Source organism: Rhinoraja longicauda, chromosome 27 (assembly GCF_053455715.1).
Source record: "Rhinoraja longicauda isolate Sanriku21f chromosome 27, sRhiLon1.1, whole genome shotgun sequence".
NCBI classification, from domain to species: Eukaryota; Metazoa; Chordata; class Chondrichthyes; order Rajiformes; family Arhynchobatidae; genus Rhinoraja; species Rhinoraja longicauda.
Window position 1 is genome coordinate 14,815,541 of NC_135979.1, and position 72,089 is coordinate 14,887,629.

Sequence of the window (72,089 nt, forward strand, 5' to 3'; positions counted from 1 at the left end):
TCTGTACTGTATATTCTTACGACTTTCTTCATAAAGGAAATATGCTTTGTGGTAATAGTGGTTTGGCAGAATAGGATTAATTCCTGGGAAAGGTTTCAAGGAGCTGTTTCAACTGTCACAGGAAGGGGGAGGCAGAGGGGGACAAGGGTCTGAAGGGTCTCGACCCAAAACGTCACCCATCCCTTCTCTCCAGAAATGCTGCCTGTCCCGCTAAATTGCTCCAGCATTTTGTGTCTATCTTCAGAGGGGGACAGCTACTTCCAGTTTTGCAATCTTTTCTGGCTTAAATTCGCACCTGTCAGCTATTCCATCTCCTATTTTAGCGATGGTGTGTTCCAATGAAAATATTGAAATGATTTACCTTGAGACATTCAATTGAATGGAACTTCTTAGATTTTTACAAATAATGTAGGTAGTGGAGGCATTACTTTGTTACTATAGTCTTGTGAAAATGCAAGATTGAGGAAAGCTGCTTTGCACAGCAATAGTGTCACCACAGCCTGAAGCCGTAGTCACTGACAATACCCAGCTGGCCATTGTACTTTCATTGATATGACTGATACCAAAGCTGAAATTGATTGCTCGATGGACAGTTGAGTTCTGAGCTTGTCACAGTGAATGGAAAACAGTTATCAAAACTGCAAAAATACATATCACTTCCAGTTGAGGGGATTTTGTTTTCTAATGCTCCACCCTCTAGTCAAAAATAAAAAATGACCAGTAGTAATGATGAGCAGGAAAGTTAGTAAAAACATAATTGTCATCTCATTTTATTTTAAAGATACTATTTACAAGTAATCTTTGTGCCTCGTGGTTCTCCTACATTTTAAAATGGAGTTGACAATACTGATGTCAAATCTGTCACATCAGACTAACCCAGAGAATCCCCATTTAAAGCTACTGTTCATCACAACCTAAGTGCTTTCAATCATCTCTCTTCCTATAATATTTAATCTCAGAAACACTGAACAATAAAGGTGTGCTACTTCATTATAGATAATGGAAACTGCATCATAACTTTTCAGTATCTTTTTTTAATCTATAGTACAACTCTGTAAGCTAGATAAAAGCACAGTTTTTTTCTTTGCATTAGTTAAGATAAGGAACCAGGTCAAGGATTGTGTTGAAAGTTTGAAAGTTTGATGTCTTGTACAATGATTGTCAATTATTGATGCCATGAAAGTTCAGTGGTCATTAAAATCTCGTCTTGATCGCCTATAATAATAAGCATCTTTAAAATAAAATCTTTGGTAATACCCACATATACCTGTGGATTCAAACAGTATTTCTCAATTTAGGATTGTTACTATCTTGATCATCCTTCCCCAAAGACAGTGAGTGCCACCATGTGGCCCTTCATTACATTTCGTTTAAGTGATCTGCTTAGCATTGAATGCTTGACAGTCAGTTATAAATTGGGTACTGGTTCTTTTAGATCCCAATCTCTGAGACAGAGACTGAACTCTAATAAAATTGGAGTGTAGCTGAAAATGAAATTATTTTGAGATGAACTATGTTGGGCAATGTTGTGCCCATTTCTGGCCACCTCAGTGCCCATCAGAAAACTTGTTTCCTCATTTTCTGGACATGTCTCATTTCACAAACACCTTTTTCTTCTGCTAATATTTTTTCGAAATTATTATAATAGTCATGTGCTATGTAAGATCAAATGCAGTAAGATTTTCAATTTTATTGATCCGAAAATGTATTCTTCTTGTTTATTCTTTGAACAAGCTCTTACTAATCCTGTATCCCCTGAAGCCGCAGTATTTTAAAGGCCAACAGACAGACTGCATTCCATGACCTCACCGAGCACTCTGGCTCCCAGATTCTTCAGTATAACTTTACATTAGTGCCTTCACTGTTTTGGTCATGGATGTCAAAGTCAGGGTCACTACAGTAATCCTAGCCTTGGGGTCATTCCAACATCTCACAGGGTGTTGCTCGCTACTCTGTTAGGGAGGTCACTGAAACTCTACGCTCAAGAATCTTTAAGTGTCATATGGAATACAATTCTTATTTGCTGCAGCTTTATAGGCCCATTAACAGTCACACAACAAATAAATATACAATAATCAATAAATAGAATAAAGTAATAATCAGTAATACTAGGTAACTTGACCATAATAGTGCAAAACCAAAGTACAACGCGCAACCAAAGCAAAGTCCACAATAGATCACAGTTGCTGAGGTAGGGTTGTAGTTAGTGTTGTGCAGTGTTCAAGTGCCTAATGGGTGGATGATGGGAAGAGGCTGTTCATGAACCTGCAGGTTACTGTACCCTTTTCCCAGTGATGCAGGCAAGGTGATAGCGTGGCCAGGGTGGTGTGGGATTTTGATGATACGGTTGCCTATTTGTAGCAATGTCTTCTATAGAACCCTGTGATAGTGGGGAGGTCAGTCGTCATGATAGGCAATGTCTATCACTTTCTGCAGCCTCCATTCCTAAGCATTCAAGTTTCCAAACCAGCCAGACCGTGATGCAGCCAGACCGAATACTATCCACCATACACTTGTGGAACTTGATAGAGTATCCATAAACATACCAAATCTCAGATCTCCAAGGAAGTAGAGGCATTAATGAGCTTTCTTTGTGATTGCATCAATATGCTGGACCCAGGACCAATCTTCAGAGATATGCACGCCCAGGAACTTGAACCTATCTCCACTGTCATCTCGTCAATCAAGACAGGTTCATGGATCCTCGCTTTCCCTTTCAGAAGTGACAATCAGCTCCTTGATCTTTCCAGCATTGAGAGCAAGATTATAAGAAAATAACTGCAGATGCTGGTACAAATCAATTTATTCACAAAATGCTGGAGTAACTCAGCAGGTCAGGCAGCATCTCGGGCGAGAAGGAATTGGTGACGTTTCGGGTCGAGACCCTTCTTCAGACTAATGTCAGGGGGGCGGGACAAAGGAAAGATATAGGTGGAGACAGGAAGATAGAGGGAGATCTGGGAAGGGGGAGGGACAGAGGGACTATCTAAAGTTGGAGAAGTCGACGTTCATACCACTGGGCTGCAAACAGCCCAGGCGAAATATGAGGTGCTGTTCCTCCAATTTCCGGTGGGCCTCACTATGGCACTGGAGGAGGCCCATGACAAAAAGGTCAAACTGGGAATGGGAGGGGGAGTTGAAGTGCTCGCCACCGGGAGATCAGTGTGGTTAATGCGGACCGAGCGCAGGTGTTCAGCGAAGCGATCGCCGAGCCTGCGCTTGGTTTCGCCGATGTAAATGAGTTGACATCTAGAGCAGCGGATGCAATAGATGAGGTTGGAGGAGGTGCAGGTGAACCTTTGTCTCACCTGGAAAGACAGTTTGGGTCCTTGGATGGAGTTGAGGGGGGAGGTAAAGGGACAGGTGTTGCATCTCGTGCGGTTGCAGGGGAAAGTGCCCGGGGTTGGGGTGGTTTGGGTAGGAAGGGACGAGTGGACCAGGGAGTTACGGAGGGAACGGTCTTTGCGGAACACAGAGAGGGGAGGGGATGGGAAGATATGGCCAGTGGTGGGGTCCCGTTGTAGGTGACGGAAATGTTGGTGGATGATATGTTGGATCCGCTGGCTGGTGTGGTGAGAATCCCCCTCGTTCTGGTGATGTGTTACACCAATAGGGGCCATCAGGTAGAGACGACAGTATTGCATGCAGGGTTTTTTCTTAGCATACATGCCAGTGTGACGTAGCATCATCTCTAAAATGGCGCCAGTGTAATCTACTATTCTTACACCATAATCGACGTACTGTTGTACTTAGATATGATTGTGCTAATCTATTGTATGATTTTAATGAACTGTATGCAAAACAAAGAATTTTACTGCATCTGGGTACATGTACATAAAGTACCACTGAACCATTAAAGTTAAATACATGTCACATCACATCACTCAAGCACTTTGCTTCTATATTTTGACACATTTATTGATTGTGTGTACCTAAAAACAGCACTGATAACACGTGTAAATCTGCCTAATTTGGTCGGTTAACCTCACTCTTGAGGTTCTCCCTTTTCAGCAACTTTTGCAAACATCATTGGAATGGGCAACATCCAGGCCCATACATTTAAAGGTTTCAAAGGTCTTTGATTGTGACATGTAGCAATTAAGATACAGTGGTATGCGAATTATCATACAGCCATATGGGAAAAAAAGCAACAAGACACACAACTTCAAAAAAGTTAACATAAACATCCACCACAGCGGATTCCCCACATTCCTCGCTGTGATGGAAGACAAGAAAGTCCAATCTTCTTCCTCTTTATTCTCCCACGGTCGGGGCAATCGAACCATCCATCGAACCTCCTGCAGCCAGCGATTGAAACTCCCGCGTCGGGGCGGTCGAAGCTCCTGCGATTTGGAGTTCCCAAAGTCGGTCTCTGACTAGAGACCGCGAGCTCCGTGGTGTTAAGTCTAAAAAGCAAGTTGGAATGCCGAGGTCGATCCCTGGCAAAGAGATCGCAGACTCCGCGATGTTAAAGTCCCATAGGCTCTCCGCAATAGAGCTCTCAAAAATCGCTCTCCAGCAAAGGCCGCCAACTCCTCGTTGTTAGGCCGCATTGCAGATGGAGATACGATACGGAAAAAAATCACATCTCCGTCAAGGTAAGAGATTAGAAAAAGTTTCCCCACCGCCACCCACCCCCCACATAAAACAAGCTAAAGAACACTAAAAACATATATTTAACCCATACTGTTAAAACACAAAGAAGGAAGGTTCAGACTGACTGTTGGCGAGGCAGCCGTTGCTGGCGCCACCCGTAGCATTTTTCGCAACCTCAAGACTTTCCAAATCCTGCTATTGCTAATAAATTATATTTTAAATGTAGTCAGTTATCGTCTCAGAAACACAATATCTAATTTGAACTCGGTAGACTCTCACAAATGGCTAAGTTATAACAATCAAGTAAATCCATTTTAATGATAAATTATCGAGAAGTAAATATTAGCCGAGAGGAGAAAATATTATTCTGCACACAAGTTTCTACAGAGGGTAACATATGATGTTGCAATTTGGAATGCCGCGTCATTGGGTTTAAACATCTAGACGGCTAAAAGGGGACACATTTCTGACGCATATCCTTTCAATAGGACTTGGCACCTACTGTGATTGCTTTGTAAAGTGGCTAGTTGATGCTGTTTAAGGGACATAACTTTGCCTTATATACCAGAAATAAACAGGTGCAAGGGTATTGGTCAATAACTGTTCTCACCACCTCATTTGGTTTCATTGGTTTTAATTACTTACACAAAGATCACTGCAAACCGAAAATGCCCGTGTGTGAGATTTCTGAAAAGTTTCAAACATAGAGGGAATTTGTGGGTTTTGCTCTCGACAACCAACTAACCAAAGGTAAATAGGCTACCTGTATTGACACAGAAATGAGTTTGCACGTTTGCCCAGTGGGTTTCCTCCGAGTGCTCTGGTTCCCTCCCACATTCCAAAGACGTGCGGTTTATAGGCTGATTGGCCTCTGTGAATTGCCCCTAGGATAGAGAAAGTGGATGAGAAAGTGAGATAACATAGAACTAGTGTGAATGGGTGATCAATGGCTGGACTTGGTGGGCTGAAGGGCCTGTTTCCACACTGTATCACTAAAACTATCTCAGTTCTTCTGGATCATTACATTCACTGGCATATTTATTTACTCCACGTAAACGTAATTACAAAATGTAAATCCCCAGGGCCTGATGGTCTGCATCCCAGCGTACTCAAGGAGGTGGCCCTAGAAATCATGGATTCATTGGTGATCATTTTCCAATGTTCTCTCGACTCTGGATCAGTTCCTGTGGACTGGAGGGTAGCTAATTTAACTCCACTTTTTAAGAAAGGAGGGAGAGGGAAAAAGAGGAATTATAGACCAGTTAGTCTTACATCAGTAGAGGGGAAGATGCTTGAGTCAATTATTAAAGATGTTATAGCAACACATTTGGAAGTCAGCATAGATTTACGAAGGGAAAATCATGCTTGACTAATCTACTGGAATTATTTGAGGATGTAACGAGTAGAATGGATAAGGGAGTGCCAGTGGATGTGGTGTATCTGTACTTTCAAAAAGCCTTTGACAAAGTCCCACACAAGAGATTAGTGTGCAAAATTAGAGCACATGGTATTGGGGGTGGGGTATAGACATGGATAGAGAACTGGGGAGAAGGAATGGGTGACGATTCGGGTCGAGACCCTTCTTCATTCTGAAGGGTTTCGACCCGAAACGCCACTCATTCCTTCTCTCTAGAGATGCTGCCTGTCTGTTACTCCAGCATTTTGTGTCTACCTTTGATTTAAACCAGCATCTGCAGTTCTTTCCTACCCAAAGAACCTGAAAGTGTGAAATATTTTAAATGCAGTTAATTGCATGGGGCTACACAAATGGCTTTTCCACTGGAAGGAATTGGCAAATGAAATGCTTTTTATGTTTTTCAGCACTTCATATATTTTTACAAACATAGAAAAACAGGTGCAGGAGTAGGACATTCGGCCCTTCGAGCCAGCACTGCCTTTCAATATGATCATGGCTGATCATCTAAAATCTGTACCCCATTCATGCTTTTTCCCCATATCCCTTGATTCCTTTAACCCAAAGAGCTAAAACTAACTCCTTCTTGAAAACATCCAGTGTTTGGCCTTCACTGTCTTAAAGGGTTGGACAGGCTAGATGCAGGAAAAATGTTCCCGATGTTGGGGGAGTTCAGAACCAGGGGTCACGGTTTAAGAATAAGGGGTAGGCCATTTAGGACTGAGATGAGAAAAAACTTTCTCACAGAGATTGGGAATTTTATATGTTTAAAATATTTCACAATTTCAGTTTCTTTGTAACTGGAAAGAAAATAAAGTTTCACTCACTTTTCATCTTGTACTTTCATCATTGTAAAGGCAAAAGAGCGATTATCTGCATTTCATAATATTAAGAATAATTGTCAACTTATTTGTTTTATTTATTGTTTTTAAATGTTTTGACTGTGAGCTTTGAAGAACTAATGGGTATTAATAAACAGAAATGATTTTTCCATTATCATCAATTCTATTTCATCATTATTCAGTTAAATCCCTTTACAGATATAATCATTGTCACAAAAAGATTGGCTTATCAGATCGGTAGGTACTGCATCTTAATTTGACAATTTTTAGAGCATTCATTCAGGAATTAAGAAAAATTATGGAGTGACCAAATGGCAAATTTGGACATCAGCTTTACAACTGACATTTTGATTGGATTTATAGTATAACGGTGACAGAGATTTAGATTTAGATTTAGAAAGTGACAAACACTTAATGCTTATATTATTTGACATTTTACAAATGCACTACATTGCGAACTATTCCCTCTTTGAATATTCAGAGCCAAACTTGAGTAGGGAGGAACTGCAGATGCTGGTTTACACCAAAGATAGACACAAAATGCTGGAGTAACTCAGAGGGTCAGGCAGCATCTCTGGAGAAAAGAAATAGGTGATGTTTCGGGTCGAGACCTTTCTTCAGACTGAGAGCATAATAATGAGGCTGACCAGAGAGGGAAGAGGAGGAAAAAGTGAAGTATGAGTAATAGCTTTTTAACCACAATGGCCTTCAATGAAAACTAGGAACTTAAGTACACAGAATGAAATCATCCTGTTAGCAGCAGACCACATAGGACTGATAAATGTCCCTGACCCATATTAAAAAAACATGACAGAACATAATAAGATTTCCTTTATGAAAACCCTTTTTCTTGTTGCCTCTAGTTTGTGCCTTTGCCTTCTTGCTGCCTTTTTTTCTCCCTGTCAGGGCAGAGATGGATGCTTTAAGGTTTGTTCTCTTATTAACCACAGATTTAAAAATAAAATACACTCTTGCATTTTCAGCCTGCATTCAATCTTAATCTGACAGGTAGATTTATCTTATGCTTTCCAATTAATTCTGTATGCAATATTTAAAGAACATCTGGTACTTACCAACAATTTGCTTACAACAGGAAGTCACTTAAGGTTTGCACAAATAGCTGATTTACTTGTGTTTAAATATTTTATAGCCCCAATTAATTTAGTAAAAGTTTCATTGAGACTTAACAGATGGTCAAAAGGCTATGAAGTACAATCTGAATATCAAATGGTCCTTATACTGATAATGAACTGTTTTTATCCCAACATTCTCAGAACAAGCAAGCAGCTGCTTTCAGAAATGTGCCAGTAGTGAAGTTCAGAGACTTATAGGTCACTGACAAGCATTTTGAAAACTTCACAAAGTCAGCCACTTGAGCTGAATCTAACCATTTTCTCCAGTGAATTTAAGAGCAACTAATGTGTAGGAATCTTAAATCCACCTCCCACTATTTAGCCTAATCGATCCAGAAGAAAGTGAAAACACAAGAGGTATGTGTGACCCATTAAAAGTTTTGCTAACCTTTTGTGTCACCTTTCACTAGTTATACTCTTTATTTCCTATTTTAAAAATCCTAATATTAATGCAATCCATTGCAATTAGTTGTGACCATTTCAGTTGTCACAAAATATACTTCCTGGTGTTTGTCTTATCCCATTCTTTTCCTCTTCCATTTTGGATGGTGAGGGATAGGGAGGAGTTTGTGGGAAAGTGAGGAAAATAAAAATGTGATTAATATAGGATTAGTGTGAATGGGTGCTTGGAATAGAAACAGAAAATGCAGCAAGCGCATAGCAAGTCAGACAACAACTGATGTTTCATTTCCTTTCATTTGCACAAGCTGAGCTAGTCAATTCAATCATTTAAGTCTTGGCACAAGAGTAATTTGTCCTTGCAAATTAGAAATTCATTTAATAAGGCTGAGTTGTGTTTATGTTGAAGGCTCTGTCAGAATGAGGCAACACAGACATGCATTCCACATGGATTGTGTCAAAGCGGTTAATACTGTCAGTCGGTAAAATGGAAAATAAACACCAATTGCCAACTTTGTTTGTCCTTAGCCCTTTGCCTGGATGCAAGTAATTTAATTAATCTAGAAAGGGACTTCAGGAAATTGTTGCACATTCATATTGCACAAATCCACATAAAAGTAGATCAAAAACCGTTTGTAAAAAATCACACAAAATGCTTAAAAAATAAGTTTAATTTGGCAATTAACTGAGAAACCGTTCATGCAGCCCTATGTCACCCATTGCATTTAAAATATTTCATTATTTCATTGTAACATTCAGAGAAATAATTTAATAAAAATATTGTCAAAGTGTTTATTAATAAAATCTGATTGACAAGAAGCAGAAAAGGTATAGGTGACAATCAGCAGAAACAATCACTGTCATACATACACTTACAGTATCGGAGAGGAGCAGATGTCTATGTTGTTTTTGGCATTCCATTGTCTTTCCCCTGGTGTAATATGGTGGTGCATAGTTAATCACAACATACTTAAAAAAGTATGCCTAAATTTGTGTGCGTTTTAAGAAACCTGCTTGTGCCAGACCAAAGTAAACTAATGAGCTATTTTTAAATAGATTAGCCATGATTGCATGGCAGAGCAGACTTGATGGGTTGAATGGCCTAATTCTGCTCCTATGCCTTATGAGAATTCAGAGGGTGTAGATGTGACTGACAATGCTGACATTTCCGGTTTACCTCCAATTGGTCCCGAACTATGGAGGCAGGATACAGATGATCCCAATGCTGGGCCTGGAGTCACAAAGTCCAGATTGGCAAATTTCCTTTCGAGAAGGACATTAATTAAACTAGCTGAACTTTTACAACAATCCAGTGCCAGTTTCATGGCTACCACTTCCAGATTTAATTCTACATTTAGTGAATTACTTTAAAACTACCTATCTGTTACTGTGTGATTTAAGCTCTTGTCTCTAGGGTCAATGGTCATACACTTGGATTGTTATTCCAGTAACTTTAATGTACCAACATATCCGTAAAATATTGCAACCTGCATGCACAGAAAAATGTCTCAGGAATTAAAAGCCTTGCAGAAAAGATTGTCCAGCACATACCACCCAACCCTAGTATCTTTCAAATCTCTTGGATCTGTCTACAGGTTACATTCTTCTGAGACAGGCTCTTGACAAGGGAAAAATTGCAGGTATTTTGTTTACTGAAGAAATGTGTGTTTAAAAATACCTTCCAGATTAAATGTGGTTATGCTGGTCAAGGGTTAATATTTGCTTTGTAGTTTCTTCAGACAAGTCTCATTAATGAAGTCAAAGCAAGTCCAAGGTCTTTAAAGAAATGTTGCCAAGCTTCAGGAAGAGGCTTAATGAACATCATGTCCTCAGTGACATATTCAAACTGTTCTAAATCTGAGTTACAATTAAAAATTGAGACAGATCATTCCTCACCACAAACTTCCTTTGCAAGAACTTTAAACTGAAGCAGAAGTGCAGTTCCATGTTCTGGTAACCTACAATTAAGATCATGGTAAGAAATGTTAACACATCCAGATTTCTGGATTAATTTTGCATTTTATTTTTTTGATTTACTGCCTCGGTTTTTGTTGCTGTTACTATTCTGTCAAATCAATAGATCATAGAATAGTACAGCATGGGAAACTGACGATCAGCCATGTCTGTGCCAACAATGATGGTAATCTAACTAATCACTCAGTCCTGATCTCCCTATCCATTGCTTGTTCATGTGTCTGTTTACATGTCTCTTAAATGGTGCTTTCAATCTGCTTCTACCAGCATCATGTTCCAGGAACCTACGACTGTGTAAAAAAAACCTCACCTTGTACGTTTCCTTTAAAACGTTAAAACCTTCAACTGACATCCAGTATTTTTCTACCCTGGGAAAAAGATAATCTACCCTATCTATACTTTTCATAATTTTATATATTTCCATCAGATCATCCCTCAGTATCCAACACTCCAGTGAAAACAATACAAGTTTGTCCAGCCTCTTCTTGGAGTTAATACTTCAATTTAAGGAGCATTCTGGCAAACCTCTTCTGCATCATTCCCAAAGCCTCCACATCCATCTTGTGTGGCAGCCAGAATTGCACAATACTCCAAATATGGCTTACCTTATGCTTTATACAGCCTGCAAAATGACTTCCTGACTTTTATACTTGATGCCCTGACTGATGAAGGTAAGTGCATGTCCTCTCTACTCACTTATATTGGCACTTTCAAGGAGCTATCGACTGCCACCCCCAAATCCCTCTATACATCAATGCTCCTACAGGACCCGTCATTTACTGTATAGTTTCCGCATGCATTTGTCCTCCCAAAATGTAACAGTTTACACTTGTCCAGGTTATATTCCATCTGCCATTTCGCCTCCCAAATTTCCATCTGATCAACATCCTGCTGTATCCTTTGACAAACGTCCTCAATATCCACACTTGGATGGGCACTTGAAATGCTACAACATTCAGGGCTACGGTCCAAATGCGGGAAAATGGGATTAAAATTAGACTGTGTTTGGTAACGGGCGGCGCGAACACGATGGGCCGAAGGGCCTCTTTCTGTGCTGTAGGACTCTATGACTAGTTTTCATGTGTCAGAAGGAACTGCAGATGTGTTTGGACACAAAATGCCAGAGTAACTCAGAGGGACAGGCAGCATTTCTGGAGAGAAGGAATGGGTGACATTTCTGGTTGAGACCAGTCTTCAGACGCTTACACCAATTTTCATGTCGGCCGCAAACTAACTAAATCAGGTCATCTATATCATCTTAAACAAAGGCTGATACTTGCAAAACACCACTGATTATAGATCTCGTCAGACAAACCCTAGTGTTTTATGGCCAAGACAATTTTGTAGCCAATTTACTATAGACCCCATGTGACTTGACCTGTTGGACCAGCCTACCATGAAAAACGATCAGCCTGAGAACTGGGCAGTTTGGAAAGACAATCACTTTCCGCACTACACCATCCCCTCCCTTTTTGTTTGAACAGAAGGTGAAGAGCAATTTCTGTCATCATAAAGAACAGATAGAAATGGTCATGGATAAGGTTCAGGGTGAGAGTCAGAAACATGAATTGCAGTGAGGTATTGAAAAATCATGAAATATTTGAATGGATTCAAATAACAATGCAATGGAGTGCAGTAGTTGCAGATCACCGTTTGATATTTGTGATTTACAAAGTAGTGAATATAAAGAGTTATTTGGGTCCAAGGATTTATTTTTTTTGCAGCTACTACCAAACAAATTATTTTCTCTTTTCTAGGTTATGATGTGGAAATTCCACTCCTGTATATTCGGAGAAAGAATTCTGGATTGTATCTTGAAGGAGCAATTCATCCCAGTCTTTTCATAGTACACTTGCTCAATGACTATTTTATATATGGTTGTGTTTTCTTCTATCATCTCTAGCACCAAAATCTAACAGCATTTTGTTGTAAACAAGGAAGGCAACTGGAGGACATGATTATTTCTCTTAAATGATGGACATTCCTCATAGATTGCAGCAACTTTTCCAAGCCTAATATTCTTCCAGGGAAATACTATCTTGAAGCACACCTCTAAACTTCACAAAAACAGTTTGAGATTTTGAACTTTACCACAAAAATAGGTCGAAAACAGGTTGGTATGTTCTAATATTTATGATGAAACCAATGACTGGATTAATGGCAAGGACACAGCTGATGACAGAAGAATTCTCTCTATAATAAAGAAAAATCCCCAAACACCTGTCCGACAGATCAGAAACATTCTTCAGGAATTAGGTGTCGATTTGTCAATGACCACTGTCCACAGAAGACCATGAACAGAAATGCAGGAGCAACACTGCAAGATGCAATCCACTGGTTAGCCACAAAAATAGAATGGCCGGGTTACAGTTTGCCAAGTACTTAAAAGACCAACCAGTTCTGGAAAAAGGTATTGTGGACAGATGAGATGCAGATTAACATATCAGAGTGATGGCAATAGCAAAGTATGGAGGAGAGAAGGAATGGCCCAAGATCCAAAGCATACCACCTCATCTGCTGTGGGGGTGTTATGGCCCGGGCATGTATGGCTGCTGAAGGTACTGGCTCACTTATCTTCATTGATGATACAACTGCTGATGGTAGTAGCATAATGAATTCTGAAGTGTATAGACACATCCTATCTGCTCAAGTTCAAACAAATGCCTCAAAACTCATTGGCTGGCAGTTCATTCTACAGCAAGACAATGATCCCAAACATACTGCTGAAGCAACAAAGGAATTTTTCAAAGCTAAAAAATGCTCAATTCTTGAGTGGCCAAGTCAATCACCCAATCTGAACCCAATTGAGCATGCCTTTTATATGCTGAAGAGAAAACTGAAGGGGACCAGCCCCCCAAAACAAGCATAAGCTAAAGATGGCTGCAATACAGGCCTGGCAGAGCATCACCAGAGAAGACACCCAGCAACTGGTGATGTCCATGAATCACAGACTTCAAGCAGTCATTGCATGCAAAGGATATGCAACAAAATACTAAACATGACTACTTTTATTTACATGACATTGCTGTGTCCCAAACATTATGGTGCCCTGAAACGCGGGGACTATGTATAAACACTGCTGTGATTTCTACATGGTGAAACCAAAATGTATAAAAATGGCCTTTATTAAAATCTGACAATCTGCACTTTAACCACATGTGATTTTTTTAAATTACAAATCTCAAATTGTGGAATACAGAGGAAAATAAATAAATGATGGGTCTTTGTCCCAAACATTATGGAGGGTACTGTAGTTCACTAAGAATGGAATGCAACGACTTGTGGTGCAATAAAATCATTAACACAACCTGGCACTTAAAAAAAACTCACTTAGACCTATATTAAATATTTTCAAAAATGTTAAAAACTGCTGCACCTTGCACTATTTGGGGATTGAGTGGGGAGACTGTGCGGCAAGTGTAAGTCACACTGACCAATTCATTTATTGTGTATAGCTTAAATGGAAACCTCAATAAACATTTTTTCCCAAACCATATAACCTCAGGGGCAGTAGTTCATTAATGCCAGAATGAGGCAGGACAGTATTCTATTCAATGAATCCAGTTCCTATTCAATGATTTCCCCATGATAAGTTTGGTGCTTTTTCTGAAGAATGAACGGATGGTTCAAATCAGTGGTTCACAATCTCGGGCCCACTGAGCTGTTAAAACCACAATTTTAAACTGATGTACAGGAAGTTAGTTTACATAAACCAAGCCCAAACACGACAGCTACATTGCCCATGATGGCCAAGAAATTGAAAATCATGGTTTCGATATATCACAATTACATCCTGCGATACCCTATCTGTAAATAGTAAGACTTACACTGCAGAACAGTTTCTTCAATTGCATGTTATCCTCATTTGCATTTACCTGAATTCCCAAATCCCAAGAGAATTAACTCTTTTATTATGAAATGCAGCAGGCAATGTTATATATCGTACGTATAATGGACGTGTAGTAAAGCTTATCCACGCTTAGCTCAGATAAATCAAAAGGAAACATCTTTATTATCTTAATTAGCTTGAAACACTTCAAAGTTAAACCGATTTTGGCATATTATGGGGACCAATATACAGAATCTGTTTATATTTACAGTCTATTTTTAGACAATAACAATATCTACATTTATGCATTAGTAACACGAAAAGTATTTCCTGGTTATTTAGATGTTGACTGGATGTTCAATTGCATTCATTTCTATTCCCCTCTAGAATTTAACACAAAAACAGATAAGATATCAAGCTACAATGACAACTAATCCCTTCACCCTACTACCTTTAAACTTTACATAAAAATTTTGTTCCATCAGGCATGCTTCTCCATTTAGGGGAGAATAGGCAATCCCTAATCCCAGGTTTGTTAAATCAAATACACTCAATATTACAGTTTGAATTGTATTGATACAATGGTTAGTATTATGGTGTATGGAGTTCGTGTGGTGTTTAAGTAACAAACCCATGACAAAAGGTTTAAACAGAGCACTTAAGCAGTGAAGGAATCACAAACCTACTGTCCTGGCAAAAGGAACATCTCCATGACTGAAGCTCCAAACATAGTCAAGATACCAGTAACTACAGTCCATCCTTAATTTATTCAGGCAACGTAACAAATTCATTTAAATAAGGAATTAAAACGCTATACATATAACTCTTTCTCCAAGATTTGTGGTTGTATAGAAAGGAATTACAATTGAAGTTTCTTTGCAACACTTTTGTTATTTTTTGTTAAAGTTAAAACAATATCAACCATTTTGAAATATAATACACAAATTGCTCAATTGAAATAAAACCCATAAACCCATAAAGTAACCAACTGGACTCAGAAATGACATGTTCTTTTTCACAGCCACATACATTTATTTGAGATTTGAATATATATTCTTAATGACAACGACAGATCTTAAAATCAATTCTATCCCATTGTTTTTAGAGAAGCAAGGCGACTGCAGTAAATTTCGCACAATTTTTCCCCAAAATAATCTGCATCTTTATAGGCTTCACAACTCCTCTGCCAAGTCTGTGAAATGTGATCTTTTCCATAATAGGCCCCGGCAATTGCTCCTGCCATTGTGGCAATTGTATCAGTGTCACCACCTAGTGAAATGCTGTAGATTATTGTCCTTTCAAGCCCATTGTACTTTTCTGGAATTTCTGGATCAGGATTGATACACCTCAGGAAGGAATAAATTGCAGTTGGCACCGATTCAAAAGCTGCAATCCCATTTCCTGAAAACAAAAGTTGCACAAACCTTACAGGCATAGTAGAAACAAATGATATCTGTAAAAGGTACAAAGCATTGCAGAATACATTTAAGAGATGCACTAGCTTGAGATGAATTGCAGAAACACAGTACTCTGCTGGAATGGTTGGCTTTGCGCCTGATATTCAAACAAAGCAGAAATTCTCACACGGCATGAGGAAGAATGATCATTGTGTGTAGAAAACAAACGATGAACTGAGTGGACATTTACGACAATTCATTTTAAAGATGCCAACAGAAATGCAGAAAACAAAGCATTTTGCATTACAATTTCAAGATTAAAATTTCATATTTATCAGCAACACTATGGAATGATCATCTCTCCCCCTCATCTCCCACTGAACGGTGAATGCTCCAGCATACATTTGAAATGTAGGCAAAATATGGAAAGGCGACATAGTGCTTCTTTGATTATATTCAAAAATTGTAAATATTTGTCTTACAAAGGAAAGTGATGCACGTGATGAATTTTCTTATTGCAAAAGATATTTAAATTATTTTTAGTTTGTGATAAATATGTTGACAATATTCATAAAAGTACAATTCTGTTAAATTCGTAAATTCAAAAATTCTCAGGGCATTGAAGCAATATAGTTAAATGCAAAAAATTAGATTGGCAGGGAGCAGCTGCTTTCTTCACTTCCAATTAATTTTTTTCAACTTAAATTGTTCTCCGTTCTTTTCCTGCCATTCCACAAAACTGAATACATTTGCAAATTAATAAATACACAAATTTGTAGAAAATGGAAACAGCACTCTTACCCAATTCATTAATGACCTCTTCTTTTGAAACATCTGTTCGTGATAAAAATGTTTTCATTTTCTTCAGTCTATTGCAAAAAGGAAACTCTTGAAAACTAGAAAAAAGGGAAGAGAATAAACTATTAGATTATACAAACAGGGAAGAGCTCTTTGCTTTTAATAGGTTTTCCACATCAACTTTTGTGGAAAAGTGTTATAATGTACTTAGAAACAATTTTGTGCCTTTCTCAAATATTTAAGATTCTCCAGAGAAATCTTGTATAAATCATGGTGATCCATTGTAAAGAGGAGTATTTTTTAAAAATAAAAATATAAAATCTTAACATCAAATCTTAATATCCAGTTGGCCCTTCTTACGATGTCAGGTCTCCACATTTTAATCAGATTTTATGAAATCCAATTTTACTGTGGCTGCTTTGAATCTTGCTCATTACAAAACTCCTTATTTGGTACATACTTAAATCATAGCTATTCAAGCAGAGAAGATAATATACACTCTAAATTACTAATTGATTTAATGTAAAAGTGAGCCAGTAAGAGGACCAAATATGCTTCCCATGATCTTTGTCTGTAAAAACAAAACACAGAGCTGCTCATATTAGAAAGCAAGTGAACAGGCTAGCACAAACCTTTGTGCTCACATTAGTGAAAATATTAATATGAAAAGTGAGCAGATCACACTTTTACAAGAAAACTCCAAGTGTACATAAAAATAGAAAATCAAGGAAAAAAATAAACAATTCATATAATCTGTGAGGAAATAAAAGAACTGAATTTTAAGATAAAGAACCCCTCCACCAGAACCAAGCACAATTAGTTACTTTGCATTTTGAAACACAAGATTAACCTCAGGTCGCTAGAGACAGTTTTTTCCATATTATGCAAAGGAGAAAATAAAAAACAAAAACATCAATAGCACATGAAACCCTAACTGTCCAACAGTAGCTTTGTAGTAAAACTTATTTTGCAATAATTTAGCATAAAAATATTCTCTTTTGTGGGAATTCAGTTTTTTTATAAAAGGGATTAAAATAGCAGTTAATCATGCCATGATCAAATTTTCTAACTATGCTCCATAAAAAAGATCATATCTCACCTCCATCCCCGATCAGAGGCGCCTATTATATGTTCACAGCAAACATAAGCAATTTTTAAAAAAGAAATGACTTCAAGGCTCTTTCAAAACTTTAACCCTGGGATATAAAAAATGTATATCCTATTCTAATCTTCTTTCAAGGTTGAATTTTTATGGTTCATATATTTATTATTTTAAGTATCATCTTGCAGAAGAATTTCCAAAGACCTTTAACTGCTCAAAATTCTTAACAAATCAAAATAACCACAAATCCTGCACACACTTCCCCACTTATGGCACACCATCCCATTTAAAAGGAAGTTTGGAGACATATTCGCTACAGTATATCCAGCTTGTGAAAACATTGCTTCGTGCACCCATTATGAAATGTAAGAACAATTTATCATGTAACAAATCACAGATACAATTCAAGTTAGTCTCCAATAAATTGTTGATTATTTTTAGGAATATTACAATATGCAAAATGCACATTTGTGCATGAATTACATCTAAGCTGAGGATGTGGATGAACCAAGGTCATGAAGTAAAATACTCTGTGCATGTCTAAGCACCAAACAAAAACAGAATTAATCTCTCTCAGATTCCTCTCCAAATATTTTGGAACTTGTTAGTTCATTTCTGTACAAAGTTATTCATTCTTAAGGTCACTATGGCTATGTTCAAGTTGAAAGCAAAATGCATGCTCAATTTTTGAGAAGAATCAGATGAAGTCTTTTTTGAAAAGTAAAGACAACAGGAATGGAGTTTAACAAATTGAAAATAAGATACCTGTTTTAAATTTAGAAAAAATAAATATATTTAAAGCTAATACAGCTAAAGAAAAAAAACTGGATTCAAAAGCTCACTAGTTATAGTAGTAGAATTAGGCCATTCGGTCCATCGAGTCCACTCCGCCATTCAATGATGGCTGCCTCCTAATCCCATTTTCCTGCCTTCTCCCCATAACCCTTGACACCCATTCTAATCAAGAATTTGTCTATCTCTGCCTTAAAAATACACACTGACGGCCTCCACAGCCCTCTGTGGCAATGAGTTCCACAGATTAACTATCATCTGACTAAAGGGTAGTCCTCACCTTCTTTCTAAAAGAACGCCATTTAATTCTGAAGCTGTGACCTCTGGTCCTAGACTCTCCCACCAGTGGAAACATCCTTTCCACATTCATTCTATCTATGCCTTTCATTATTCTGTAAGCTTCAATGAGGTCCCTCCTCAACCTTCTAAACTCCAGCGAGTAGAGTTCCAGTGCTATAAAACGCTCATCATATGCTAACCCACTCTTGCTTCTCTTGTTCTTTTGCCCCAACCCAATAATTCTATAATATAGCCCTTATATCCCAAGATTATATTGGGAATATTAATGCAAACAGATTACCTGGGGAACTTCTCAATGGAAAATGATTTGGGAAAAAAAATAGGATTACTCCCACCCAGCTTTTAAAGAAATGGTTTAAAAGAAATTGCCATATAATTGTGAAAGCTTCAAATTTTGCCGTAATAATCACAATACACGAAAGACAGAAAAGGCTAGATTACTCCCTTAATGCTAAAACAGCAAAATTACAAAGGATGAATAATGCAAGCATTGCAACAAAGCCAAGAATTTATATACACCGAAAATGAGTTTTAATCCAACGAATTAAAAAAAAATTAAGTATTCCATTCAGCCCAGACACCAAAGACAAAGTAACAACCACGTAGCATATGTAATTACTCATCTCCTTGACATTCTTTTAGCACCAACTTCACCAACTTAAGCAGCAATTCAAGTTGACTTGGCAGCAAATTAGGAAAAGCAATTAAATGAGAAACAATTAGATTTAATATTATGGTTTATTGTTTAAAAATGATTAGAACATAAACTACGCCCCACCCCCAAAGGAATAACAATAATCTGCCTTTTTAAACTGAGCAAAATTATTCAGCAGATAACTCATCAAAAGTTAAATAGTTTAATTTAAATTTGTAGTATCAATAGCAATTAAAAAAGGCCTGTATTCAAGCCATGAAAGGGTCTGAAATAGTGCCTGTAAGAACCAACCTAATAAAACACTTTCAAAATGATATAGAAATTGTATAAATTGGTAACATATTGACAAGAATGCATATTCACAACATAAATGGAGACATAAGGAACTGCAGATGCTGATTTACAAAAAAAGACAAAGTGCTGGAGTAAATCAGCAGTCATGCAGCATTTCTAATGATCATGGATCACACTGAAGAACAATCCCGACTTGAAACACCATCTCTGTGTTTTCCTGGGATGCTGCCTGACCCGCTGAATTACTCCGGCATTTTATCTTTTTTTGACAACATTAATGTTGTACAGATGTTTTACATGTTTCTTGAGCAAGGCTGAAGGCAATGAGCATGAGTAGTCATGAAGGCAATCCAAAATTTTAATAGAAATTTATGGGTTGTCACTTCCATGCTACTGGGGAACATGTTGGTCTTTTCTTCTCTTTGCAGCTTTTGCATGGATCTCCAAGAAGGAAATAGAGTGTTCAAACATTTCTCTAGTTGCATGTACATTACATGCACCCGTGATGTTGCTGCAAGATTTTCATTGCACCAGTATTTCAACTTTCTTGCATGTGACAAAAATACGTCTTGAATGAAGTGTTGGACGTCCCACGGCTATGCCTGATCTTACATAATGGAAACAATACGATTCCTACAAATTCTAAATATTCCTTCTGGTCACCAGTAATTATTACCAGAGCCATCTCAGCTACCATGTGCACACAATATCAGGGCTAGAAATCACAGAAGCTAATTACTTGGCGATTATAACATAATGGTTGTTTTAAACATCTATTGAGTGACCTTGAGTTTATCTCATGCTCCTAGACATTTGGTTGAAAGACGGTCATGCTGATATTAAGGATACCCAAAGTAATTTCCTCCGTTAAACAAACCACCGAATGAACAAAGCGAGAAAAATTAAATAAAACCACAATATGAGCGAATTCCATTAAATAAGGCAATGCAACATAGATCTGAAGCCATAAGCATATTACATGCTGCAAACAGCATATTGGATGCTTTATTTTCTATGGCATAGGCCTTAAACGCCATGATGATATTACCATTGTAATATATGTACATCCTCAGCTCCAAACTGATTTTTTACTATACTGATAACGACATTCTTTGTTGTAACACAGTCAGTCTTCCTCCTGCCCAGGTCATCAAAAATAACTATGGTCTTTTACCATACAAGATTACAACAGTTCCCTTGCAGGTTATTGTGCAGTCTCCAAATCTTAATATTATCCCAAAATGGCAGGACAACTAGCTGGCTCAAATACATTTCCAACTTTAAGTGGAGAGAAAAAATCTAGAGAGTATGTCTGCTAAAGACACAAAAAGACAATACCCATGAACTGTTTAAATGATACATTACCATTTAGACTTTTTTAATAATTTAAGATTTGCCATTTTGACATTCTTATTTCTTTTTGATGATGGGTCTAATTTTCCTTAATATTAGTTGAAATATTGAAATAATTAGTATTTAAAATAGAAAGTGATTTTCAGAAAACTTTAATAATACCAAGTACATAGATTTATGTTTTAAGGTATAATCCATTCTGCATGCAAAGTTAAGCAAACTCCCAAAGCTTGGCAAGATAGTTTGCTGCAAAGGAAAAGGCTTCTGCCATAGATTGGGACATGAAATTAGTAAATTCTTCAGGACACATTCCCATACTGACCTTTCTGTCCTGGGCCTCATCCATTGCCAGAGTGAGGCCACACACAAACTGGAGGAACAGCATCTCATATTCCGCCTGAGAAGCTTACAACCCAACGGCATGAGTATTGAATTCTCCAATTTTAAGTAACTTCTACAAACACCCCCCTTCCCCTTCCCTTCCCTTTCCCTGCCCCCAAACCAACCAATCCCTTCCCTTGAACAAAGACACAAAATGCTGGAGTAACTCAGTGGGACAGGTAGCATCTCTGGAGAGAAGGAATGGGTGACATTTCAGGTTGAGACCCTTCTTCAGACTGAACCTTGAACCCTTGCTGATCTTGCACTGGTTTCCACCAAAAATCCTTAAACAAGATTAACAGTTCACAATGATGTTTTCTTTTGAGCTTCCACCTGCTTCTATCCAACAACATGCATATCAGGAAACCTCCCTCGCCAAGGATATCTGTCGCCAGCCGTGATTTGTCTGGCTTCATCTCTTCTCATTTTTTCCCCCATTCCCCCCTGCAATCAGTCTGAAGACGGATCCTGGCCTGAAACATCACCTATCCAGTTTTTCCAGAGATGCTGACTGACCCATTGAGTTACTCCAGCATTTTGTGTCTCTCTGTGGTAAATATAGTTTACATTTGCCTTTGAATTCTAATAGCTGGTTCAAAATCTGGATTTAACAATTGAAGAATTCTACACTGCATTGAGTAATGGGAATATGGTATGAGAGAACACAAAATGTGATAACACAAAATAGAAATAGACCAAAAACTTACAATAGACAGATGTTCACAGAATCCTTCCTCAAGGTATAAATCTATCAGTTGACAGGAAGCTGGATGTTAACTAATTGTACCCAATTTCTGCCATAATCATACATTCTTTGGTGGTAAAAAACAATTGTATGTCAAATATTTTTGTTCTTCAATGCAGTTCAACCTGGGTTTATTCACAAAATTAACCATAGACTATGTGTACAGGACCATAAGAACTTCTAACACTAAATTACTGGAGAAATAAAGTGGTGGCCACAAGAGGCCACCCTAGGTCTGTACTTACTCTTTTGCATCTAAACGAGATTTTTCATCATTCTCGATCAACTGCATTTCCTCAATTAGGTGATCCAAGTACTTGTCCTCCTTCAACACCCCCTGCAAGGCATGATGAACAGCAAGGGCCTGCAAGATAGCGCCATTGTAGCCCAGTGAGGATGCATGGGTCACTTCTGCATTTTTCTTTGCAAACTGTCCCACAACAAAACAAAACAGTATTATTGTAGAAGATAGTGCCTGCTTCTAATTTAATTGATAAAGAACTATATTGTCAAATCAGTTCAAGCTAATTTGCCCTGAGAGTGGAAAAACTGCTTTCCTTTAGCTGATTAATTATGAAACTTGTATGCTCCTTGCATTTTACCAACTAGAATGAATGAAGATATTCCTCCAGAGCTAGTGCAACCTTTGCAAAAACACATATGAAATTCTAAGTTCAATGCAGAGAAATGTCAAAACAATAATTTAAGTTGTTTCAAAAGTGGACTTAATTGCAAATGTTGCTTAAATAGATCACTTTCATCAGTATAAATAAATTATGTTGGGCCAAGACATGTTATTTGTTTTATTCATGAATAATGAAAGGAAAGATTAAAATAAGAAAGGAATGTCAATGTTATTAGTTTTCATACAATGACAATTTGAGCAGTAAGAAGATAATTCCTTACAACAAAACAACACTATAGGGATAATATCAGGGCAGTTGTCAGCAAGTATTAAATAAACAATCCTAAACTCTTCAAAGGTGTTAAAATGTTGGGTCAGAATTTGAAGTCAGCAACAGCATTTGCTCCAGCAATTTACCTAACCTTCTCCTCGAGGTCTTTGCAAACCTCTCAACAATCTCAACCCGAGCAATGATTCAGAAAATCCACAGACATACATATAAAGCTCTCCCTAGACTAACATCTGAAATGACTGCTATATTCCATTCAATATTTTTATCAACTTTCAATTTTAAAAATAAAACCGAAAAGTTGCATTTCAAAAATCTCTTCCATTCTGCAAAATACAGGTTCTCCATGGGTTAACACCCAGTTTATGGGCACCCCACACATAGGAAGAAGCATTTGGGAGACCAGCACAAAACCCGCTCACTCAGTGATTAGTGAAGCCAGCTGAAGGTCTCTTTCTCCATGCCTGTTCACTATCCCATCACAGCTGTTTCTGCGATCCTCTCCCACAAACTATTCTTGTTCGTTTCTGACTTACGAACAGTTCTCAGAAACCAAAGACAGTCATAACCTGAGGACTTCCTGTAAAAAACATTTTGAAGGAATTTCCCACCTGTTCCAGTGCAGTGCTTTTTGATTACTATTAGACCCATGACTTGAAAGCTCCATCTTACTTGTACAATAGACAATAGACAATAGGTGCAGGAGTAGGCCATTCAGCCCTTCGAGCCAGCACCGCCATTCAATGCGATCATGGCTGATCACTCTCAATCAGTACCCCGTTCCTGCCTTCTCCCCATACCCCCTCACTCCGCTATCCTTAAGAGCTCTATCCAACTCTCTCTTGAAAGCATCCAACGAACTGGCCTCCACTGCCTTCTGAGGCAGAGAATTCCACACCTTCACCACTCTCTGACTGAAAAAGTTCTTCCTCATCTCCGTTCTAAATGGCCTACCCCTTATTCTTAAACTGTGGCCCCTTGTTCTGGACTCCCCCAACATTGGGAACATGTTTCCTGCCTCTAATGTGTCCAATCCCCTAATTATCTTATATGTTTCAATAAGATCCCCCCTCATCCTTCTAAATTCCAGTGTATACAAGCCTAATTGCTCCAGCCTTTCAACATACGACAGTCCCACCATTCCGGGAATTAACCTAGTGAACCTACGCTGCACGCCCTCAATAGCAAGAATATCCTTCCTCAAATTTGGAGACCAAAACTCCAGGTGCGGTCTCACCAGGGCCCGGTACAACTGTAGAAGGACCTCTTTGCTCCTATACTCAACTCCTCTTGTTATGAAGGCCAACATTCCATTGGCTTTCTTCACTGCCTGCTGTACCTGCATGCTTCCTTTCAGTGACCGATGCACTAGGACACCCAGATCTCGTTGAACATCCCCTCTTCCTAACTTGACACCATTCAGATAATAATCTGCCTTTCTATTCTTACTTCCAAAGTGAATAACCTCACACTTATCTACATTAAACTGCATCTGCCATGTATCCGCCCACTCACACAACCTGTCCAAGTCACCCTGCAGCCTTATTGCATCTTCCTCACAATTCACACTACCTCCCAGCTTAGTATCATCTGCAAATTTGCTAATGGTACTTTTAATCCCTTCATCTAAGTCATTAATGTATATCGTAAATAGCTGGGGTCCCAGCACCGAACCTTGCGATACCCCACTGGTCACTGCCTGCCATTCCGAAAGGGACCCATTTATCCCCACTCTTTGCTTTCTGTCTGTCAACCAATTTTCTATCCATGTCAGTACCCTACCCCCAATACCATGTGCTCTAATTTTGCCCACTAATCTCCTATGTGGGACCTTGTCGAAGGCTTTCTGAAAGTCGAGGTACACCACATCCACTGACTCTCCCCTGTCAATTTTCCTAGTTACATCCTCAAAAAATTCCAGTAGAATTGTCAAGCATGATTTCCCCTTCGTAAATCCATGCTGACTCGGAATGATCCTGTTACTGCTATCCAAATGCTCAGCAATTTTGTCTTTTATAATTGATTCCAGCATCTTCCCCACCACTGATGTCAGACTAACTGGTCTATAATTACCCGTTTTCTCTCTCCCTCCTTTCTTAAAAAGTGGGATAACATTTGCTATCCTCCAATCCACAGGAACTGATCCTGAATCTATAGAACATTGAAAAATGATCTCCAATGCTTCCACTATTTCTAGAGCCACCTCCTTAAGTACCCTGGGATGCAGACCATCAGGCCCTGGGGATTTATCAGCCTTCAGTCCCATCAGTCTACCCAAAACCATTTCCTTGGGGCATACACTTGGGGCATATTAAGTAATGCTCCTGTCTTAAAAAACAGGAGTACCATCTAACCTACCATAAGTAATGCCCCAGGAGATCTACTAGAACAGATAAACATTGGCAGGTGAACAAAAACTATTTACAATTAGCACAAAATGACATTTTAATAACCAGCCAAAGGAGCTGCTTCAACAGCTGACATTGCCCACACCCACCCCCAACCATACAGGAGCAGTTTTATTTTTATAGTCCAATTGCAATTGGGCTGAATGGTAATTTAACATGGTTAACAATAAGCTAAAAAAATTATATAATGGTAAGCACAGGCATCCATTGTTTGAACAACTGTTAAAGTGGTAATGGTAATAGACAAACAAAACCATAAAATACTTATGATTAAATATTCTACCCAAGGATGATTATAAATAGCTGGAGGAGAAGAGGAAACGGTGGCGAAAAAAAGTACCAAAAATAAAGCTGTTTAATAAATATCCAATATGCATTAAGCTGACCTTTATAACATCCTGAATATCTGGATATGCCAGTGCTATCGGAGCGATCCTCATGGCACCGCCATTTCCATAGGAGCCCTTTCCCTTAAACAGTTCCCTCGCAGGTTTAAAAACATCATTAAGGTTTGGGTTAAGAAGCTTCTTAAATACACGAATGGCACCACTTCCATAGCCACGGTGTGGCTGTTCTTTATATTCTTCAGCAAACCTGAGAGATTGAAGAACGCATATTAAAAAAACTTTGTTGCTGTGTCGAACAAATTCCTAAAGACAAACAGTTATACATTTTATTATTCATCTCATCCAGCCAAAAAAAGCTAGGAATGGAATGCTTTCAACTTGGTCACATCATCTTACATTAAGAAATGCATACCTGTATATTTTTTATAAAACTGTTCTATTGTCGCTCCTTTTTAATTCAGTTCCCGATGGCACAAAATTCTGTATCGCTCCATTAATATTCAAAATAAATTAACTGCACTTCTCACATTGGCATCATCTGAAAGTTCTGACATTATTTTCTCCAAGCCAATATCCAACTTGATGATGGACACAGTTCAAAGAAGTGAACCCAGAACTAAACACAGAGGATCAACACCACCCATTCAGAATCTGTGGGGAACAAAAAAATCAAACTGCTGGAGGAACTCAACAGGTCAGGCAGCATCTTAGGAGGGAAATGGACAGATGACATGCAGGTCGGGTCCTTCGAGTCATTTGTTCAAGATTCCAGCATCTGTAATCTCATGTTCCCATTCAGAATCAGATCTTAATATTATTTTCCAAAATCGTTTTTAAGCTAACCAACCCCAACCCTATATAGTGCAAATATTTAGCAGCCTTTCAGTTTATACCTTGTCAAAGATTTGCTGAAAGTCCATAAAGCATTCCCATGTTTACTCTAGGACCTTCATGTGAACTAGGAATTTCATTGCACCATGGTGTATATGGCAATAAACTAATTTGAAGTATGGAACGTGGAAAAAATGGATGTGTCAGTAACTATAGAGGTCAAGAAGAGGGCTTTTGTGGGGTGAAAATTGAGGAAGTTAAGGTTGGATAAGAATATATGATTGTCTACAGCCTTGAAGGTGATCCTGGAATTATCAGTTTTTGTTGACTGCAGCTTACAGTAATGCACGATCTCATGATCGATGAGTAAGTTATGTGCTGACTTGAAGGATCATAGTTGGGACCGTTGCCAGAACTCAGATAGGAAGAAAATATTTGACTCATTCAACAAAAGGATCTTAAAGGCAGAGTTCAGAAAGCAGCTGGGTCAATTCAGATGAAATATGAAATTAACTAGAATGATAAATCACTTGGTTAAGAGACAAAGGGGAAAAAGAAAGACCCTCCATAAAGACACTAACTTGTATCATAGAGACACGAGTGACTAGATGCTGGAATCTTGAGCAAAAAAACAAAACTGCTGAGGAACTCAGATGGTCAGGCACAGAGTCCTGAGCCAAAACGTCATCGGTCCATTTCCCCGCATGGACACGGTTTCTCCCTCCGAGTTCTCAAGCAGTTTGTTTTTTACTTGCCCAAAAACCACAAATACTTCAACAGAAAGTCAGGAAAACAAATGCATCACTTATATTGTGTTATTAATTCAATTTTCAAGTAAAAATAGATAATTTAGTTGATCGTTTACACTTTTACTGCGTTATTAACGCCAATCCACTAAGTACAAAATACTCTTCCAGGAGAGGCTGTCTTTTCAATTCACTCAGAATGACCCCCACAGTTATTAGGTTACTTTGTTTGTGTAACATAAATCACCAGCTGTCTCCCAAGCAGTATGTTACATGTACAATACTTAATCACTGCCTGAGAACACTAAAAACCCTGTTATAAAAAAGTGGACTATGATCAGGGATCTCCCACAGAGGGAGGTCTTCAGTGATGGCCAAAAGGGTGTACAAATACAATTAATATCCTGGTGGATTTTCATTGTAATACATATTCTAAATAGAAATATACTGCTGGAAAATAGTTGGATGACGCATCTAAAGATTAATTTATTCATTAAACCTTTTGACGAATTGATTGGACAAGCCTTTGGAATATGGATTTGCATACAGCTAGGAGACAAGCCATCCATTCTGGATCTAGAACAATGTGTTCAAATAATGAAATTTGGGAGATATAAACAGATCATAAAAATAACAAGGAAAGATACAGAAAAATCAAAAAGACAAATAGATTTCAGATTTTTAAGATGTAAAATAGTCTGGAAGTGGGAATATGGAGTTAAAGTAATTTGATATGTATAAGAAGCCATGGATTGCTCATACAAGGAGTATTGGGAGCCAACATGGGCAGTATAGATCTATCAGAATGATAATTGGACTCTACTTACGAGGAGAGGTTAGCTACAGCGTTGCAATCTACAATGTTAAGGAATGACTCAGTTAGGATTTTAAGGTATTTAGGGAAACTGGTAAGGCAAATAACAAAACATTCTTCTTTGATAGGGAAACTTTGGAATTAGGGAATTAACCTTAAAAAATTATGCCAGACATATTAGAAATTAAATTGGGATGCACTGTAAAGCACAAAATCCACTGAAACAAGACAGTTGTCAATGGGGGAAATCACTGGGACCAATAGCTATAATTCTATTAACTTTAAGTAATTATGGAGAAGGATAGGACTGCCCCACGAGTTAAGGCACTAAATTGGGGCACAGCCCAATTTGGAAACATTAGACGGGAACTTACAGAGGTTGACTGGGAGTGTGTTTGCAGGCAAGAGAACAGCAAGTGGAAGGCTTTCAAAAGTAAGATAGCAAGAATACTGGGGTAGTGGACATTGTCTATATGGACTTTAGTAAGGGCTTTGACAAGGTCCCTGCATGGGAGGAAAGTCTAGAAAGTTACACAGCATGGAATCCAAGGCGAGCTAGCCAAATAGATTCCGAATTGGCTTGGAGGAAGGATAATAAACTTAAACATAAACCTAGCCCAGTTTGCCCACTTGGTTTGCATGGACATGGTGGGCCAAATGGCTTGTTTCTGTTGTGTATAGCTACTTGACGCTAAGAAAATGAATCTGCGATTGAGAGATTTTTGTTAATTTAAATAAGGTACACGAGGCAAGTGTGTTTATGGAGTCACACCACAGATCAGCCACTATTGCACTAAAAGGCGTTGCAAGCTCAAGGGACAATGTGGCTACACAATCTCTATTCTCACCTTCAACTATACTAAATTGTATATTACCACTGTGAAACAGTGGCTTTGGGAAAACAGCAAACTGAAGGAACTAATCCAGACCCTTAAAATAGCTTACGCAGCATTTTTAGATCACCTTCCAGAGATATGGAAGCATGCTTGCTATTTGTACACAGCACACACAAAATATAAGAAAGGATTAAAGTGTTTGCTTCCAGAAAAAAAGTTTAACAAAACAGCAAACACCAAACAGCAAAAAATGTTTTTATTAAATGAAGATCTGATAACCATACTAATTTCATGACATCAACAAAGAGTGGAGAACTGTACAACAAACTAGCACCGCAGATGGTTAAAAACAATCAGTGGTCTCTCAAGGTGCCTTTCTTCTCTATTATAGATAAGTGAATTTGAACAATAAAAAGTCAAATCTCAGGAGCTGTGACAGATCAATATTATATACAAAATACAATGGGAAGTTATATGATCATATTTACAATTTTTGTGCCAGAATAGAATAAGGCATGATAATTTAATAAAATACCAAGCAAAGAATTCCCAAGACCCAGTTTCTGTAAAACATTACCTCTTAGCCATATCCACTTCGTCAAAGTCTTGTTTACTTATCAGCGACTGTGCCACACACCGAGTCATTGCCGTATCATCCGAATACACCAATGAACCTGAAAGTAAAATAAATTGTGTTAAGCAATCAGTTGTAAGACATCAACTAAGACTTGGGGTCGAGAAGGATATTTCCCTGGGTATTTGGGAGAGCAGGGAGAGATGGATTTGTGGAATTGCTGGCTGCTGCAGGCATATTCTGCCGGGTTGGAATGAGGCATTTCAGCATGCCTCTCACCCCATCTCCCCGCTAACCCACAACATTCACAAGTTGGGTTGACGGAGCAGAGCTGGAAGCTGATCAGAACTGCTCGCTATCTCTCTGAGACCGTGAGGCCAGCTGATGGCCGCTCTACCCGAGCCTGCTTGTCCCCCATCACAACTGTTTCTGTGATCCTCTCCCACTTTTGTTAATTTCCGATTTACAAAAACAAAATCAGATTACACACTATTCTCAGAAATGGAACCTGTTCATAACTCAGGTACGGCCAGTACATGGTACATGTCTTTATTTAATTATTCTGTACACATGGATATCATTGGCAAACAGAAATTTTGCGCCCATCTAATTGTTGAGATGATGGTGGTGCAAAAGAACCTCCATAATGTTGTCACATAGGGAATTCAATGAGAGAATAACGACACATAAGGATAGGAAGAAACTTGGAAGCAATGATAGCTCCATGCACTTGCAGCTATTTTACTTCTCAGAGGCAGGGGTTGCCGATTTGGGAGCTGCTGCCAAATTGCAGCAGCTCATCTCACAAATGAGACACCATGACAACCTAGTGCCTGGTTGTGGTGAGAATGCCAATCAAATGGGCCGTTTCATGTGTGTAGTTGGAGCGGCACATTTAATCAAACTATTACACTTCTTGTGTTGAATTCACAGTGGAAAGACTTTCACATTTTAAGATGAGAATGGTGGAAATATTCAGCAGTTCAGACAGAATCAATGCAGAGAATAAAACAGAGTCAATGTTGGAGGTTGATAACCTTTCAGCAGAACAAAGACAGGGTTGGTTGCCTGAAATTGTTGAATTCATTGAAGCATTTGGGCTATAACATATTTCAAGTCAAGTCAAGTTTATTTGTCACATACATACACAAGATGTGCAGTGAAATCAAAGTGGCAATGCCTGCGGATTGTGCTAAACTACAAAACAGAATAGAAAAAAAAATGTTAACACAAAAAATAAATTAATACAGTAAATTAAATTAGTCCCTGGTGATATGAGAGTTAACAGTCCTGATGGCCTGTGGGAAGAAACTCCGTCTCATCCTCTCTGTTTTCACAGCGTGACAGCGGAGGTGTTTGCCTGACCGTAGCAGCTGGAACAGTCCATTGCTGGGGTGGTAGGGATCCCCCATAATGTTGCTGGCTCTGGATCTGCACCTCCTGATGTATAGGTCCTGCAGGGGGGTGAGTGCAGTTCCCATAGTGCGTTCAGCTGTGTTTGATCAGATACCAGAAGTTGCTCCATAAACCTATGTAGGAGCCACAAAGGTGTTCAAAGAAAGTTAAAGTGGACATAGTATGGAGATTGCACCTCAGGGTCCCTTCTGCAGATGGAATGGAGGTATCCTGCAAAGAGGCCACCAAAACTACTTTTAGATTTGCCATTAAAAGTACCACATTGTGAGTAACAAATATAATACCCTTCATTCATCATACTCTCACCCCCTCGTATATACAATAAGAGCATTCCTCTTATCAGAAGAAAGTAAACAGATGCAGGAGTATGTCATCCTCGTGCATGCAATGTAATTAGGACTCATTTCTAATCTTATTGCCAGTTTCCTGCACTAAATTCAATTATTCTTTTCTCCTCACAGCTTTGATCTCTATCTTCAATATATTGGACCAATGAGCCTCCGTAGTTCTTCTACTGTACAGAATTATGAAGATTTACTGACTTCTTGATAAAAAGATTTCTCACATCTGCCCTGAAATGCCAGCTACTTTATTTTGACTCCTCGACCACTGGTTTGAGATACCCCAGCCGAAGAAACAACTCCGCTTTGTCTTCATCTCTCACAGTACAGATTACACTTTCAACAGGTCAACTTGCACAATATGCAACATCTTTATGACCCATTAAGTCTATGCTAACTCTCAGAACAAACTCATTCCCCTGCCCATTTTCATTGTAACCTATTCTTCCGGCTTTCCCATTAATCCCATTTACACTGGGGACAATTTACAGTGACCAACTGACTTACAAATACCTACATCTTTGAGATGTTGGGGAAACCAGACCACCTGAAGGAAACCCACGCAGTCACAGACAGAAAATGCAGACTCCACACAGCAGCATGGGTCAGGACCAGCATACCTGGAGCTATGAGAAAGCAGCTCTGCTGTGCTGTGCCAGACCATGCCTGATCTCTTTCCCTTAGCTCCATTTCCCACATGAACCCCATATTCCTTGATTCCATTAAGATCTATCAATCAGCTTTCTATTTGCTCAACTGAGCATCTTTGCACCTCTTAAATGAAAATTTCAAAGATTCACTACTCCCCATGTCAAAACATGTCTCGTATGAAAGGTGAATGTGAGATCCCCGAGTTAAGGTAATTTAAGCTTCCCTTTTTAAATTAACAGCTATATGGACATGTGTAATATCTATATTCTTCTTTCAACGCTAAAGTTTTGCACATTAGAGTCATACAGCATGGAAACAGGTCCTTTGACACAACTTGGCGATGCCGACTATCGATGCAGACAACCTGGCAATACCACATCTACATTAGTCCAACTAAACCTTTCCTATCCATGCACCTGTCCAAATGTCTCTTTAGCATTGTTATAGTATCTGCCTCAACTGGCAGCTCATTTCATATACCCACCAACATATGTGTGAAAAAGTTGCCCCTCTATTTCCTGTTAAATCTTTCCCCACTCACCTTAAACCCATGTCCTCAGGTTCTAGATTCCCCTATTCTGGGTAAAGGACCCTGTGCATTAAACCTATCTATTCCCCTCATGATTTTATGTACCTCTATAAGATCACCCCTCAGCCTCCTGCACTCGCCTGCTCAACCTCTCTGTATAGCTCATGCTATCGAGTCCTGACAACATCCTCATAAATCTTCTCTGCACTCTTTCTTAAGGGTGTCTTAATAAAATCCTTCCTTTATCAGGGGGACCAATACTCCAAAATGCAACCTCACCAGCATCTTGTACAATTGTAACATAACATCCCAATGTCTAAACTCAATACACTTATTGGCAAAGACCAAGATCCCAAAAGCCTTCTTGATCAACCTCTCTACCCCGCCACTTTCAAGGAACTAATCACCTGCACTCATAGAACCCTCAGCTCTATATCACTTCATAGGGCAATGAATGAATTATCCATTTTTCCCTGAATAAATATTTTCTACCTTTTCCAAGGCACAAAAGAAAACGGGTTGGAGTTGGACCAGAACCCCAATTTCTTGTTTACTGATGCAGATTGAACACCAGCCACACATTAAAAGGAAATGCAAGTTAACAAAGAGAAAATAATACATTTCCTTAAGAGGAAGAATGCAAGCAATATCCATTTTAGGAAAAAATCTCAGAACTAAAAAAATACTAAATCACCGAATTAAAATTTGTAACTGACAACCTGAACTAAACTTCACACAAAACCTGTCAAGTAATAACGATGGCAATGATGTTACATGTTGGTCTCTGTACACAATCGAGAAACACATGGAGAAGAACGCATGAAAGAAATTAAATGAAATAGTTTCTCAAATATTGTAGTTATTTCGGGTGGAATAAAATAAATGTATAAAGACTTTATTGGCTGTCAACCTGCTGTCAACAGCTCGCAGAAACACGGCGAACCTCCAGCGTGCCTCAGTGCTTTGCTGCCAATGTGCCCATCAACAGTAGCCTTTACCTTCCTCCTGCCTCTCCTCCTCTAAGGCTTGAACGGCTTCAATCGCATCCTGCATCCTGACCAGCTCTTTTCCCTCAAACTCCCCACCGATGCAGTCGCCCAACAGCGCCCCGGTCATGGCCCCGCAGAAGCGAGAGAGACTGGGCGGAGTTAGGACCACACGCACGGCCGACATCTTGGCTCGGCGCTGAGATGGGCAGACGGACGAGAGGAGGGAGGGAGGGAGGGCGGCGGGCGCTGATTGGCTGCGACGGCGTCCAATCACACACAAGGTCTATCCGCGGCCAATGGGAGAGCGGGCGGGGTGACGAGCGCCAGCCCGGATCGGCAACCCGGACGGAGACCTGGCCAATCAGAGCGCGCGAGTCGCGCGTGCGGCGACGGTTTGAGCCGGCCCCGCGAGCCCGGGACGGAGATGTCCTCGGCGACGTTTAAAGCGGGACGTCTGCCCATCGACTCCACCCTCACCCTGCCCTGGCAAAGCTCCAACAACAGGTAATGAAACATAGAAAATAGGTGCAGGAGTAGGCCATTCGGCCCTTCGAGCCTGCACCGCCATTCAATATGATCATGGCTGATCATCCAGCTCAGTAGCCTGTACCCGCCTTCTCTCCATACCCCCTGATCATTTTAGCAAAAAGGGCCACATCTAACTCCCTCTTAAATATAGCCAATGAACTGGCCTCAACTACTCCATCTTTTGGCACTAGTCCAGTTCCTTCTCACGTCACTAGTTTGTCGTTTCTTGGTGTCAGCTTGTTCATCATCACCATGGACCTTCAATTATTATACACGTTCATCCCAGACCAGTGTAACACGGGGTGGAAACAGGCCCTGTAGCCCAACACCCACACCTACCAGTACCAACATGGCCCAGCTACACTAGTCTCACCTGCCTGTGCTTGGTCCATATCCCTCCAAACCTGTCCTATCTAGGTAGATACAGTACAGTACATATCCCTCTAAACCTGTCCTATCTAGGTAGATACAGTACAGTATGGCGAGTCCGAAACTTGCTAATTGTAGACGAAGTTTATTGCAGCCGCAATACACGAATACAGAGTCAAAACAACAAGTTACAGGACAACCAATATAAACTTACTGTCTTCCTTGAAGACTTCGCCGAACTGACTAAAACGGGCGCCAAACGCGCACCTGACATCGCTGGCCAATCAGCGATGTCGTTTCCTGGACCAATCCCCATGGTCGCGTTCCCACGTGACCTCGCTGGCCAATCCGAGGGTTCGACGACCTGGACCATTCTCTATGGTCGCTACATGACCCCCCCCCAGAACCCGAGGTGCGGAACCTAGCAGGGAGCCGGATTTCGCGACCATAACGAGTACGGAGAGGGACAGCCTGAACCACAGGAGCCGGAGGTTCCGGACTTGGTGGGACAGCCGGAACGGGAGGTTCTGGAGGAACTACCGGAACGGGGGGTCCTGGAGGAACTGCCGGAACGGGGGGTCCTAGGGGGACTGCCGAAACTGGGGGTCCCGGAGGAACTGTCGGAATGGGGGTTTGTGGACTGGGCGGAACTAACGGAGGTCGGCCTCTTCTAGGGGTTTGACCGACCAGGACTGGTTGATCCGGGTCCAAATGGGCAGGTTTGAGCCGGGACACCGAGACGAGCTCACTCTTGCCGCCCATGTCTAAGGTGAAAGTAGCCGTTCCCTTACGTAAAACCCGAAACGGCCCTTGATAGACCCTCTGCAACGGGGCGCGATGGGCATCTTTACGCAAAAAAACGAACTCACAGTCCTTCAGGGAAGACGGTTCATGTACCATGGGACACCCATGACGTGAAGTCGGCACTGGAGCCAGGGAGCCCACCCGTTCCCGGAGAGCTGCTAACGCTGCTGGGACTGTAGGGAGCAGTGCTGAAGTGTCCGGAAACAGATCTCCAGGTACTCGAAGGGTCGAGCCATATACCAGCTCTGCGGACGACGCACCGAGATCTGGCTTTGGAGCCGTCCGGATGCCCAAAAGAACCCAAGGGAGTTGGTCTACCCAGTCCGGGCCTTCAAGCCTTGCACTGAGGGACGCCTTAAGTTGGCGGTGGAACCTCTCTACGAGACCATTTGCCTGGGGGTGATATGCAGTTGTGGGTTGTAATTTGGACCCGTACAGTTCCGCCAGCGCGGCCCAGACGGACGAAGTGAACTGTGGTCCTCTGTCAGTTGTAATAACTGCCGGGACCCCGAAACGGGCTACCCAATGAAGGGCCAAAGTCCTAGCACAAGACGCTGACGAGATGTCAGACAATGGGAAAGCCTCTGGCCACCGGGTGAACCGATCCACCACCGTGAGGAGGTGGGTGTAGCCCTGGGAGGAAGGCAAAGGCCCGACCAAATCCACGTGGATGTGAAAAAAACGAAAAGCCGGGACTTCGAAATCCTGTACGGGGGGCTGGACATGGCGCTGGACTTTAGCGGTCTGACAGGGAACGCAGGAACGTGCCCAACCCGCTACCTGTTTCCGTAGGCCATGCCAGACAAACCGAGCTGCTACCAAAGCAGAGGTGGAGCGGATGGACGGGTGCGCCAGCCCATGAATGGCATCGAAAACCCGGCGCTGAAGGGAGGGCGGTACCACCGGCCTGGGGCGAGGAAGAGAAACATCGCACCAGACTTTCGTGCCCTCCGAACCACAAGCTACCTGGGCCAACTTCAATCCCGAAGTGGTGGACTGGTACGTCGAAACGGTATCCGCCATAGGGGGAAAAGCAGGTCTAGACAGGGCGTCAGCAACGGCATTCAGCTTACCCGCGATATGACGGACATCTGTGGTAAATTCTGAGATAGCAGTGAGGTGCCGCTGCTGGCGGGCCGACCATGGGTCAGACAATTTCAAAAAAGCGAATGTTAATGGCTTGTGGTCCGTAAATGCCACAAATGGGCGGCCCTCGAGGAAATACCTGAAATGACGGACAGCTAAATGGAGAGCTAGAAGCTCTCGGTCAAATGCGCTATATTTCAGCTCGGCCGAATTTAGTTGCCGGCTGAAAAACGCTAAAGGCTGCCAACGGCCACCAACCTGCTGCTCCAGAACTCCACCCACCGCCACGTCAGAGGCGTCGACCGTCAGGGCCGTGGGGGCTGAGGGGCTCGGATGGACCAACATGGTGGCGTCTGCCAAGGCTGCCTTAGCTGCCGTAAAAGCCGACTCTGCGGCCGGGGACCACAACAATTCTACTGGATTACCTGCAAGGCATTGGAAAAGCGGGCGCAGGACTCGCGCCGCTGCCGGAACGAATCTATGGTAGAAATTAACCATGCCAACGAACTCCTGCAGCCCTTTTACTGTGGTGGGCCTGGGGAAAGCCCGAATAGCCTCCACCTTCTCTGGCAAAGGGGCAGCGCCGGCAGGGGTAATTCTGTGCCCTAGAAAATCGAGAGCAGGGAGGCCGAATTGACATTTGGAGGGTTGAATAATGAGCCCGTGGTCTTGGAGCCGCTGGAACACGGTCCGCAAATGGGCCTGGTGTTCTTGCACTGAGGGGCTAGCTACCAGGATGTCGTCTAAATAAATAAACACAAAGGGTAAACCCCTGCCCACGCGGTCCATCAGTCGCTGGAAAGCCTGTGCCGCGTTCTTTAAACCGAAAGGCATACGCAACCATTCAAACAACCCGAACGGAGTAATAGTTGCAGTTTTTTGTATGTCCTCCGGTCGCACCGGAATCTGGTGGTATCCTCGCACCAAATCGATTTTGGAAAACACTACCGCTCCTTCCAGTCCAGATGAAAAGTCCTGTAGGTGCGGTATGGGGTAGCGATCAGCCGTGGTGACAGCATTGAGACGCCGATAATCGCCACATGGCCTCCACCCCCCAGATGCCTTGGAGACCATGTGTAACGGCGAGGCCCACGGGCTGTCAGAGTGACGAACAATTCCCATTTCCTCCATCTTCCTGAACTCCGCCCGTGCCACCACCAGTTTGTCTGGCGGTAGTCTCCTGGCCCGAGCGAAAACGGGAGGGCCTTCGGTGCGGATGTGATGGACCACACCGTGCTTAGCTGAAGGCGCGTCGAAACGTTGGACGAGCAGCTCTGGGAACTCTGCCAGAATCGCAGCATACGAGTCGGGGGCCGCGACGACGGCCTGGACAGTAGGGCTGGGCGAGGAGGCGATTGCCGGAGCGCCGTGCTCGTCTTCAGCAGCGGGTCGGAGGTCGTTACCGCGGACATCAGGAACCAGTGAAAAAGCCCAGAGAAAATCTGCGCCCAGGATCACTTGTTTGACGTCGGCTATGATGAATGGCCATTCGTACGTGCGTAGGCCTAACGCAAGGGACATCTTCCGTGTGCCGAAAGTGCGAATTGGGCTGCCATTAACCGCGATGAGGGTGGGACCTGTCTTACCCGATCTGGTTTCGAGGTCGGTCGGCGGCACTATGCTGACAATGGCTCCGGTGTCCACCAAAAATTCTGTGTCCGTGAATCGATCATGGACATCGAGGCGCCGGTTCTGGCCAATCGTAACTGCCCCTATGTACGATCGGCCGAGGCATTTCCCGCGAAGGTACAAGGCAAGCGGCAGTTGCGGGATTCGTTACCCCATCGTAGGTGATAATAGCACCAGCCGCGCTTGTGCGGATCTTTTTGGCGGGCTTTCGGAGAATTGGCGGGAGACCTGGCGCCATCTTGCCGTCGCTGTGGCGTGGTCACCGATGTCGAGACTTTGTTGATGGAATCCCCCGCCTTGTTTTTTTCCGCTATGAGCGCGTCCGCTTTCGCTGCATATGCTTCGGGGTCCTTAAAAGAACAATCCGTAAGCAGCAGTCGGACGTCCTCGGGGAGTTTCTCGCGGAATGCCTGTTCAAACATCGGGCAATCCGTGTGCTCACCGGCTAGCACCATCATTTCGGCCATGCGGACGGAAGGCAGTTGGTCTCCAAGCTCCGGTAGGTGCAGAAGTTTTGCCGCACCACCATGCTTATTTAACCCGAAGGTTCGCAGTAATGCCTTCTTCATGGTTTCATATTTGTCTTCCGCAGGTGAAGTTATGATAAACCGCATCATGCGCTTGGTTGTGTCCGGCGATAGAGCGCTGACGAGGTAGAAGTACTTCGTTGCATCGTCCGACACCTTCTTTATGTGGAATTGAGCCTCGGCGTGGATAAACCAAGCTTGCGGTGCGTAGGTCCAAAATAACGGGAGATGAACGCCTCCCGCGCTTGACTCCGGTGCGCCCTGCTCGGTCATCGTCAACGAGGCGTTGATTCCTGTTCAGTTGGTGATCGTCCAGATCACGTTCGGGGTCACCAATATGGCGAGTCCGAAACTTGCTAATTGTAGACGAAGTTTATTGCAGCCGCAATACACGAATACAGAGTCAAAACAACAAGTTACAGGACAACCAATATAAACTTACTGTCTTCCTTGAAGACTTCGCCGAACTGACTAAAACGGGCGCCAAACGCGCACCTGACATCGCTGGCCAATCAGCGATGTCGTTTCCTGGACCAATCCCCATGGTCGCGTTCCCACGTGACCTCGCTGGCCAATCCGAGGGTTCGACGACCTGGACCATTCTCTATGGTCGCTACAACAGTACATATCCCTCTAAACCCTTCCTATCTAGGTAGATCCAGTACAGTACATATCACTCCAAATCTATCTTATCTAGGTGGGAAAGAATGGATCGACTGGGCTTGTATTCACTGGAATTTAGAAGGATGAGAGGGGATCTTACAGAAACATATAAAATTCTTATGGGATTGGACAGGCTAGATGCAGGAAAAATGTTCCCGATGTTGGGAGAGTCCAGAACCAGGGGTCACAGTTTAAGAATAAGGGGTAGGCCATTTAGGACTGAGAGTAAAAACTTTATCAGCCAGAGAGTTGTGAATCTGTGGGATTCTCTGCCACAGAAGGCAATGGAGGCCAGTTCACTGGATGTATTCAAGAGAGAGTTAGATATTGCTCTTAGGGCTAATGGAATCAAGGGATATGGGGAAAAGCAGGAACAGGTTACTTGATTCTGGATGATCAGCCATGACCATTTTGAATGGCAGTGCTGGCTCGAAGGGCCGAATGGCCTACTGCACCTATTTTCTATGTGGATACAGAAGATGCAGTGCATCCCCAATCCTGGACTTTCCACTCATCACTTTAATTTCAAGTTTCATGTATCTTGTGTTTCATTACTGTTGGCAGACCAATTTCCCTCCTGGATAAATAAAGTTATATCGTATCGTAGCTGTCTAAATGTTTCTTAATCATTGCGATAGTGGCTTCAGCTACCTCCTTCGGCAGCTTGTTCCATGCACACGCCACTCTTTTTGTGAAGATGTTGCCCCTTCACGTTCTTATTAAATCCTTAATATTTAATTATGACCGCCCCTCTTAAACCCATGTCCTCTGTTTCTTGATTCCCTTACTCTGGATGAATGATTGCATTCCTCTCATGATGTTATACACATTTATTAGATCACCCCAGCCTCCTGCTGTCGAAGGAATAAAGTCCTAGCCTGCCCACCCTCTCCCTGTAGCCCAGGCCCTCGAGTCCTGGCAACATCCTCATCAATCTTTATCTCCTGTAAATCTTTTCTGCACTCTTTCCTGCTTGCCCACAACCTTCCGATAACAGGGTGACCAAACAGGTTCAACCCCCACTTCTAAAGATCATAAGGGCATAAGTGATAGGAGTAGAATTAGGCCATCAAGCCTACTCTGCCATTCAATCATGGCTGATCTGTCTCTCCCTCCTAACTCCATTCTCTTGCCTTCTCCTCATAACCCCTGACACCTGTACTAATCAAGAATCTATTTATCTCTGCCTTTTGCACCAGCATCTGCAGTTATTTTCCTACACATCAAGAATACGAATACATTTGTAAGGCACGATTTTACCCTTAACAAAGCCAAGCTGACACTGTAAGCTAACTTTTCAAATATTCTGCTATTGCTTAGGTGAGAGATACAGCTTGGAAACAGGCTCTTTGGCCCACAAAGTCCATGCTAACCATCGATCACCCATTCACACTAGTTCTATGTTATCCCACTTTCTCATCCAACACACCAGGGACAAATTACTGAGGCCAATTAATCCGATAAACCCACACGTCTTTGGAATGTGGGGGGAAGCCGGAGCACCTGGAGGAAACCTATGTGGTCACAGGGAATATGCAAGCTCTACACCAGTCAACACTTGAGGGGGATCGAACACGGTTCTCTGGCACTGAGGCAGCACCACTGGGATGCCCATTAGCCCCTGAATAACTATTCTACTATTTTCACAATGATAGTTGTTAATAATAATAATAATAATCCATTTATTTTATATAGCGCCTTATCACATGCTCAAAGCGCTTTACAAAAACAATTAACATAGAAACAAACAGACAAACTATCCTGACGGAAAAGCGGCGAATACACAACGCCAGCGTCCTCTCACGTCAGGGTCCGGCAGTAGACATTAAAAAGCACAAGACACACAGATATAATTTTTTACACAAAACAGCCATCACAGTGATTGCTCTAGGCATACCCTCACTGTGATGGAAGGCAAAGTCTTATCTCCTCCTCATTCTTCTCCCGTGGTGCCACGAGGTGATCGAGGCTCCCAACTTTAAATTTTTCCTGTCTGCCTGGTAATCTCCTTCCATGACACAGTTTGAAGTAGAATGCTTCGGTTTCACGAATGCAATCCATGTAACCTTCCCAACATATGTAAGTGAACTAGACTTTCAGCATTGGGCATGTCGGCTTGGAGAACATTTATTGATGTTGGTTCACTCATTATTCCAGTTAATTTGGATGATTTTGCTTGGCAAATGGGATCTCTTTCATCTTTTTTAACAAACCCATCCGACATTTCCGGAGGTTACACATTCGATACAGGCATTCACTTCCAAATTTACAGACATTTACACAGTATCCCTTATTTGGAGGGTCGTCTCCACCACACCCTGCCCCCCATGTCCAGCAGCGGAAGAACCCTAGACTGTGGTCCTCCCCCACAGGGCCTTGGCGTTGGCTGCACCAAACTTCAGTGCGTCCCTCAGCACGTACTCCTGCAGTCTGCAGTGCGCTGAGATACATGCTTTGGATAGCGTGGATGTCAGAAGTGAAAGAAAGACAGGAATTACAGCTACCTGGTAGACCACAGGTTTTGTGCCAGGTCCGAAGCCTTGATCTTAAGATCTCCTTGGCACATAGTCTGAAGAGGGGTCTCGACCCGAGATGTCGCCCGTTCCTTCTCTCCAGAGATGCTGCCTGAGCCGCTGAGTTGCTTCAGCATTTTGTGTCTACCTTGACTGATCAAGGCCAATGTGCCGAAAGTCTTCTTGACCACCCTGTCTAACTGTGATGACATTACAGGTTAGAAACACTCATAATGTCTGAGTAGTAATCCTCTCCTGTCCTTTTGGTTGTGTATGTGGGGGGTGGGGGGGGGGTGGTGAGGGTGGGGGGGTGGGGTGGTGAGGGTGTGGGTGGGGGAAATCTTTATTTTTTTTTTAGATCTCTTCCGCGGGGCCTTCCATCACCCGGCGCGGCTCGGCCGCGGGACTGAACAGCGCCCGGTGCGGCTCGGACGCGGGGCCTTCCATCGCCTTCCATCACCCGGCGCGGCGCGGCCGCGGGACTGAACAGCGCCTGGTGCGGCTCGGCCGCGGGGCCTTCCATCGCCCGGCGCGGCCGCGGGACACCATTCTGCTTTAGTTAAACATTTTGTTCAAGATGGCCGCGCCGTTGTGTTTGGCTGCCTGCCACTGTATGTTTCTTTTTTTTCCTAATCAGATGTGCAGCACTTTGGTCAACGTGGGTTGTTTTTAAATGTGCTATACAAATAAAATTGACTTGACTTGACTTGACCTTCTGTGGCAGAGAATTCCACAGACTCACCACTCTGTGTGAAGAAATGTTTTCTCATCTCGGTCCTAAAAGACCTTATCCTTAAGCTGTGACCCCTGGTTCTGGACTCCCCCAACATCGGGAACAATCTTCCCGCATCTAGCCTCTCCAACCCCTTAAGAATTTTATATGTTTCTATAAGATCCCCCCTCAGTCTTCTAAATTCCAGCGAGTACAAGCCCAGTCTATCCAGTCTTTCCTCATATGAAAGTCCCGCCATCCCAGGGATCAATCTGGTGAACCTTCTCTGTACTCCCTCTAAGGCAAGAACGTCTTTCCTCAGGTTAGGAGACCAAAACTGCACACAATACTCCAGGTGCGGTCTCACCAAGGCCCTGTACAACTGCAGCAGAACCTCCCTGCTCCTAAACTCAAATCCTCTTGCTGTGAATGCCAACATACCATTCGCTTTCTTCACTGCCTGCTGACACCATGACACCCAGGTCACGTTGCATCTTCCCTTCTCCCAATCGGTCACCATTCAGGTAATACTCTGCTTTCCTGTTCTTGCCGCCAAAGTGGATAACCTCACATTTATCCACATTATATTGCATCTGCCATGCATTTGCCCACTCGCGTAAATCTATCCAAGTCACTCTGCAGTGAAGCGGGAGGGACACAAAGTGCCCGAGAAACGTCACCCATCCCTTCTATCCAGAGATACTGCCTGACCCGCTGAGTTACTCCAGCTATGTGTGTCTGTCTTCGGTGTCAACCAGCACCTGCAGTTCCTTCTTTCACAAAAGTGCTAGAGTAACTCAGCGGGTCAGGCTGCATCTCTGGGGAACATGGAGAAGTGAACATTCGGGTGGGGACCCTTCTTCAGACTGATTGTAGGGAGAGCGGGGAAAACTTTTCGTACTCATGACCCTGTCCAAATGTATTTTAAATGTTGTTATGGCTCAACAACCCCGCTCAACACCTTCGCTCAGTCCTTTTTTTTTAATATCAAAAAAATACTTTATTCAAGTAATAAATATTTACAAAACATCTTTTTTAACAAACCCATCCGACATTTCCGGAGGTTACACATTCGATACAGGCATTCACTTCCAAATTTACAGACATTTACACAGTATCCCTTATTTGGAGGGTCGTCTCCACCACACCCTGCCACCCCCCCCCCCATGTCCAGCAGCGGAAGAACCCTAGACTGTGGTCCTCCCCCACAGGGCCTTGGCATTGGCTGCACCAAACTTCAGTGCGTCCCTCAGCACGTACTCCTGCAGTCTGCAGTGCGCCAGTCGGCAACATTCCTTGATGGACAGCTCGCTCCGCTGGGAGGTCAACAAGGATCGGGCAGACCAAAGAGCGTCTTTCACCGAGTTGATGACCTTCCAGCAGCACTCCATGTCAGTCTCCGAATGCGTCCCTGGGAACAGTCCGTAGATCACAGAGTCCTCTGTGACGGAGCTGCTTGGAATGAATCGTGACAGGGACCCCTGCAGACCTCTCCAGACTCTCTTTGCAAATCCACACTCTGTGAAGAGGTGGGCCACCGTCTCCTCTCCATAGCAGCCGTCCCAAAGGCAGCATGCGCCGGTAGTGAGGTTCCGGCGGTGCAGGAAGGATCTGACTGGGAGGGCTCCCCTCACCGCCAGCCAAGCCAGGTCTTGGTGCTTGTTGGTGAGTTCTGGCGATGAGGCATTTTGCCAGACAAGCTGGGCAGTCTGCTCTGGGAACCACGCCACAGGATCCATGGAGTCATTTCCCTGCAGTGCCTGCAGGACGTTCCTTGCTGACCACTGCCCGATGGACTTGTGGTCAAAGGTGTTGGTCTGGAAGAACCTTTCCACGAGCGACAGATGGTGCGGCAATGTCCAGCTGACTGGCACATTGCGTGTGGCATCTGCGCCAGGCCCATCCTTCGCAACACCGGGGACAGGTAGAACCTCAGCAGGTAGTGGCACTTGGTGCCCACGTGCCTTGGCTCTACGCTCCGCCTGATGCAGCCACACACGAAGGTGGCCATCAGGATGAGGGCGACGTTGGGCACGCTTTTGCCCCCGTTGTCTGCCGACTTGTGCATTGTGGCTCATCGCACCCGGTCCATCGTCGACCCTCAGATGAAGCGGAAGACGGCCCGGGTGATCCCCCTGGCGTAGGAGGGAGGGACGAGCCACACTTGCGCCAAGTACAGCAGCCCCGAGAGCACCTCACACCTGATGATCAGATTTTTCCCTGTGAAGGAGAGGGAGCGCTGCTTCCACAGCTCCAGCTTCTTCCCCACCTTGGCGATCCGCTCAAGCCAATTCTTGTTACACGCCTCAGCCTTCCCGAACCAGATGCCCAGCACCTTCAAAAATTCAGGCTTGATGGTGAAGGGGTTGGAAGATCGGTCGGGTCAGTTGCCAAAGAGCATGGCCTCGCTCTTCCTGCGGTTCACCCTGGCCCCCGTAGCCGACTCAAACTGGTCGCAGACGCTGATCAGTCTGCGGACCGACCCTGGATCCGAGCAGAAGACGGCGACATAGTCCATGTACAGGGAGGCCTTGACCTGAGTGCCCCCACTGCCTGGCAATGTCACTCCTCTTATGCTCGCATCCTTCCTGATGGATTCGGCAAAGGGCTCAATACAACAGACGAACAAGACAGGGGAGAGAGGGCAACCCTGCCTGACTCCAGACCTGACGGGGAAGCTGTCTGATTCCCACCCATTGATTTGGACTGCACTACAGATATCGGTGTAGAGCAGTTGGATCCACTTCCTGATTTCCTCCCCAAAGCCCATTTTGGAGAGCACGTCCCTCATGTACGTGTGCGATATCCTGTCGAAGGCCTTCTGGTCCAAGCTGACCAGGCAGGCATCCACCCGCCTGTCCTGCACGTAGGCACCCGGCTGTCTGAGATTTTCCTGCCCGGTACAGCACAGGTTTGGATCACCTGTCCCAGAGCAGACTTGACCCGGTTGGCGATGGCCTTAGACAGGATCTTGTAGTCTACATTCAACAATGTGATGGGTCTCCAATTCCTTATATCATTCATCTCCCCCTTCTGCTTGTAGATTAGGGTGATGCTGCCCTTCCTCATAGAGTCTGACATGCTGCCGGCTAGAAGTATGTCGTTGTACACTTCCAGCAGGTCCGGGCCCACCCAGTCCCACAGAGCCGAATACAACTCTGCCGGTAAGCCGTCGCTTCTGGGAGTTTTACTCGAGTCAAAGGAACGGATGGAGCCAGTCAGCTCCTCCAGGGTCAGTGGTTGGTCCAGACTCTCCCGTTTGCTGTCGTCCAAGACTTCCGTGATGGACAGGAAGTTCTGGGAGGCGGTGCTGTCTCTGGTCTTTATGTCGTACAAATCCTTATAAAAGGATCTGCAGGTCCTCAGCATGTCTGTCTGCAAGGATGTTACCGAGCCGTTCTCCTCCCTAAGGCTGTTGATCACAGAGCTCCCCCTTCGCTCAGTCCTTTTTTTTTTTTTTATATCAAAAAATACTTTATTCAAGTAATAAATATCATTTACAAAACATCTTTTTTAAACAAACCCATCCGACATTTACGGAGGTTACACATTCAATACAGGCATTTACTTCCAAATTTACATACATTTACATACATTTACCCAGTATCCCTTATTTGGAGGGGCGTCTCTCTCCACCACACCCTGCCCCCCTATGTCCAGCAGCGGAAGGACCCTAGACTGTGGTCCTCCCCCACAGGGCCTTGGCATTGGCTGCACCAAGCTTCAGAGCGTCCCTCAGCATGTACTCCTGCAGTCTGCAGTGGGCCAGTCGGCAACATTCCTTGACGGACAGCTCGCTCCGCTGGGAGGTCAACAAGGATCGGGCAGACCAAACAGCGTCTTTCACCGAGTTGATGACCTTCCAGCAGCACTCGATGTCAGTCTCGGAATGCGTCCCTGGGAACAGTCCGTAGAGCACAGAGTCCTCTGTGACGGAGCTGCTCGGAATGAATCGTGACAGGAACCCCTGCAGACCTCTCCAGACTCTCTTGGCAAATCCACACTCTTTGAAGAGGTGGGCCACCGTCTCCTCTCCGTAGCAGCCGTCCCGTGGGCAGCGTGCGCTGGTAGTGAGGTTCCGGCGGTGCAGGAAGGATCTGACTGGGAGGGCTCCCCTCACCGCCAGCCAAGCCAGGTCTTGGTGCTTGTTGGTGAGTTCTGGCGATGAGGCATTTTGCCAGACAAGCTGGGCTGTCTGTTCTGGGAACCACGCCACAGGATCCATGGAGTCATTCCCCTGCAGTGCCTGCAGGACGTTCCGTGCTGACCACTGCCCGATGGACTTGTGGTCAAAGGTGTTGGTCCGGAAGAACCTGTCCACAAACGACAGATGGTTCGGCAATGTCCAGCTGACTGGCACATTGCGTGGCATCTGCGCCAGGCCCATCCTTCGCAACACCGGGGACAGGTAGAACCTCAGCAGGTAGTGGCATTTGGTGCCCACGTGCCTTGGCTCTATGCTCCGCCTGATGCAGCCACACACGAAGATTGCCATCAGAATGAGGGCGACGTTGGGCACGCTTTTACCCCCGATGTCTGCCGACTTGTGCATTGTGGCTCGTCGCACCCGGTCCATCGCCGACCCCCAGATGAAGCGGAAGACGGCCCGGGTGATCCCCTTGGCGTGGGAGGGAGGGACGGGCCACACTTGCGCCAAGTACAGCAGCCCCGAGAGCACCTCACACTTGATGACCAGGTTTTTCCCCGTGATGGAGAGGGAGCGCTGCTTCCACAGCTCCAGCTTCTTCCCCACCCTGGCTATCCGCTCCAGCCAATTTTTGTTACATGCCTCAGCCTTCCCGAACCAGATCCCCAGCACCTTCAGGAAGTCAGGCTTGATGGTGAAGGGGATGGAAGATCGGTCGGGCCAGTTGCCAAAGAGCATGGCCTCGCTCTTCCTGCGGTTTATCCTGGCCCCCGTGGCCAACTCAAACTGGTCGCAGACGCTGATCAGTCTGCGGACTGACCCTGGATCCGAGCAGAAGACGGCGACATCGTCCATGTACAGGGAAGCCTTGACCTGAGTGCCCCAACTGCCTGGCAATGTCACTCCTCTTATGCTCGCATCCTTCCTGATGGATTCGGCAAAGGGTTCAATGCAACAGACGAACAAGACAGGGGAGAGAGGGCAACCCTGCCTGACTCCAGACCTGACGGGGAAGCTGTCTGATTCCCACCCATTAATTTGGACTGCACTACAGATATCGGAGTAGAGCAGTTGTATCCACTTCCTGATTCCCTCCCCAAAGCCCATTTTGGAGAGCACGTCCCTCATGTACATGTGCGATATCCTGTCGAAGGCCTTCTCCTGGTCCAAGCTGACCAGGCAGGCATCCACCCGTCTGTCCTGCACGTAGGCAATGGTATCTCTCAGCAGCACCAGGCTGTCTGAGATTTTCCTGCCAGGTACAGCACAGGTTTGGTCCGGGTGGATCACCTGTCCCAGAGCAGACTTGACCCGGTTGGCGATGGCCTTAGACAGGATCTTGTAATCTACATTCAGCAATGTGATGGGTCTCCAATTCCTTAAGTCATTCATCTCCCCCTTCTGCTTGTAGATCAGGGTGATGCTGCCCTTCCTCATAGAGTCTGACATGCTGCCGGCTAGAAGTATATCGTTGTACACTTCCAGCAGGTCCGGGCCCACCCAGTCCCACAGAGCCGAGTACAACTCTGCCGGTAAGCCATCGCCTCCGGGAGTTTTACTCGAGTCAAAGGAACGGATGGAGCCAGTCAGCTCCTCCAGGGTCAGTGATTGGTCCAGACTCTCCCGCTTGCTGTCGTCCAAGACTTCCGTGATGGAGGACAGGAAGTTCTGGGAGGCAGTGCTGTCTGTGGTCTTTACATCGTACAGATCCTTATAAAAGGATCTGCAGATCTTGAGCATGTCTGACTGCGAGGATGTTACCGAGCCGTCCTCCTCCCTAAGGCTTTTGATCACAGAGCTCCCCCTGTGAACCTTATGGAAGAAGTAACGTGAGCACGTCTCATCCTGCTCAACATGGCGGACCCTGGACCGGAAGATGATCTTGGAGGATTCAGAGGTAAAGAGCCGAGCTTGCCGGCCCTTCAACTCTCTCAGTTCCTCCCTCACATCCACCCCTCTCCTCTGCAGAAGGAGCAGTTGCTGCAAATCTGTCTGGAGTTGGCACAGTTCCCTCTTACCCTGTCTTGCTCTCTGAACACCTTTGGAGACGAAGAACTTCTTGATGTTCTCCTTTGTTGCCTCCCACCAGAGTGTCGGGGAGTCAAAGAGGGGCCTCACAGTTCTCCAACATGCATAGTCCCTCTTTAGCTCCTCAACGTTCTCCGGGGTCAACAGCTCCACGTTTAACTTCCACGTCCCTCTGCCCGCCTTCCGGTCCTCCTGTAGGTGACAGGTGGCCTGAAGGAGGCAGTGGTCAGAGAAGAACACCGGCGCGAGGTCGGTGTGTCTGACCGTGACGGCCCTCGATGTGAAGAGGAAGTCTATCCGGGACTGGGCTGAACCGTTCAGTCCTGATCAGGTGAACCGCGGCTGGGCCCCGCCTGCAGGGTCACTGAAGGCGTCGCGCAGCTTTGCATCTTTGACCGTCTCCACCAGGAGTTTGGAGGTGCCGTCCAGTCTGTGGTTGGCACTGCCGGATCGTCCAGCCGCATCGATGATGCAGTTGAAGTCACCGGCCAGAACGAGCGGTCTAGACGTGGCCAACAGCGGTGGGAGCTGCTGGAGGACGGCCAACCGCTCGCTCCGCCTGGGTGAGGCATACACATTAATCAGCCGGAGCGGAGAACCACGGTACATTACATCCACCACCAAGAGACGCCCCCCCCCACCACCTCCCTTACCTCAGTGATGGTGAAGCCCCCTCCCCGCAGCAAGATCCCCAGACCGGACGCACGACAATCATTTCCCCCCGACCATACCGACAGTCCGTGGGGCCACCATCGCGACCACCTCCGATAGCAGCGAAGGTGTGGCAGCCCGCACTCCTGTAAGAAAGTCACATCCGCCTTTACCTTGGCCAGGTACTGCTAGGCGGTTACACATCGCACAGTGCTCTTCACACTGCGCACGTTTAGGGATGCCAGTTTCAGCTCCATTGTCCTTTAGAGTTCCAGGCGGTCCTCCCGCACGCCCATCATCTGGCTGAGTTCCTGCACATTTTTGTCGCACAGGTAGTGGTACAGGCTGGTGGCTTCCTCAGCACAGGGTGTATTTTCTGGCGAGGCCACTGCGCTGCTCCCAGTTTCCTGGAGTTGGGGCCCATTGGCCACTGCACTGCTCCCGGTCTCCCGGAGCTGGGGCCCATTGGCCGTTGTGCCGCTCACGGTCTCCCGGAGCAGGGGCCCATTTGCCGTTGTGCCGCTCACGGTCTCCCGGAGCAGGGGCCCATTGGCCGTTGTGCCGCTCACGGCCTCCCGGAGCAGGGGCCCATTGGCCGCTGCTCTGCTCCCATTCTCCTGGGGCTGGGGCCCATTGGCACTGCTCCCAGTCTCCTGGGGCTGGAGGGCAACAGACACGTTCTTTCTCTTACCTTCCTCCTCCCCCGTTTTCTTCCTCTGCCTCTGCTTCCGTTGTCGGCTCCTCCCGGTCGTCTCATCCTCCGACGCGGAGAGGTTGCTGGCCTCGTCCTGGGAGAGGACTCTTTTTTGGGACTTGCTTGCCCCCTCCGGCTTTTTCTCCGTGCGCACAGCCTTCAACGTTTTTCTCGATTGTACCACCTTCCATTCCTCCTCTTCCTGTTCCCCCTCTTCCATCGACTCGCCCTCGTGGGCAGGGGCCTGGGGGGCTCTGTCCTGTGGTTGGGGGCTCCTGGTGGTCGCGCTGTCATCGCCCCTGCTCTCCTTTCCTTTTTGGGCTTTTGCCGTGGTAGGAGGCGTCTCGTCCACCCTGGGTGTGCTGGCAGCAGCCCCTCTTATCGCCTGTGCGTACGTGCTAGCTCTTTTAGGGCAGGCCCTGTAAAGGTGGCCTGCCTCCCCACACAGGTTGCAGCTCTTACTCTCTTTACATTCCCTTGTCTCGTGGCCTTCTAGTTTGCAGTTTCTGCAGACGACTGTCCTGCATTCTGCCGCCACGTGCCCAGGTTTGTTGCATTTCCTGCACACCCTGGGCTGCCCCGCGTATGTCGTGTAACCCCAGTTCCCTCCGATGGCGAACACCGAGGGAGGGTGGATGATGAATCCCTTCCCGTCCACCCTCAGCTTCACCTTCACTTGCCTCTTGCTCGTCCAGATCCCGAACAAGTCCTTTATGTCCACGCAGTTCCCGGCCCCTTCGACGTAGCGCGCAAGGAAGGTGAGGACATCCACGACGGGCACATGTGGGTTAAACATGTGCACCGTGATCATCCGTTCCCTCTGGGTGGGGAGGGTGAAGAGCGACTGCACCTTCAGGAGCGACAGCGGGGCTTCGTTCCCCTTCTCCCGGAAGTCCTGCAGCAACTTCTGCCATCCCGCCGGGTTCTGGAAGGTAACGCCGAAATATCCGTTACCTGGGAAGTCCTGGAGGCAGATGATGTCCCCGGCCTTGAATCCACAGGCCTCCAGCAGCACCTTCTTGATGAAGAGGTCCCTTGAGAAAGGGTTCCGCTCCCTGAGGTCCTTCACCGATACACGCAGGGTATTCCGGATACCCTGCCCTCCAGCTCCACTTGCTGCTGCCATCACACCTGCATAAGGGTGTTAGGTTGGTTACCCAACCAGCATGGATCCACCCCTCGTGCTCCTGACCTCCGCTCCTCGTCAATGATCCTCGCCTCAGTACAGATACTGCTCTTATACTGTTCTTATAAGAACATTAGATTGTGCCAGAACAGATACTACACTTGATCTTAGCCAAAAGGCCGAGAAGCCTCGATGAGGCCGGAGCGGAGAACCACCGATTCTCCCCTGCCAGAACCTCCTTTTTGATCAAGGTGTTTCCCCTGCCAGGTAAGACATCTCCTCTGTCCCTCTCTTCCCCTCCCTCTTCCCAGATCTCCCACTGTCTTCCTGTCTTCATCTATATCCTTCCTTTGTCCCGCCCCCCTGACATCAGTCTGAAGAATGGTCTCGACCCGAAACGTCACCCATTCCTTCTCTCCTGAGATGCTGCCTGACCCGCTGAGTTGCTCCAGCATTTTGTGATTAAATGTTGTTATAGTACCTGCCTTAACTACCTCATCTGGCTGCTCATTCCATATACCCACCACCCTCTATGTGAAAATGTTGCCCCTCTATTTCCTATTAAAACTTCCTTAAACCCATGTCCTCTGATTCTCGATTCCCCTATTCTGGACCCTGTGGGTTCACCCTATCTCTCTTTTAAGTAGAAATGAACTGCAGATGCTGGTTTACATCGAAGATAGACACAAAATGCTGGAATAACTCAGTGGGATAGGCAGCATCTCTGGAGAGAAGGAATGGATGACATTTCAGGTCAAAACCCTTCTTCAGACTGAGAGTGAGGGGAGAGGGAAACTAGAGATATGGAAGGATAAGGTGTGAAGATGACAGATCAAAGCAGATGCTGTCAAGAATTGTAGAATGGTTCTGTGTTGGCTGAGGGGAAGGTGAAAATGAGGCATACAATCAGTAAATTTAATCAGTAGGATAGTGAAACTGTTTGAAGAACTTGAGTGGGGGAGGGCTGGAGATAGAGGGAAAGCAAGGGTTACTTGAAGTTAGAGAAATCAATATTTAAAGTGGAATATCTGCCCATCGACTGGAACCCATCCCAGGGAAAATTCCAAAATCAGGTAATGAAGTAAGATAGACACAAAGTGCTGGAGTAACACAGTAGACACAAAATGCTGGAGTAACTCAGCGGGTCTGGAGAGAAGGAATGGGTGACGTTTTGGGCCAAGACCCTTTTTCAGACTGATGTTAGGGGAGGGGGCGGGACAAAGATAGAATGTAGTAGGAGACAGTAAGACTAGTGGGAGAACTGGGGAGGGGATAGAGAGGATAAGCAAGGGTTATCTGAAGTTAGAGAAGTCAATATTCATACCGCTGGGATGTAAACTACCTAAGTGAAATATAAGGTGCTGTTCCTCCAATTTGAGCTCGGCCTCGCTCTGACAATGGAGGAGGCCCAGGACAGAAAGGTCAGATTGGGAATGGGAGGGGGAGATGAAGTGCTGAGCCACCGGGAGATCAGTTAGGTTAAGACGGGCTTAGCGGGGGTGTTCAGCGAAACGATCGCCGAGCCTGCACTTGGTCTCGCCGATGTAGAGAAGTTGACACCCGGAACAGAGGATACAGTAGATGAGGTTGGAGGAGGTGCAAGTGAATCTCTGCCTCACCTGGAAAGACTGTTTGGGTCCTTGGGTGGAGTTGAGGGGGGAGGTAAAGGGACAGGTGTTGCATCTCCTGCGGTTGCTGGGGAAAGTACCTGGGGAGGAGGGGGGTTTGGGTGGGGAGGGACGAGTTGACCAGGGAGGTTCGGAGGGAACGGTCTCTGCGGAAAGCAGAAAGGGGTGGAGATGGGAAGATGTGGCCAGTAGTGGAAATGGCGTTGGAGGTGGCAAAAATGTTGGAGGATTATTTACTATATGCGGCGGCTGATGGGGTGGAAGATGAGGACAAGGGGGTCTATGTCCTTGTTACGGATGGGGGAGGGGGAGCAAGAGCGGAGCTGTGGGATATTGAGCTCCCTAGTGAGAGCCTCATCAAAAATGGAAGAGCGGAACCCCCGTTTCCTAAAGAAAGAGGACATCTCCTATCCCCTGGTATGGAACGCCTCATCCTGGGCGCAGATGCGGGTGTAGGGGATAGATTCTTTACAGGAAGATTGGTGGGAAGAATTGTAGTCAAGATAGCTATGTGAGTCGGTAGGTTTGTAGTAGACAATAGTCTGTTTCCTGTGATGGAGTAACTCAGTAGGTCAGGCAGCATCTTTGGAGAACATAGATAGAAGAACACTCGGGTCAGCACCCTGCTTTAGATTGATTATAGATGGGAGAGTGGAGAAAACCTTTCCTATCCATGTACCATTCCAAATGTTAAATCAGTACCTGCCTCAACTACTTTTTCTGGCAGCTCATTCCATATATATCTGCCACCCTCTGCATGATAAAGTTGCCCCTCTACTTCCTATTAATTCTTTCCCCACTCACCTCAAACCCATGTCCCCTGATTCCCCAACTCTGGGTAAAAGACCTTATGCATTCACCCTATCCCCTTCATGATATTTTTTTTCCTGCTCTCCCTACTACAATCTGTCTGGAGAATGGTCCTCACTTGAAATGTCACCTATCCATTTTCTCCAAAAATGCTGCCGGACCCGCTGAGTTACTCCAGCATTTTGTGTCTATCTTTCGTATAAACCAGCATCTGCAGTTCCTTTTTATTAAATGAAACTAGATGTCTGTTGGGGAATGTTGCCGACTGGCCCATTCTGGACTGCAGCAGCATGTGTTGAGGGACTTGCTGAAGTTTGGTGCAGCCAATGCCAAGGATCTGTGGGGGAGGACCAAAGTCTTGGATCCTTTTGCTGTGGGACATTGGGGGGGCAGAGTTTGGTGGAGGCACTCCTCATATAAAGGAAGAGATATGACCCAGCCACAAGAGTGCTTGGTTTAAGGAAAGTTGCGAACCCAACTGAATATGACATTAAAAATGTTGAAAGAATTTTTGCACCGTTCTTGTTTTGTATACATTTTTGGTATTCTGAATAAAGTTTATTTTTTGAAATTAAAAAAATTCGAGTGCCTCTCTTTACGCCTCATCTGGACCACATGATATGTTTTCCTCGCCTCACTGCATCACCGGTCTCCATGCACAGTGCAATGCTGATACTTTGACAGACACTCACATGTGACCACTGGTCCAACAAATACAACTAGATGCTGGAATATGAAACAAGAATAGAAAATGCATAAGAAATTGGCATTTATACAGCCATATGAACAGACAGGGAATATAGATCACTGGCAAGCAGATATGCAGTTTAAACTAACCTCATGGTCGGCACAGACACTGTGAGCTGATGGGCCTGTTCCTGTGCTGTATTGTTCTGTATACCAAACAGGCAGTCAAACAGCATCTTTAAAAAGAGAACGCAGTTAACGTCTGTTTTCCTGATCTAACTGCAGACCAAGTGCTGGAAAGTGGGATTAGGTTAGGTAGCTCTTTTTTTACCAATATGCATAATGGATGGAATGGCTCCTCTGTTGTAATTTTTCTATTATTTCATGATTCCACTCATGCCTGGCATTGCCAGTCTCTCAGAACCGGTGCTGTCAGATGCGATGATGCACTTTGTTCATCACTCATAATGCCCTTTCATCTCCTCTCCCTTCAGCCTTTCCTCTGCTCCTGCTGCTCTGATATTATAGAGAATTGGAAAGAGTGATGCCGTGCAATGATAAAACAGTCAGTAGTCATATTTATAATTTATATACCAAGCACTTTTATGCAGCAGCCCAGATGACAATGTGAGTGTCAAATCAAAGGAGATGTAATAATGCAATGAAGTGTTGTTAGTGAGTTTACCTGGAAGACTCATGGAACGAGTGGAATATGAATTTGTTAATAGCTGGGTTGGAAGGAGTTGTGTATGTGAGAGCAATGCCAGGTGCTTTGGTTTCCTCCAACATTTCAAAGACGTACACACTTGTAAGTTACATTGCTCTTAGTAAATGATAAAATTGGGATAAAAATTGAGTATTTTTCTATTAAGTGATTAATGTGCATTTTGTTTAAATGGGTGGTGGATGGTTGGTGCGGACTTAATGGGCTGAAGAATTGAGTTTCTGTGCTGTATCTCTCCATAATTCACGCAGCCTTGGCAAAACCTCTGTGCCTGCTGCCTATGCTACCTTTCAAAGGGAGGAGAAGAATTTAACTCACAAGCTGAAGAGAACCTTGGTGATTTCCCAAATGCTATGGTACACAGCAAATTATGAAATGTTCCCAGCTGCAGAGTGGAAGGAGCTGGAGGCCACTGTAACCAACTGCCACCAATAAGACAGTCCTAGTTTTGTATTGCACACATACTGCGCCAAATAGCAAAAATATCCTACTAAAAGTTTCATTTACAATTTGTACCCACAATGTTGAAAAATTGTGCAACATGGACCAATTTTGACTGCAATATATCTGGAGAAAAACTGTCAGAATAGATTGCATGAGGTTCTCTAAGATTTATGATTTCATTAAACATTGTACTCAGAGGAAATCTTTTCCTTGCATCAATGGAAAATATATAACAACCTGATCTATGCAGTTATAAATAGGTTAGCCTTTTTAACAACTTAAATCAAAACATGACGACTTGCCTTTCCTGTTTGTATCAGGACCGATTAGTTCTGCTGTAAAGTTATCAATCTGTAATATTATCTCAGTTCTCTCTTATGGCCCGTTTTGCTGAGTCCTTCTAATCTATGCTTCTTAGCTCTTATCTATGTTTCACAGTTTTAAGTTATCTCTTCACTGGTTTAATGCTCTGCCTAACTTCTCTTATTAATCTATTAACAAGATGACTCTGTAAACATTGGAATCACCTGGGAGCCTTGATCCCACCCTATCAGAGATATTTCATCTTATTCACCCCATCCCAACCTTTCTGCAACTTAAAACAAACTTCTCTTTCATTGTTTCATGCTGATTGACCAGCTAGGTGTTTATAGCTTTTTTGTTTTTGAATTATTGATTGACTGATTGAAAGATACCGTGTGGAAAGAGGGTCTTCGGCCCACTAAGTTCATACTGACCATTGATCACCCGTTCACACTAATTCTATGTTATCCAACTTTAAAAACATACTTGACAGATGCAGATCATAGATGCCTTGTCGATTCTTTAAATCCAGGTGTTGAGTTTCTGCAGGTTGATAAGTGGCCAATTAAGAAATTGCAATTGTGTGTTTTAATTTGTTAATTACATTATGAACTGTAATCAGTGAAACACTGCTAAATATTTTCTACAGCCTGAAATTTGGCCATTCTATGATTTATTCTGTAATTACATTCTGCCATGATTCTGACATTAGGCAGGTAGTTTGCAATGTGATTCAAAATGATTCAAAGCAAGAAAAAAGGCAATAAATCCAGTCAAGGTCAGAGGCTTCCAAAGCTCATCAATAAAGATGTGCAAACATTTAATGGATAATGTGACAATGAGGAGATGGGGCAACACCCATGGGGCAAGTACAGCCTAGCAAATGGGAGTTATATAAATAATGTGATCTTGGGGGTAACTGCACTGGGAATATTATTCTTAAATGTTTTGTGCATTCTCGTGGTGCATACTTTGACCTTGCATTATAATGTGTGGTGAGTCCAGTACAATAAATGCGTACCACCTCTGGCAATTGGAATGTGACATTCATTGATCGCCATAAGGTTAAGAGGCAGATTATAGGAAACCATCAACTATTAAAGGACTGCTGTTTACTGCTAAAACTTCTGAAACAAAGGAAACAATAATGCTTGGAGAAAGACACATGACAAAATAACCCCATTTAAAGCTGCTAATTTAGAGGGTGTATTGAAAAAGCCAGTTTGGGGAATTTTGGACTATCTTGTAACAAAAATATTAGAACAGAAACCATCCAATTCCTCCTTGATGCGAAAGAGGCAAATAGCCCATTTAGGTCAAAATCTTGTCGTACTCTATGAATGGAAGCTAATTTACCACTAATCACACTAGTATAACATTTATAGCATAGAGAAAATTCCAGAGGTATTTAAAAGGTACCAGTGTAGGGACATAGGGATTGGCTGGGAGAGTTCGAACCCTCGGATTGGCTAGCGAGGTCACCAGGTGTGCCAGCGCGGGAGAGATAGTCAGTCTAGCGTTGAACTCCGTTTAGGTAAGACGTTAGGTTAGTTGTCTACAGTTTGAGTGTTGCGATTGTCACGGAGTTTTTGGACCATGCAATAAACTTCGTCTGCAACACCCATCCGCTATCAGACTCGCTACATTGGTGACCCCGACGTGATCAACGATCACAAGAGCATGTCGCAGGTAGGAGCGAACAGTGAGCAGCCGAACGTGGGCGGCGTTCACCTACCCCCATTCTGGGCCCATCAACCGCACCTGTGGTTCGTGCGGGCAGAGTAAACACAGCCGTGGGCAGCGGAGGCCCGAGCGGTGGGAGAAGAGACGCAGCTGGGGAACCAGGTGGGCCGGCCAGAGGGCGGCCCCGGCGAGGAGGTTGGGCCACCAGCACGGGACGGTCCTGGTCCAAGTGGGCCGGTTTCAGCCGGGAGACAGAGACGAGCTCCTGTCGGGTGCCCACTTGTAAAGTGAAGGTGACCACTGAAAAGGGGGACGGTCACCTTCACTTTACAAGTGGGCACCCGACAGGAGCTCGTCTCTGTCTCCCGGCTGAAACCGGCCCACTTGGACCAGGACCGTCCCGTGCTGGTGGCCCAACCTCCTCGCCGGGGCCGCCCTCTGGCCGGCCCACCTGGTTCCCCAGCTGCGTCTCTTCTCCCACCACTCGGGCCTCCGCTGCCCACGGCTGTGTTTACTCTGCCCCCTCCAGCCGCGCCCCCATCGCCTACACCTGCAGGGTCCCCCCTCCCTCCCCCTCCAGCGGCGCCCCCATCGTCTCCACCGGTGGGGCCCTCACCGCCTCCTTCGTCGCTGGCGGTACCGGCCTCCCCTCTCCGTACGCGTTCAGGTCGGGCGGTCCGGGCGCCCATTAGGTACGGTACCGAGGGTTCTGGGGGGGGGTCATGTAGGGACATAGGGATTGGCTGGGAGAGTTTGAACCCTCGGATTGGCTAGCGAGGTCACCAGGTGTGCCAGCGCGGGAGAGATAGTCAGTCTAGCGTTGAACTCCGTTTAGGTAAGACGTTAGGTTAGTTGTCTACAGTTTGAGTGTTGCGACTGTCACGGAGTTTTTGGACCATGCAATAAACTTTGTCTGCAACACCCATCCGCTATCAGACTCGCTACACCAGCAAGATGGTGGGACCCCACTTTACAAACTGATCTGATTTGGCCTCATAGCAACATCATAATTTAAATTAATTGTACAATCCCTTCTCGCTAATTAGGCAAAAATCCTGAAAGACAACTGTTTTGATTAACTGATTGAAAGATACAGCAAGTAATCATGCCCTTTGGCCCACCTAGTTCATGCCAACCATTGATCATCCTAGAACACTAGTTCTATGATATCCCACTGTTGCAGGGGAAATTTATAGTTGCCAATTAACCTACAAACCTGCATGACTATGAGATGTGGGAAGACACCAGAGCACCTGGAGGAAATCCACACTAACACAGGAAGAACGTGCAAACTCCACACAGTCAGCACCCAAGAACAGGATCAAATATGAGTCTTTGGTGTTGTTAAGCAACAACTCAACCAATTGTGCTACCTTTGATTTTTATTCCATATCTCCTTACTTATCCCACTAAAAATAACCATTCTTTAACATCATGCTGCAGACCTTGGTGAAGCTGTTTCAAGGTGTATCTTCCTGCAGACACTGAAATATGTTCTATCCTTGCGAGTTCCCAAGAGCAAGAACAGGCAGAGCTCAATCTCAGATATGTACATCACAACAGCTAGTGTCAGCCAGTACACTAATGGAAAGTACTGGCACAGAAAGAACAATTATAGGAGGTCATTGTGGCAGTGATGACTTTGGGCATCCCCAATCCAAGAACATGATTTAATGTACAGATGGGTAACAGCATAATTGAATATTTTGGGGAAAATCTTTGCTTTCTGACACCGCTTAATATATCCGTTTTCCCTAATGAACATGTCAGGTATGCAATGATGAGAAAGATAAATACTGTGGAGAAGAAGGTGTGGGGGTGGAGGGGGTTGAGGATAGTGTGACGATGGATGAGATTCATGATTGTACTCACTTGAACGAGTGTGAAATTGTAACAGAAAGTACATAGCTTTTAGGGATAAACTGTTTGATTAAATTAAATTTTTTGCTGAGGGTGACAGTGGGTAATGTTACATATGCATATACTTGATATGCAGTTAGAGGGTGAGAATGATTGCATGGGAACAGGCTCCCTCTAACTGCTCGCAGTCACTCGTCGACCAGATAATCTCGTTTGCAGCTTATTGCCATGGTTTAATCCTGTATCCATGCTGTTTGACTCAATGACTCCATGTTTGAGATGAGGGAAGATGACCTAATATGGCAGTTAAGGTGCAGTAGAAATCAGATGAAAGGTTAACTGTGCAATGTGTTGCTAATATTGAGTATATAAGACATGTCCAGCTCGCCAAACGACACAAAAAAACAGTAAAGAAGGAAAAATGAAAAGCGAAACCAAAACGATGGCAGGCAAAATTATCCAGTTCTCAAGTAGATCAAATACCGTCTTCCTAAGCAATGTCGTCTTCACCCAAAAATGGAATAAAGTGAAGAAATATTTACAAGTAATGCCCAGTGATGAGAAATGCCAAATCAGGACAACTCAAGATACTGCTCAGGGCATTATCTGCATAAAAATTACTTATGTAAGCAAGACTGATGGCGAAAGATCAATGTGACATGGTGAAAGCAAATAATGTCTAAATGCTGATTTATCTTGGTCATTTTGAAAAAAGATGAAATAGAATCAATGTATTATAAAAATGCACTTTGGTGCTTTTGAGATTATGGCTATGTTGACCATTCTTTGTGAAAGGAGAAAGAAGACCAATAATGTCAGAAATGGAATTTATAGTAAGACTTATAAATCATTTAAAGTAAAATAAATATTTTGAAGCTCATTACTAAAGATGATTCAGATACAGAATACTCATGAATATTTATTGTAGCCGATATGATGACATATGCAAGGCAGTTTCAGTGTCATAGTGTAAGGACCAAAATAAATAAAGTGCTGGAGTAACTCAGCGGGTTAGGCAGCATCTTTCAAGAACATGGATAAGTGAAGTTTCACGTTAGGACTCTTCGTCAGACAACTTAACTTCTTCAACAATCTGAAGAAGGATAGCAACCCAAAACGTCACCTATCCATGTCCTCCAGAGATGCTGCCTGACCCGTTCGTTTACTCCAGCACTTTGTCTTTTTTTGTAAACCAGCATCAGCAGTTCTTTGTGTCTTCATAATAAAAGTATCTCAGAGAAGACAATAGTTCAAAACGAGAATTTTGACCAGAGAAATTTAAAAGAGTAATTAGGAAATTATTTGAAACATTAACATGGAAGAAATGTAAAAGTAATATTAGTGAAGGACGGAACTGATATGACATAGACTAGGCTGGTTTGGTGGTGTCACAGGCAAAAGGAGGGCTTACAGATATAGAAGAGTAGGATAGTTGCTGCACTACTATATACTTCACTCTATAATAAGTTGCATGACTCACTGAAAATTCCATAACATTTTGTTTTATGCAATGAGAAGACAAAAACAAAATATCCAGGAAAAAAATCAATAAAATGTAAAATCATTCATATTTTTCCCTTTCCTTTTGGGTTCACCTCTTTCCCTGCTGCATTTCCAGCAAGTTTTTTTTTTCCTTCCCAGTGACCATTATAGAATGTGTTGTGTCACAAATTGCTGATTGAGCACTAGACATTTTATTGCTAGTCAGTGCCAATTCAGTTTGGTAATCTTTTCAAATATGGAAGAGTTGCACTCTGACAGTGGATTGATTCAGATTTACTTTGAATCACAATTACAAATCTGCATCCACTTATGCAATGCCGGGTGACATTTATTAATTTACTCAGCTAACTGCTGCGATATGGTCCACAATACATTTATATCTTATTTAAAGAACTTTTGGTCCACGACACATTTATATCTTACATATTAAGACCTTAAGGATCTGGTAAAGTAACAACTGAGAATAGTATAAGTCAAATAACATTACCTGCTTCTATGTACAAAGTAAGAGCTAATTGATTGTATAAATAAATTAAGGTGTTTTCTTGTCTCATCATTGGAGATAATCTTACTAGCCACAGGACCTGAATTGTAAGAATGGGTTTTTTAGAGTAAGATAATATCTTAAAATGTCTCTCTCCAGAGATATTGTTCCTCTGGCCTAAATAAACTGTGGATTCTACAGAGGCTGTTAAATTAATTCCAAAATGCTGAAGGCAACTGCTGTCTACAAAGTGATTATATCCACCTTTGTATATTAGCAATTTTATTTTTACTTGTGCGAATGGAAAGTCTACCATCCATTGTAAATAATAGAGCCCTGCAGGATTAAGTATTTATTGCTGGTACTCTGATTTATTCATTAAGGACAGTTATAACTGGAATTCAAATGAATCATATTCCCAAGGACACAACAGGTTTATGATGCTTACATTTTATGGTACTTTACAACAACATGGAAGTCATTTATGGACTCTGCTCTTGCAGTAACTTTTATCATTGAAAACAATAAATACTTTTTACAATGCAGGTATCGGGTGGGATCGAAAACCCCATCGATAGAGAAAAACCTAAACATTCTGGAAATACAAAATAAGCACAGAGCACACCGGAAATATATAGCCCATCGGTATTTGCAAAGAAAAATGATCGAGTCAGAGTCATACAGCACTGGCACTTCGGCCCAACTTGCCCACATCTACCAACATGTCCCATCAACCTACCTGCGTTTGCCCCATATCATTCCAAACCTGTCTTATCCATGTATCTCATTGTTTCTTAAACGTTGCAATAGTCCCTGCCTCACCTACCTCATCTGGCAGCTTGTCCCATACACCCATCACTCTTTGTGTGAAAAGGACAGGTTACTAATATTTTGAGTGTGAAGTCTTTCATTTGTATTCATCAACAAGATGAAAGAAATTAGATTTTTTTTTTAACTGCGGATGCCAAAAATTGAAACAGACAGAAAATGCAGGAAAACAACATCTGTGGATAGATAAAGGGTGGCACGGGGGGAACAGCGGTAGAGTTGCTGCTTTACAGCACTTGCAGCGCCGGGGTCCCGGGTTCTATCCTGACCACAGGCGCTGTCGAAAGTTTGTATATTCTCCTCTGCGTGGGTTTTCTCCGAGATCTTCGGTTTCCTCCCACACTCCACAAGGTAAATTGGCTTGGTAAATGTAAAAATTGCCCCTAATGTGTGTCAGATAGTGTTAATATGCGGGGATCGCTGGTCGACGCGGACCCGGTGGGCCAAAAGGCCTGTTTCCAAACTGTATCTCTAAACTAAACTAAATTTAAAAAAACATAAGGCCAGAGAACTCAGCGGGTCAGGCAACATCTGCGGACGGAATGAACAGACGATGTTTCGGGTCGGGGCCCTTCTTCGGACTGAACCTTCAGAACTTCAACCTTCTTCAGAAAGGTTCAGATCAGAATACTTTATTCAGCACATCTGTAGATTTTCAAGAGAATCCTCATGGACATGCTGAATCTTTTCAGGTGTCTAAGTAAGTAACTGCATATGCTGGTTTACAAAATAAGACACAAAGTGCTGGAGTAACTCAGCAGGTCAGGCAGTATCCCTGGAGAACGTGAATAGGTGACGTTTCATAGGGAGTAGAGCAGGGGACTGAGCACACAACCTTGTGGAGCACCAGTGTTGACTGTACAACAGTCTGAAGAAGGTTCGCAACGCTGAAATAGACCGTAATTTCCTCAACCCCCTGCTGTGTTACTCTTTGTTGATGCCCCATATTTCAATCTGTTTGTAAGCAGGCAGAGGCAGCACTGACAAATGATCAGACTGGCTGAAACTAGAGCGAGGAAGAAAGCAATCAGTTTACTTATGGTGTAGGTAGACTAGCAATGAAACAAAGTGTTAACACCCCACATGGGGCAGGAGACACGCTGATGGTTTTTATAGGAGTATGTTCCTGAAGTGTGCTTGATTTACATCATCAGTGACTTTATAGAACTTTATTTATCCCAGGAGGGAAATTGATCTGCCAACAGTAAAAAAACACAAGATACATGAAACATGAAATTAAAGTGATGCATGCAAAGGATTGGGGATGTGCAAAGATTGGGGAGGCGGGGGGGGGGGGGGGGGGGTGGGGGGAGGAGGGGAGTCAGTCAACCCCACGACAGAAGGGGGAGGAGTTGTACAGTTTGGTAGCCACAGGGAAGAAGGATCTGTGGCGATCTGTACTGCATCTTGGTGGAACCAGTCTGTTGCTGAAGGTACTCCCCAGGTTGACCAATGTGTCACGGTGTTGGTTTGGGATGGTATGTTGTCACGATGATATAGGTGAACTCCATCAGTAGATAAAAGTGAAGAATAAGGGAGCAGAAAGAGGTAAGGCTGCCAGATTAGTGCTCCACAAAGTGTTGAATAATAGGAACAGGCCCGTCGGCTCACAATGATTACGTTGAACATGATGCCAGGCCAACTCTTATCTGCCTGCAGATGGTCCATATCATTCTATTCCCCGGCTATCCATATGCCTATCCAAAAGTCTCTTAAATTCCACTAGTATATCTGCCTCAACCACCAAACTTTCAAACACACTTTATTGATAGATTGTAAATCACCGAGTTTGCAAAAACAAGTACCAATCTATCAATGTCAGCCTGAGGTTAATGAGCAATAAATCAGACTAATGATTTAATTTGCATGTCAAGATCAGCAGTGGTCAGAAAGTTCAATATTATTCTTTGTCCCTCATGTTTTCCTATTATTCTATTTGGTTTCTAAAGTAAATGGGAAATAATCATATGTAATGAAGTAAGACATTATTTAATAATAGTTTTCTTTGTCGGAGTCACGACCTAGAAATCATGTTTATGCTGTGTCTTTAATGTTCAAGCTCTTTTACAGAAATATGATTGTTGAAAGCATTCAGCCAAAGAAGGAGGTGATTAACCAATTGCTTAAAAGTTTTAGGTGAAACAATGATATCCACTGAGGATATTGATGATGATCAACACAGTGATGTTAAAGTCATTAGATGTAAAGAGTAAGTTACACTCTCTCTTGGCATTAGACTGGTCATTTCCTGACACTATTGTGATGCAAATGTTAGTTGGAACATATCAGCTCACGCTTGAATGTTGTCTAAGTCTTGTTGCATACAGGCATGGGCTGCTTCATTTGTTGAGAATTTGCAAATGGAATTGAATATTATACAATCATCAGAGAACATCACTACTTTTAATTTTATGGTGGAAGGATTAAGCAGCCGCTGATGGTTGGGCCGAGGACATTGCCCTGAGGAACTTCTGCAGTTTTGGGACTGGGAAAATTAACCTGCAGTAACCGTGATGATCTTCCTTGGTGCGAGGGATGCATCCTACCATTAGTGTTTTTCCTTTGATGTCCATTGACCAGTTTTTGTCAGGGCTCCTTGATATGTTTTAGCAGTTTATTCATTTTTCATAATATACATACTATTGTGAACAATTGGAATAAGTACTCAAACCTACAGTGCAGATTGGTCATCATGATGTAAACAGCAGACCTCACATGAAGGAAAGTAATGGATAACATGTCAATGCAAGATGACCTTATTAATGACCATGGTGATAGAATGAGACACTGGTGGTGTTGCAGAGCACCATAATGTCTAACTGAATGAACACCATTGAGACTTGCCATAGGGGAGAATAGCAGGCAATGCTCTTCATGTGTGCTCTAATTTCTCTCGCCATTTCTCACCACCCCTGTTACCCCTGCTCCTTTCCTCACCTTTGTACACTCATCTGCCACATGTCCCTTTTATTCTCTTTCCCTGCCCCCTTCCAGTCATGTCCTTCCCTTTGGCTTTACATTTCACTCCTCTTCTTCTTTCCTCATCTTACACCCAATTGTCTCCTTTAATCTTTGTCACTTACTCTACCCATCTGCCAATCAACCCTCCCCCTCACCTATGTCCACCTATCACTTAGGTGCTGAAGTAACTCAATGGGTCAGATAGCATCTCTGGAGAAAAAGGATGGGTGACGTTTCGGGTCAGGACCCTTCTTCAGTCTGGTCTGACCCAACCCGAAACATCACCTAGTGTCCAAGCACTTTGTGTCTATCTTTGGTATAAACCAGCATCTGCAGTCCCTATCCACTGATCACCTGCCAAGTTTGTGCCACCTCTCATTTCCATCTTTCTCCCCCCTACTGCCATCAGTCTGAGGAAGGGCCTGGAACCAAAATGCCATTTAATCAATTCCCATCACAGATGCTGCCTACACGCTGAGTTCCTCCAATACTTTGGGTTTTTTTCCCATCCTCCTATCAAAAAATAGTTCTGAACTATACAGCATGTTTAGAGTCATAGGGTTACAGCAAAGAATGGAGATCCCAAACAGAATCTGAAAGAAGTGAGTGGGGCTGGAGAATATTGTCACTGCCACCTAAGGGAAGCCATCTGCTGCATGTCAAAATAAAATAGCAAAATGTTTAAACTGTCTGGGAAATGGGGACATTTCATCAGCATGTATGTCGCAAAACATGATTATTAACCAAAGCAACTACAAATGGGAAACTGATAAAGCACAAAGCCACGAAGGGGAAGTTGGGCTTATGGAACAGTTATGCCACAACTGGCTTCAAAGCATAACCACATCAAGACAAAAGTAAGGACAAATTGCCTGTACATGGACACATGCTTTTGCACAGCAGTAGAAAGCTCCTCCATGGAGCTACTCACAAGGACAGGGCAGTGGGAAGCACTTCCCCCCAGTGCAGCAGGGAGGGAGGGGGGGGGGGGGCAAAAACTGTGGAGGATAACTAACCAAGTCCAATGGGCAGAGCAGAGAGAGACAAATTAAAACATAGAACATATCACAGTACGGCACAGGAATAGGCCCTTCAACCTATCATGTCTGCACCAACAAAGATGACATTCTAAACAAATCACATGTACCTGCACCCAGCGGGTTGAGCAGCATCCGCCGAAGCAAAAATAATTTACATTCTCGACTAATACTTCTACATCCTCTCCGAAGCCTCTGCTGCCTTTCCATAGTGTGACCTTAACTGCACACAATACTTCATTGAAGAATATGATGATCAATGTAAGGAAAGAAAAGTTGGGAAAGACAAGAAGGCATTCGACTTTCAACAGAAAATATGATGCTGCATAAATAAAGTATGTGTTTATTCCAAGATGTGTCCATTGTGTGATTTGGAATTCTGAGCAAGCTTTGTAAAATGATTCAACACCTTGAGACAAACACCCAAAGTTAAAGGAAAGTTGGTGGAAGTTTTTCAATAGTAGCAAGATGAAGTGGGCTCTCAAAAAAAATCGACACAAACTGTAATAATGAAAAATGATAGTATGTTTAAAGAATTATATCTCCCAGCTCATTGCACTGCCAAGGCAAATCACTATAACAATAGGTGATGAATGAATAACGCCTTCAGTGATAGTTGTATGCCATTCAGTCTTGAGTGATGCAGCCAGCAAGAAAACTTGTGGCATTCCTTTGTAAATGAAATTGTCACACACACAGAATACCTGATACTGAAGACATTGAATCCCAATTGACAGAAAGAATGAAAACATTAGTTTTGCAACACAATTAGATGACCTGACTGACATTTATAATGTGGTTCTTATTGTTTTATGTGCATGAGGTCGAAAGGGCCTGCCATGAAGATTTATTTTGCTGTGAAAAACTGCCACAAAATATAATTTTTTTTAGCTTCTGGATGAATAAGTGACTGCTATATTGTAATCTGCAATGACGGATAAGCCAGAGTGATGGAAGCCTCGATGGAGTCATTGAGTGTTCAAACAACGCTTTGCTTCATTTATATGGTGATATTGGCAGCCAAGAAATTGTCTCCAGAGCTTAACAATGTCCTTATTATAGTAAGCAAAATTGAGACTTTGTGAAAGCAAATGCTCTAAATGATCTTTGCTGCAATGTATGCAGATATGAGGACTGACTATTATCACCTCCTTTTACATGGTCAAGAACAGAGCGTGCCCTATGGTAAATTGTGCTATGTTGAGCCTTTCTGTCTCAAAAGAAGTCTCCATTGGAAGAACAGTTTGGCCTGGCTCACGAGGCTTATACATTTGCCAGATGTAGTTGATTACCCCAATCATCTAATTAAATCTCTGTTGAGAAATATGCCTTGTGAATTTGCAAAAAAGAGTTGAGTGCAATTGTTTTAACATGTCCCTATCCTTCAAATCAATTGAATACGGTCATGCGGGACTTCAGGCTTCTGTACCTTCTCCCTTCACATCTTTTGGCTATTGAGCTCACTCAATGGAAATTGGTGAATGAACAAGAAATTCAACTTGAACGCAAGAGGCTGCAGAGAGTGGTGAACTATTATAGGCAAGACTCTCCCAACCATTAAAAGCATCTACTTGAGGCATTACCTCAAGACGGCAGCATCTATTGTAAAGGATCCCCACCATCTGAACCATATCCTCTTTTCACTGCTACAGTTGGGCAGGATACCATACATGCTGACGACAATAAACAACACAACGTAAACCATTTTCATTGTAAATACCAGGTTAATTTCCAGGATGACGGGACTGACATATGATGAAAGAATGAATTGCCAGGGCTTATATTCACTGGAATTTAGAAGGATGAGAGGAGATCTTATTGAAACATAGAATTCTTAAGGGACTGGACAAGCTAGATGCAGGAAAAATGTTCCCGATATTGGGGGAGTCCAGAACCAGGAGCCACAGTTTAAGAATAAGGGGTAGGCCATTTAGGACTGAGATGAGGAAAAACCTTTTCACCCAGAGAATTGTGAATCTGTGGAATTCTCTGCCACAGAAGGCAGTGGAAGCTAATTCACTGGATGTTTTCAAGAGAGTTAGATATAGGGATATGGGGAAAAAGCAGGAACGGGGTACTGATTTTGGATGATCAGCCATGATCATATTGAAAGGCGGTGCTAGCTCAAAGGTCCAAATGGCCTACCCCTGCACCTATTTTCTATGTTTCTATGTCTATTTTTCTATGTAAATGAAACTGATAATATTCAGCACATATGAATAAGATCTAATTGAATTTTTAATGGTTCCCTAAACTATAATTGTTGCTTTCAAATGATAATTGTTTCTTTGAAAGTCATTTCTGGCTTTAAAGGAAGACAGATGCAGTTGCAGATTGCAAAATTCCATATGCAGTGAATTAAAAATAACGTTAATAATTAATCAGCTTCTGCTTTAATCTCATAGGAAAGTTTAATCTTAATTTCACTCTCTGTGAGAGATTTTAAATTATTTTTACTTCCAGGCTTTTCACTGTACCTCAGTCCACATGACAATAATAAACAAAACTACATTGGCATATTGTATTTCATCTGCACAATTGCTCTCTATATCCTTAGTCTTTGTCATTTATGTACACAGTAAATGCAATGGCTTAATACTGATCCTAAGAGATCCTCCTGCAAACCTCCATTCATCACTACTCTACATCCTATTTCTTAACCAATTATATGCATAAACTATAATGGCCCCTTAATTCCAAGTGCGTTTATTTAATGAATGAGTCTATTATCTATAAGCCATATATAACAGCTAATGAATGACCTTCATTAAGACTCCCTTTTATTTCTTCACAGAACTCGGGTAAGTCAGACACAATTTGACTTTAACAAACACGTCCAGGTCACATCTAATTAGTCCATGCTTCCATAAGTAAGAATTAATTTTAACCTTGATTCTGGTATTTTTTGGATTACTGACATGAGAGCATTTGACATTTAATTGCATGGTTTATTTCTCTTCCCCTTTTTTGAATTGATGCATAGCACTTGCAATCCACCACTGCTTTTAGTGTAGTTTAGAGATGTGCAGCACGGAAACAAGCGGGCGGCACGGTGGCGCAGCGGTAGAGTTGCTGCCTTACAGCGAATGCAGTGCCGGAGACTCAGGTTCGATCCTGACTACGGGCGCCGTCTGTACGGAGTTTGTACGTTCTCCCCATGACCTGCGTGGGTTTTCTCCGAGATCTTCGGTTTCCTCCCACACTCCAAAGACGTACAGGTATGTAGGTTAATTCAATAGTCAATAGTCAATAGTCGTTTATTTGTTACATACACATAAATGTGTAGTAAAATGAAACCTTACCCGCAGTTGAACAATAAGACCAATAAGATTAATCAATAAAAATGCAATAACACATACAATCACAACTAACACCAAACAAAAAGAAACATCCATCACAGTGAGTCTCCTCCAGTCCCTCCTCACTGTGATGGAAGGCCAGAATGTCTTTTTCTCTTCCCTGCCGTCTTGTCCCGCGGTCAGGCTGTTGGAGTTGCCACGTCGGGGCGGTCGGGGCTCCCGATATTGAAGCCCCCGCAGGGCGGTGAAAAAAAATCCCGCGGCCTATTTCAGGCCGCGCCGGATGGTGAAAGGTCCGTGGCGGGCCGACCCAAGCCCCGCGATTCGGGGCGGGCGGACACGTTGCCTCTGCCGCTGCCGGAGCTCCCGATGTCGGCCCCCATCCAGGGGCCTGCGGGCTTCCGACGTCCACGCGGCCCGCGCCGGAGCCTCCGGAGACGAGTCGCAGCCGTTCCCGCAGCATTCGCAGGCAGCCAGCGCCGCAGGTGGTGAGTCCGGACTGCGGGCTCTGCGAACCAGAGACCCAGGTGGTCCCAGGTGCATGGCCGGTGGTAGGCCGCAACGGGAACGGAGACACGATACAGAACAAAGGTCGCGTCTCCGTTCTGGAGAGAGAATGTTACAGTTACAGTTCCCGTTCCCTCCCACCCCCCCCCCCCCCCCAAAACATAACATACAACACTACATCATATTAACACTACAATTGAGACAAAAACAACAAAAAACACAAAAGACAGACGGACTGCAGGCAAGCCACAGCTGCGACGGCAAATGCAAAAATTGTCCCTAGTGGGTGTAGGATAGTGTTAGTGTGTGGGGATCGCTGGGAGGCGCGGACCCGGTGAGCCGAAGGGCCTGTTTCTGCGCTGTATCTCTAAATCTAAAAAGCTCTTCGGCCCACCGAGTCCAGGCCGACAAGCAATCCTGCACACTAACACGACCCTACACAAGCTAGGGAAAATGTACAATTATACCAAGCCAATTAACCTACAAATCTATACGTCTTTGGAGTGCAAGAGAAAATCGGACCCACGCAGTCACAGGGAGAATGTACAAACTCCGTACAGACAGCACCCGTAGTCAGGATCAAACCCAGGTCTCTGGCGCTGTAAGGCAGCAACTCTACCGCTGTGCCACTGTGCCATCCTTAACTGCTAATTAACTGGATATCAAGTTAAAGATTTCTAAGGAACAGTTAGAGAATGTGTATCAATGTTGAGCACTAAGGTCTAATCTATTATTCTGCATCAATTTTGTAATGTTCAGCAATTGCAATTGACATCACATTACTTTAATGGAGGTAAACAGTATGTCCTATGGAAATCTCTGTAGAATTAAAATGTTGATAAAGAGTGTGATAAAGTGGAGCGGCATGGGGCGCAGCATAGAGTTGCTGAAATAGACTGCACACAGCGCCAGAGACCCGGGTTTGATCCCGGCTATGGATGCTGTCCGTACGGAGTTTGCACATTTTCCCTGTGAACCACGTGGATTTTCTCAGAGATCTTCGGTTTCCTCCCACACTCCAAAGACGTAGAGGTTTGTCAGTTAATTGGCTTGGTATAAATTGTAAAATTTGCCCAGTGTGTGTAGGGTAGTGTTAATGTGTGGGGATCGCTGATCGGTGCAGACTCAGGGCCTGAGCCGAAGGGCCTGTTTCCTCGCTGTATCTCAAAACTAAACGAAACTAAGTGTTAACATCCTTCCATTTTATTTCACTCCTGGTTCATTCATATTTTTCTTCAAGTGAAGTAAAGGATGAATCACACCAAGGATTATTTGCTGTTTCCCCATCTTTAATTCGAGTCACCTTTCCTTGCCGATAAATATAAAACAGTTTTATTAATTTCAAACCTTATGGAAAAAATTACAAATAGCACCAAACTACAATTAGTGAGAAATATATTTAGTTCCATGTATTTCGCCATTGTCATTACCTATTAGAATAGAATCCTGACAAGTGCATAACTATTTCCCCAGGACATTTTCAGTATCAGTCAGGATTACCTTATAGTGCAAAGTGCAGATAAAAATAGCCAATTTGCAAATCTTCGTAGCACAGGCTACTTAATCATTATGCCACAATTCTTTCATAACGTATCTTTAAAAATAATGGGATTTACCCAAAGGTGATTAGATTCCTTAAGTGTGCTACTCTTTCTGGAGGAAATAAAAAATGGGCCCAAGATCTAAATGAAATGTCATGCTTAGATTAGAAGGCGACTAATAAGACATGCCATATTAGCATCGATGGTAAAAGATTTGCTTCGCCCAGTTTGCTTGGATTGAATCTTGTGACTAATCTGCTGAATTTACTGAAATTGATGAGTACCTGCTTCTGTTAGAATACAAGGGCAGGGAAGTCATGTCAAGGAGGTGTAGGAGACTAGTTAGACCACAACTAGAGTATTATGTACAGTTATGGTCACCACACACAGGAGAGATCTGATAGCACTAGACTGGGTGCCAAGGTCGGAGAATTAGTCACAAGGAGAGATCAACAATGGTGAGGTTTTTTCATGAGGATAGTTTAGTTTTGTTTAGATATAGCGCCGAAACAGGCCCTTTGGCCCACCAAATCCACGCCCACCAGCGATTCCCATTAACTAACACTATTCCACACACTAACACTATTCCACACACTAGGGACAATTTACAATTTTACCAAGCCAATTAACATTCAAACCTGTATGTCTTTGGAGTGTAGGAGGAAACCAGAGCACCCGGAGAAAACCCACGCAGGTCACGGGGAGAATGTACAAACTTTGCACAGACAACACCCACAGTCAGGATTGAACCCAGGGCTCTGGCGCTGTAAGGCAACAACTCTACCACTGCAAAACCATGCCACCGGTGGAACATGGGTTACACCGAACAATCTGATGAAGCAATTACAAATATAAATATTTATCCCTCTTCTAAAACATGATAGCAATAACAGATTTCACAGCCCTTATTTTG

General features: G+C 43.7%; 1 protein-coding gene and 1 pseudogene across 1 annotated transcript; both read right to left on the reverse strand.

The window, feature by feature from the left end:
- Positions 1-13,812: 13,812 nt before the first annotated feature.
- On the reverse strand, positions 13,813-33,584 carry adprs (ADP-ribosylserine hydrolase). Its single transcript, XM_078422942.1, has 6 exons — positions 33,410-33,584; positions 29,478-29,574; positions 25,713-25,920; positions 22,250-22,434; positions 16,386-16,480; positions 13,813-15,588 (listed from the first exon to the last, which is right to left on the reverse strand). Exons 1-6 carry the CDS (start codon positions 33,582-33,584, stop codon positions 15,275-15,277), a joined length of 1,074 nt encoding a protein of 357 aa, XP_078279068.1. The 3' UTR covers positions 13,813-15,274.
- A 17,393-nt stretch (positions 33,585-50,977) lies between these two features.
- Positions 50,978-51,068, reverse strand: LOC144606954 (U2 spliceosomal RNA; annotated as a pseudogene).
- Positions 51,069-72,089: the final 21,021 nt, after the last annotated feature.

What these genes read in the sequence shown, in the direction of transcription:
- adprs (XM_078422942.1), bottom strand. Translation starts at nt 33,584, where the DNA reads ATGTCGGCCGTGCGTGTGGTCCTAACTCCGCCCAGTCTCTCTCGCTTC. An exon ending in GGAGGAGAGGCAGGAGGAAG is followed by an intron (nt 29,575 to 33,409) that starts GTAAAGGCTACT and finishes TTTTACTTTCAG; the next exon opens with GTTCATTGGTGTATTCGGAT. An exon ending in ATATTCAGGATGTTATAAAG is followed by an intron (nt 22,435 to 25,712) that starts GTCAGCTTAATG and finishes GTTGTGGGACAG; the next exon opens with TTTGCAAAGAAAAATGCAGA.